Here is a 72,089-nt window from a genome sequence, read left to right as displayed (position 1 = left end):
CTGACAGAAATCAAATGTGCAGACTGAATATACTGTATGTAAAGAGGAACTGTCTTCAGTCACCTGCAAATTTTGTGTGTTCTGGATGTAACTCTCCTCTGCCCTTGTCCTCTTTAATATGGAATCAGTTTACTCATGACATGCCAAGGCAGTTACCAGGTAATGAATCACCAAACTTATTTTTTAGCAGTGATAACAACTTTTAAAAGCTCGCTTTGACTCTTAGATAACTGAAGGACTAAGCCAATGTGGCCATAGTTTTTTAAAATCACAGTGTAAAAAACCCACTCTCAATGCATATTTATTGATGCTGGTTTAAAAATAACTTGAGAGCAGGTGTTAATAAAACTCAGTGCATGGATGCTCGAGGAAAGTAATCATTGAAAGCATTCAAATGAGTATTTCATGAATTCACGTAGCTGTTGAAACAAATGTTCACTGAAAAGTGGTTTTGGTATTAGCTCAGTTTTTGACTGAACTTCAGAGATTGCTTGCGAACAAAAATGTTGAAAGAAATAATCTAAAAAAATTTTTCCTTGACACACCTTTGAAAGGTTACTTTTGAGTGAAATAGAAATATATTCAGAAATAAAAATACAGTCCTGATATTGTTGTATTTTTAATGGTCTACTCATAAAAATGTGGCAGCACTGGTGAAAAGTACTGCCCAACTTTTTGCTATTTTTTGACATGTAAGGTGATCATTTCATTTGTCTCAACAACAGCAAGTTGCCTGATATTTTGCATGAATAAAGATGGCAGATTACATTTTCTTTCAGGATAAAGAAGACCATTGGCCAGGTAATGGGAACATTTCAATGCAGAGGATAGATTGCTCTGACTCTTGTACAGCTGTAAATACTTTTAAAGCTTAAAAATTTTACCATGCAAGACACAAATCCATGGCCAAAACTCACAAGAGTAGAAAAAGACCTGCAGAAATAACTCCAAAATGTCAAAATACTTATTTTGAAATGCTCAGTTTCTAGGAAATGGTTGATCAGATAAAAAGTGAACTTATGGTAAAGCAGTTAGAGGACTTGCTGATGGTCATTGTTAAGAAAAAAGATATTAGTTCTGCATATTAGTTGTAAAAATTTCTATAAAATTTCAAGTCACTTAATTAACTGGTACCTGAATTTATTTCAAATATTAATTTATTGTTTGAAGAACTCAAGTAATCAATAATTTATATGAAAATCTTGTTTCATAGAGCTAGAGTTTTTTACCAACAGCCATTTTTAAGAATATCCTTTCAAATGACTCTGATAACTATTTACCATACCTGGCGAGGATATCTGATGTCAAAAAGCTACTGCTTTATACAGAGGGTAGAATTATTTGATTTGGGAAATTCCAGGGTTTTTTTGTTTTGTTTTGTTTTGTTTTTGTCTGAACATGAATAACACAAAAAGCTTAACGTTTCTGGTGTTAAAATATTTTTTAAAAAATACATATTTTTGAAAAATCAAGGTGTTCACTTCAACAAAATTTGATTATAAGTGAGTTCCCAGTTACATAAAGCTGTCTCAAAATGATGCAAACAACAAATAACTCTATTTCAGAAAGATTGTACTTGAGACCTTCTTTTTACATAAGAATTTATTTCCAAATATTTTAGAGATAATTCCTGGAGAACAACAGTACACTGATTTTCTTTTTAAACCAACTGCAAACTTCAGCTCTAGTCTTAGGCTTATTAAGTCATAAAAAACATGCCATGGTATTAAAACAAGTTTTATGTCATCTCTAGAGAAAAAAAATAACAGCAAAAAACAGAGGGAATACAAGCACATAAATTAATAAACTCCCTTAGTTAGCTTTGCAGAGCAAAGAAGAGGGCAGAATTCCCAGCAGATGTTAAAATCAGTGTGTCTATCCTCAGTCTAATTAATCTATGCTTATTTATACCATCTGGGGTTCAGGAGGTGAATGCCTGAGGTGAAGACATGAACTACATAAGCAACTCCAACCTTTGAGGACACTTCTCTCTTCAAGTCAATAATGTGTTCTAAGGCACCTTGATTATATTCATATTTATGTCTTGCCATTTACATGAATTAGGTTGTCATGACAGCTGTTCTTCACTTACCTAGATAATAACAGTAGTTTCTGAAGTTTTTTACAGTAGTCTGTTTTTCTCAATGTATGCATATTTACTGTGACTTTTCAGTGCTTTTCAGATTTAACTAGCATAAGAAATGTGTCTTCTTCAGATCTGTGCTGCATATTCCAAAGGTCATAGCTAATCATACAGATTCATGCATTATAATTCTTCTGCTTTTTGCACGTACTGCACAGAATCCTTGTGAAATATTGTATTGATTTTTATAATTTTAATGTGGTTATTTTCAGAATCTTTCTAGTCGCACATACCTTACCTGACCAGTTAAATGGCTGAGTTAGAGACATCTTTCTTTTAGTTTATCCAATCAAAGTATCCCTCTCCACTTAGCATATTTTAAAATTGCTTTTGTGCTTTGATTTCTAACCTACAGAATATCCTCTCAAGGGCAAGTAAGCCTGAAAACCTCCTTGCTACTTGCCCATTTCAAGGCATTTCTGTTTTCAGTGCTGCCTTACTCAAGTTTTGCCATTAGCTTAGACATATTAATAAATTGAAATTTACTTTGTGTAGCTTATTGTTTATAAACTTAGTTATATTAAAATAGGAAGGGTGATATTCACTATTATTGTATGAGTACCTACTACAATATGAGACTGTCTGGAAATTACAGCATAAAAATTTGAATCAGTTTTGAAGAGAAGGTACTATATCAAATATAAACAGCTGCTGCAATTACATAAGGCAGCATTCTGTTAGCAAGAGCTGTTGAGCTTTGGAGCGCAAACCAATTATCAGCAGGAGTCCGAAATTGTTCCATGAGGAACAATTATCTGAACTATATGGGAGGTAACAGAGATTTTCATCCTGGAACCTTTTAAATTCTTTTGGTTTTGAGAGAAACAGTTTCTTACCTAGCAATTGCAATCATTCCAAGGCACTTATCTATCCAGAGCTATACCACCATGGACTGCATTACACAGTCATTTTAAAAATAAACACCCGGTGGTGTATTAAAAATACCACAAAAACTTGAAATTAACACAGTATCATATGAAGAGACCGTAGGGGCTGTCTCCCTTTGGCTCAATGGTTTTAAATTATTCAACTTTTTGCATGTAGTGGTGATATTGGCCTCTTGTCCTAGATCCAAGCTGTGGTCTTGAATTCAACTTTTGCTTTATTTCTTTGTGTTCCTACATCAAAAGTTGTGTGGTTTTTACACTGTTTTCCCCCTACACTGAAAGAGAACAAACAGCAACACACAGGTTGAGCCAGAGTCTGGTGTGTGCAGAGATCTAGGACCTTTTTCCTACTTTGTGTCTCTCTTCGTGTTTCCTAGTTTGTGTCTCTTGTGATACTGAATGAGACGCGATGGCCTGATTTTCTAAAGGACAGAGATTTGGTATGCAGTAGCACTGAATGGGGCAACCTGTCCATGAGGAAGAGTCCTTTTGCATCACAAGTCTATTAGTAGAAACTCATTTATTGGCAGGCAGTGGAAGAGAACATCTGACTTTTGCATTCCCTAGAGTGAGGTCTTTGACATGGCCCTTCTGCTTCCCTGGGCCTTTTAAATGCACTTCTTCCAGTCCAGCGTACAGCCTTACCTCCTGCACAACAGCTGCAGAATCCCTGTGGTTTTGCTGTTGAAGCCTAACCTACAAGGCTTAATTTGACAATCCTGTGGCATAGCTTCTTCTGTTACTGCCTTATGGAGCATTATATCAATGTTAGTAATACATTTCTTGCTGTTTGAAAAATGCAAGTTCTGGCAGCTACCACAGGTGAGTACATCAAATACTGGCACAGTTAAAAAGAATCAATTTAGGGAGGGCTGTAAAGCTGTACGTTAGGACTGCACAATTTGACACTTTACCTCTAGAGATCTGTTTCAGAGATTTCCAACTATTTTCTTAGTGAATTTATGACTTTTGAAAGGCTTCGTGCTGATGGGCACAGAGATGGAAATCCTTTATCCACAAAACAAATAGTGGCAGTGCCAGCTTTCTCACACTAATATGCCTCAAGTGCAACTCTGTCCTAAAGAAGTTATTGCAGCCTTTACATTCTTTCATGACTTTGCTGGGAGACTAGCGGGCATGCTGATAAGAGCCAAGCGAGTGTTTTCATTAGGTGAATACATAATCAGTGTGTGGAAGATTTAGATATCCCATGCTTTCACACAGTAGGATACAGTAATCATATGATGGAAATTTCTTGCCAGTATGGACTTGAGCAAAAAGTTGAACTCAAACTCGTACCTGAAAGTGCTGCCCTTTGTGTATTAGAACACCTCCTGTGAGTGTCCCAAGACAGAGGTGATGCTTGTGACTCCAAGAAAGAGTTGAGCCCTGTATTAAAGCTAGGGCTAGATGTAAAAACTATGAGATGAACAAAGAGGAAATGTGACATATCAAATACTTATTACTTTCTTCTTAGAATTTCCATGAAAATGATTTTCAGGGTGAAAAATGTATGTTTACAACAGTAAGTCTGTAAAGAACTTGATATTCAGAGTTTGTGTGATCTTTCCCTAGGTGTTATGACAGCTTCTATAATACACGGTATGTGGTACATTCTGTGGAGGAAAAAGTTCAAATGCACATGGAGCAATGAGCAGAACTTCAGATACTGTATCTCTATATATACCTACTAATATATATATACACACACATAGATATAGTTTGCTTAGTTTATCAAAGAATTTACTATTCAAAAACTCCTCAGAGAAATTAATGACTCCTCATTGTGGTAAAAATATGTTGAAGTGGGGAGGTGCTTCTACACCTGGGCGACCAACAGCAGTGCTTCCTCTGTATGTTTTTTCTCTGAACTTTCTACCTGCTTAAATATCCACAGTATAGCTGAAAATCTAGATCACCTTCAAATCTTTAAATGATGGTACTACCTAAACAGAAACAGTTACCAAACTCTGAAAGCAAAATTTGTTCTCTCCAGTCTTGTCTAAGGAAGGGCCTGAAGTTTTTAGCAGCAGAAACTCCCTAGACTACACTGGTAGTTAGATTGATGCCATTTTTATGGTGGCTCAGGGGTTCTCAGCTCACAACTCAGGTTACATACAGCTTTTCCAAGACATTCCCTGGAATTTTCTAACTGAAGGATACACCATAATTTTTCCCTCCTCCATATGCGTCTTGCAAAGTGACTTTTAAGCTTCATGAAAATGAAATTAAATATTTATCCTTTATGAAGCTATCCAAATTTTTTTTCTGTTGTGTTGTATACTCCCCATTAAAAAACAAACAACAAAAAACAAACAAACAAACCAAATAATCAAAATTTTATGGATTAAGTTTTTGCACTGTAAAAAACCCAACCCAACCCAACCCAAAACCAAAACCAAAAAATTATGTGAAAACTTAAAAAAATCAAAATAGTAACTGTGGACCTGCTGTGCACAGTAAAAGTCAGCTACAGTCAACAGTGGCACTGTTGACCTTGACCCAGAATACTGGTCATATTTAAATAGCAATCTGTCTAATTAAATCTTTGTACACGTGTATTTCAGTTTTTTCCTCTGACAACAGACTGCATCCCTATCTGACTTTTATGATGTTCTCATTCCATCCCTTCTTCTCCCCTGGATGGGATGACAAACTGGAAAATAAAGACAACAGTTCTGTGAATAACCCCAATAGAATCTGGGTAAGATGTAGCCGATTGCTTAAAGAACATGCAACTGTGTGCTACAAACAAGCAAACACATAATTTAGTGATTAACAAATACATAATTTAGTGATTAACTCTTTAACTACTTTTCCCAAGGTGAGTCATCATGGTGCTAAGAGTCTTCTGTCCCTCTAGTCTGATCCTGGAGAGAGGAGCCATGACATCTTTTCTACCATGGCATTTTCAAATGCAGGACTTAACCCATAGGGCTGTAGACAGCTGAGCATAATTTAAGGAGCCCTAGACTTTTCTAATTGCACTGGAGACTGAAGAACAACAAATATGATTTATAGTCACACTGTTTTTTCCCCTTTTTTCCTCAGCCATGCCAAGCTTATACTGGCTTCAGTTTAAGCATCTAAATGAGTTCTTCTTATACTTTATTCATGCAATTCATGATAGGCATAAAAGGTGATGACTTCATGAGGTCCTTTTGGCCTTATAAATCTACACAAGAAAGATAAAACTGTGTTATATAAGTTTTATAGTATTATCAACCTATTTCTCAAAAGCAGCTGATTGTAGCTGCATTCTTTGTAATGGATCTGCAGCATTGACAACCACATGCTCTCTGTTTTGTATAGCCAGGTTTTTAAATCATTAAAATCATTAAGGATTCTTAGAGGCTGTGTAAAGAAAAATAATTGCAGTAATAAGGATAAGTCCAAAGACTTTTTCAATGGTGAAGACTTAGTTTGGTAGACTGTTCAGTTTATTTCCTTTCTAAATTCCTGCCTAGTTAAAATAATTGAATAGTGATCATCATTTAAGTGATCATCTCAGTTGTGCCATGACACATTGAGATGAACCTTATGTATAAGACCAAAGGAACATGAAATGCTAAATCTTTCACATCTCTAGGCATTAAGAAGTAAAAGTAAAGGCACAGATTTTCAAAGTCTTACTAAGAAATACAACAGCATCATGGACTTCCAAGAGAAAGAAATCCATGATGCATGGTATGAAATTTACTCTCCCATCCACTTTGGTAGTGGGAAAGGGTTATAAAATTTCCAAAATGCTACAGATTACTTTTCTAGTAAATTCTCGATGATGGAAGGTTGTACTTTTCAAGCACTGTGGCAAAGGCAAATATCACAGAAAAATCAGTATGGGTGGATCAGAGTATTTCTATCACAGACTTCAAAAGGTTCCTTTGGAATAACTGCAGTGCCCAGAATTATCAGCAGAACGCTGAAGGACATCTCTATGGCTGAGACAATTAATTTACAAAACAATCATTGGCCTTACACAATGAATGCTTCTCAGAAAACTATAAAATATACTTTGCTTAAAATGATATATATCTGTTTAAGTAATAATTATTTCTACCAGTAACCTTTTTCTTGCAATTTATCTGAATGTCTCCAAACCTGGTCGTTGCCTTATCCGTTCCAAGGACATTTGGCCTTGTGAAATTATAGCATGTCACATTCAGGGATAGAATACCTTGTGGAAACCAGCTGGTCTGTTCACTCGGCTCTCAATCCATATTGTTATACCTTATTTGTATGTTTTCAATGTACTGAGAACACTTCTTGGTAAAGGCATGTTTGTTAGCTCACACCATTTTAATGAAAGTTCAAATGTGTGGACTTTATGAGCTTTACTTCTGATTTATGTCACTGTCTTAGGCTCATGATTTACTCTCTGATCTAGTTTAGTCATATTGTCCTAGTTAGAAACAGCAAATACAAGGAAAGAAGCATGTTTTAAGATTGCTGTAAGCAACTGAAGTTATTGACCTCTGTAAAAGCATGGCTTCTGGCAAAGGATAGATCTTAATTCTTCAGACTATGGACATCTTCATTTTTAGTGTAGTATTTTCATCATTCTGAGGATGCAAGTTATGAGTTAATGAATTAATGAAATAAATTAAGGCTTAAATATGCAAAAAGGTCATTTGTGTGAAGAAAGTATGGAAAACTGTGGTAGAAAAAAAGTATGAAGAATGTGCTCCAGAGTTTGAGTAGTGCCACAAGAGAACACAAAAAAAACATGCAAGAGCAGTAGCATTGTTTGTGCTGAATAGTGGCAGCAGGACTTTATGTGCCTTGTATTTTGGGATACTGGGTAGATAGAAGTCTGTGACCACAGCAGACATGCTGTGCTTTTTCCCTTGCCTTTGTTCCAGATGTACTTTTTTATTTAGAGTCTATTTATGGAGAGGGTCTGCTGCAGAGCTATGGTCTCATGCAAGAAGGTTGTATGTCATGCTGTGGTTTCTTTTTGGATCAAGATCCTCCTTGGTATGGACGAATCTTGATAATTCTTGAACATCATAGATGCAGGGGAAAAGAACTGAATGTATTACTCTCTTAATGGAAAGGGATGTTTGATCTTACCTTTTTGGAAACAATAAGGTGTTGAGGCCTAGGAGATAAATATTCCTGGCCTTATTTCTCCCTCACTTAAAACAGTCAAAGAAACTACACAAAATTCTTTTCCATTATGTCTTTCTAGTTATACCTTACAAACTCGTTTGTGTTTGTTACGGACTGCGATAACTCACAAAGCCTTCAAAAGTGCCTCCAAACAAGAAGAAGAAGAAATAGGAACTTTAAAAGAAAGAAATTTAAAATAACTACCATTCCATGTAGGTGATACTATTTCAGCAATCCCAAACTAGGATGCACTTGGTGGCACAGGCTTGGGGAAGTGGCTCCACTCTGTAAATAGATCTGCCCTGGGCTGTAAGTCTATGAAACAGTTGAAGTCACTGGATCTGTGTCAATTTTATGGTTGAACCTTAGTACCTAATAACAGGGATACTCTTAAATGAATGCATGGAATGAAAGTTGTAAACAAATGAATTAAAATTGACACAAGAAGTAAAAGGTTAAAGATGATTCTTGTGTCCTGGTAGTACAAGAAAATAAAGTACATAGCCTTTGGTTTTCTTTCTCAGACCACAAAAACCTTACAGTCAAAACATTGCATCTAATCCTAGTTTCTGTTTTGGTAAGAAGGTTTCACTAACCTATTATATTATTGATTAGAAATTAGTAAGTTGATTTTAGCAATGGTTTCAGGTTAATTACTTTTTAAAAAATAATGAAAAATTTAATCTATTTGAAACACAATAGTTATTTTTGGTATTTAAAAAACGCATAGCACAAGTAAGCTTGCTGAAAAAAGCCTATTTTCATCATAGTTTAATTAGGCTGCTGCAAACTAGCTAGTTGCTATAATATCTGATTTTTATCTCTTTTAGAGGAATATTCTCTCTTAAATTAACTGTTCTCATTTTGTATCTTACTGATACAAATCTGGAAATTCCTTTCATTTCCATATTAGGATTTTTTTAAGGAAACATTATTGTCTTAAAACATTCTTATGTAATTTTTATTCTTCAATCTGATAACCCAGTTGTGTGAAAGATAACAAAAAGGTCTAATTTATTTTACTAGGATCAAGATTTCGTTCTAGCATAGCAAATAACAAGCTTCATAACTGAATGCATGAGGAAAGTATTCGTATTTGTGACAAACTGTCTATAACCTTTATGATTTTTATGTGCAACCCTGTCTGAACGCACAGCACTGTTAATGGAAACTGCTGTTGTACCGGTATTTTTAGGTTCAGTATTAGCACACAACATCCAGGATTCAAGTAAAAGCCCCTGCACCAGCAATCAAAGGAGTTATGACAATAATATCTGGGTTACTAACTGAAAGCCTTTGTGCTTTCATCTGGGCTTGGTTTAGCTCTCCTTTCTCAAAAAATAAGGCATGTACCAAAGGAGGGCTGTGGGCTCCCAGAGCCCAGACAAAGAGGAGACAATGAAGAAGAACTGACAGGGAATTTTCAGATATAGAAGCTTTAGAGAAGTCAAGCTGCTTTCATTGTGTCAATGCAGAAGATAGCTCAGCTGAGGTGAATTTACAAAGGCGTAAATAATATCCTGAATATAGGCTTTTTACCATGTTTTTGCATTAGACTGAATGTGTTGCACCTTTGAGGAATGGATAAGCCACAGTAAGTTCTAAAGAAGCTACTTAGGAATTGTTTTAATCAAGTTCTGTCATGTGTTTCCAGGTTGAGATATTTCAAGGATCCAACCTGTCTGGATCTCCTGAAATAGTAGTAGCTTGTACCTGTGTGACTGCAGCACCAGCTTTGATCTGAGAGAAAACTAATGACAGATTTCTATTTTGGTTATAGGTTTGTGATCTGACAGCAAGAAAGGGAAGAGAAAATCATACTTTGACTGTCTCGAGGTATGATCTCAAGTCAGTCACAGCTGTGCAGGGAATTTAGACCTTTGCAGTGAGTTTCCTAAACAATATCCAAAAGCTTTTAAATTAACAAACAAAAAAATTCCAGTTTTAGTGGGTAATAAGGTAGGTTAATTAACTTTTTATGTACAGAAACTAAGATAGAATAGTAATAAAAGGGATTGTAATCCATCTTCCCCTTGTCCACTGTGTCCTTGTAGACAGACCATTGTCTCAGCTATCTCAGTGGCTTTCTGAAGTGCAGCAAACTGCACGACCCTTCTGGATACCCTTTCTCAGTGCCTTGGACCCAGCAGTGTCTCCATTTCCTGTTTCTCTGAACATTATTTTCCTGCTTTTGGAGCTGCAGGTCCTCTTCCTCTTGATGCCCTTCTAGTAGGCTTCCTTCCTCTAATTTTCTAAAAATCTCCTCTATGTGTCTGTGCAATTCCTACCAAAGAACATTTTCTCTCATCCTCCAGAGGGTTATATATGACCTTCATCTCCTTTTTTAAGAAGTGTAGTGCCTACACTAAAATAAACAAAGAAAGAGTACAGTCTATCATATGGCTGATCTTGCTCAAATACTCAAAAAGGAAATTGGTCCTCCTACTTCTGTTGCCATGACAATGAACATTTTTACAGAAAGCCACTTTGTGGTTAGGAAACATATTATCTAGCACTTCAAACAAAGCAACAGCATTGTAGCAATTACCTCACTGACTTAAACAGTCTGCCAACGATGCTTCAGAGGAAGATGACAATAAGTTGGTTTTAAACAGTTATGTAATAAACTGTCCACAGAGAACTTTTCTAACTGCTTTTACTTAGAGATTAGTTCATGGCATAAGTCAAGTGTTTGTGGGGTTTTTTTCCTGGTTACTTAGCCTTCCTCTACAATGTAACTGCACGTGTTCTCACATATAAATGCTTAATTTTCTATAATTGTCTTGTAAAATCTTATTTACAAAGTTGTCTGTGGCTGTGAGTTACAGACAATACTTTTACATTGTTTAATTTTTTGTTATCATTTTCTCAAAGATCAACTCTTTTGATGAGAGCTCTATTTTATGCTATCAGGAAGAGCAAACAGGATCCACTACAATCACTTATTTGGCATGTCTCTACTGTATCTTATTTTACTTACTTTTCTCACTACACTAAACAGCCCATACATTTTTATGTATGCCTTGTATTTATGTTTGTCCCTGTTTGTATAAACTCTGACCACCTCCTCTAAGTGCAACTGTGTTTCTTAGGAATGAGACAAGAACATGATCTGAACTGTAGGCTAGGATGTACTGATTATCATGATAATGACATCACACCAGCCTCAGTATTTGTTTCTAACTTACATAAAACAAGATGTGGGAGTTGAGTGTGTGGAAAATATGCAAGGAACAAAGAGGTAAGAAGTACAAAGGTAAAAAAGAAACAAAAATGCTGACAGAACCCTCTCTTCTAAAAAAATGTAGAAGAAGAAATTCCCTTACTTGACTCAACACATGAAAAGAGTACTAAACGTACACTTGGGGAAGAGCTTGGATCAAACAGACAGTGTTTGGGGACTGGCACAGATCATCAAATAGACTTTGACAGTCAACCTGAGAAGTAATGTAGTAGTTTTGCACCTTTTAGGATTCTGATAAACTAAAGGTGTCCTTTGCAAGCAGATGATGTACTTATTTAAAGAACTAAATGTATTTGTTTCTTTTCTGAGTTAAAAACTAGATCATTAGGGCAGAAACAGGAACAGATTTGGGGGCACTTGAGAAAAAATAAATAAATAAATACTTCATGCCAGGGAGTTACTCTAAGTTTCAACTCGATACTATGATAAGATGTAATAATAACAGTTTTCCCCTCTTGTAATAGAAATTGTTGTCACAATAGTAATTATCCTCTTGCACATGAAACAACATTGCTTGAAATAAAAATAAAGGAAATAAAAAGACTCTGTATCGAGAATATCACTAACAAATCAGCTGTAATTACATTTTACACAGAGACTGTTAAAATTTCAAGTAAATGCTGAATTCAAACTTCAGTGAATACAGGATGACTAAAAAGAAACAAGTGAAAGATACTGTGGGCTTGTTATTTAGATCATGGCATAAGGAGAATTTTATGTATTTACACAGCTGAGTTATGGAGCATTCACCCTTTTCAGTACTTTAAAATCTACCTTCTTGGCAAATATGAATACATTCAATTAGAAATCAAATCAAATAAAATACATATGATTAAGTTAAATATACAGGCATACAATGAAACCACAAAACCTTTTTTTGAGGATTTTAAATAAGTCTATATTTTGCTTATACTAATTAAAATAAATATTTTATAAGCAAATTTCTGTGCAGTAGTGCATTCTGAAGCAGACAGTTTTAGGAAATTCATTGTAAGATGATTTTTGTAGTTTTCAGTATTTAACTAAAAAACTAAGCTTGGATAGGTGAGATGACAAAAGTAAATATGACTGATAAGGGCAAAAATATGATGACTACTATGTCTATTTGAAAGACGGCAAAATTTTGCGTATAAGATATTGAACACTTGATCAATGACCAAGACCACAGCCATGCACAAAAATACATCCATACACATATCTCTCGAGTCCTAATACCACGTCTTAACTGGGTAGAATTTGCTGTTCCTGAGTAGAGAAGGGATCTTGGGAAAGGGAACAAAAAAATGTCATTTTAACCCCCTTTCCTGTTTATTTCATAAAGGTAATTACAAGCTGGTCCAAACCAAACTATCTCCACATGCTATTGTTAGTGATATCCAAATTACTGGATAGCAATTTTTGGAAAAAAAGGTAGGGTCCTATTTTCACAAAAAAAAATATGCTAGTAATATATCTGCCGATAAGCCAAAATTATCTCTTCAGTTCGCTGAAGAATAATCTGCAGAAAATATCTGAGACACTTAGGTATTTAAAAGGAATCAAATTAAGTGGGAGTGAACAATGAGTGGAGCGGATAATTTTCACGGGAGCTGGTCTGAAGGGGAAAAACAGACCTGTAAGTGATCTTGCTGAAATCTAATTCATATTAGAGACCCAATCTCCAATCTCATTGCATGGTGCTTGTAGAGGATGACATATTAGCAGAGCCATGGTGCAGTCTGCAATTAAAATGCTTCATAATTGAGTCTTTATTAATTTCTTTGTAGGATTACTTGTAATTGCAGTGGGGCCCTTGATTGTTTGGTGGTGGTCTGCTACAGAGAGATCGAGTGTCCATCTGAATTAAGGCAAATGTGCTTCAGCAAGGGAATTAAGAAGGAGAAATTGAACAGAAAATAGATGGAATACTGTATTAATCAGGGGCATGACTTTTCTGTAGAGGTCACTGTACATAATTCAGGTCTACTGACTAACAACACACAAACTGGAGTGAATACAATAAATTGATGTGGGTGGTGAAATAATTGTAGGCTCAGAACAGCCTACACTGCCAGAGGGGTCTTTGAAGGGCAGAGGATTAAACAAAGGTTAAGTTTAGGAATTACATGGGGTAGATTCCTTGACCCTGGTTATCTGTGGCAGCAAGGGTACAGCTGTGAACCTGAACAGGGGGCTAGAGCAAAAAGAGTTCCAGAGTACAAACTGATCTTCAAAACAGGATCAGAACAACTTAAATTATTTTGTTTGTGTTTTGATAAATACAATTAAGTTTCAAATTAAGAATCCTCCTCCCTTTTTTACTTAGCCTATTTGGACTAGGACCACTGCACTCCATAATGATATACTCCATTTCATCAGTGAGCAGTAATTATTGCTCTTACTTGCACAGGAGACCTCCAAGACTACCCCAGGTCATTCTTAATAAATGCTGTGGTCGATTAAGCACTATAAGGGTCATTCTTTCTTCAGAATGATCATCGAATTAAAATCCTACCCTGCAACAGACACTGATTCTGTTTTCAGCTAAGACATAGCCAGGATCTAAGACTTACAAAAAGTATTTTAATGAAAAGTGAATGTGTTACCCTGAGCACCTCAATTAAATCTCATTTACTCATTAACTCTGGCCCCAAATTCTGGCTGTTTAGTCATTATAGTATTTGTCAATATAGTTCTGCTGTGTGCTGCCATTTTACAGGGCCCTTTCCCATTTTAGAGGTAGGTTAGAAATTAATAAAATTAAAGTTTTAAAAATAGTCATTATTCTTTCTCTAGTAACAAGAAACTATGCTTATTTTGACTGACATAGTTCTAATAGACTTACTCAAAGAATTTAAGTAGGTATCAACTCAGTACTAGTAATATAGTGGTCTTAAAACTTACCACTCTAATTACTTCCTAAAAATTCATTATTTTTGACTTTTATTTTCATTCACTAATTTCATACCACTTATCATACTGAAAAAAATATTCACATAATAAATATTTTTGTTAAATACATTTAATGTAACCTAGAAAATACTCAGCAATGGAATAGCCCAACTGACAGCTTGAAATAAGAAAAGCTTTTGCACTGCTCTGCTGTATGAATCTTCTACTCACAACCAAAGGCAGCTCGCATAGATGCTAAAGGTATTTCAGAAGTCATTAATTAATAGTCCTAGCTAGTTAATTTGAAAGAGCATTTAAAACAGAGATGTAATGTAACCAAATATATCCTCCTCTCTGTGATTTCCATTTTCTTTTGATCATAACAATCAACTCACATTACCCACCTGAGTCTCGTATCTTAGAGATGAAATTCACAAAATTCCCACAAGTATTTCACAGCAAACAGAGCAATCAGTCCCTTAAGCCAAAATAAAGTCTCTCATGAAAGAATAAAGGAACTAGTCAATTAATGTGTGTTTATAGCAGGATAATTTGGAATGGGAAATGATTATTGCAAAGCATTTTTGGAGAAAAACACAAAAATATTTTAAAAAATACCACTATATTAAAACCTTTCTGCTAGTAATGTGATCTCACACTTGCGATTTCCTGGGGAAATGATTTTAGAATGATCTGGTTTTTATAATATACATGTGTTTCACAATGGACTGTAAACATGACATGCATAATCAGAGGAAGAGATGGAAACAAATTGACTAAGTGGTGAACCATGCCACAGTTCAGTGCTAGAAACTGTTCTCCATCTGCAGTAAACTCTACTTACTGCAGCTTCAATACTGTATTCAATTTCAGTACATTTTATGCTATAGAGTTAGGCAGACTGAAGGAGTTAAGGAAGAGTTATAAGAGCCAAAATGGAGAAGAAAGCAATGGTGTATAATCATACACGAAGTAAACACCATCGGCAATGTTAAAAGTCAAATTGTCAACACTATAGTGAAGGTATAATATGTATAGTGAAAAATAAGTAAATAGAGACAACAGATTGAAATAAAATAAGAAAAAATTAGTCTTTTAAAAAATCTTCTTATCACAGTTGTATGAACACATGAAATAATCTCCTATAAGAAATATTAGAAAACCCATAACTTAGGCTGGTCAAAACAATAGGAAGTGTGTGACAGTAAATGGTTGTACAAGAAGAGCAACAAATTAGATGTCTTACTGCCACTAGGGCTCTTTTCGCTTCCAGTTTTCATGAGCTGAACCCCCTGGAGACCCATTGCTAAAAATACAGAAGGCAATTGAAGGTAACCAAGCTCACATAATTTATGTTTCCTGCTCTTCTGTTTCTGTGTCTTGGAGTAAACATACTGCAGAATGAGTAAAAGTCACTGGAAGCACAGTGATTACTAATGCAATCAGACTGAATAGGTCTGACTTAAAGTCATATTAGACTAAGACGTTAGTAGGAGCTCTGAGGAGCTGATCTTGACAAGTCCTTCAGGCAGGCTGTTTCTGTAGCTGTTGCCAGCTGTGCAGCAACACCATACCACTATATTAAGTGAAAAGTATTACTCTGTAGCTGTGCTTATTCTCAGTCCTCTTGGCTGACTCGCATTTGCACTGCTGGCCCTAGTTTGCTTACGGCTCTTCAGTTCTTTAGAGCCAAATTCAGGGCCTCTACCTACCTCATATTGGTCTCCTTCATGACTGATGTGTTTCTTTGAAACCTGTCGTTGTGCAGTATGCACAACCCACAGTCTGCTACTGTAGCTTGCACTGATGCAGACGTGGTGCTCTCCCTCATAGTGAGGGTCAAGGGGGTTGTTCCATTCTTGGCTGTTTGGGAGAGGACTGGTGGAAGAGGAGGGGAAGGCTCCTAAATCCCTGCTAATGTCCCAGTAGGCAATTAAGGGCAGATAAAGCTGCACTTTGTCCAAACAGTTTGTCTGGAATGATTTTTTTTATTTTATTTGAAGAGGTGGAGAGGGGATGAGGGGAATTTAAAGGGCAGAGAAATATTTGTATGAACATGACTACTCTCTGGTACTTTGTCTTAGTATATTCTCCAATAGCTCACATGGACCACTGTTCAATGCCAAAGAATTCATTAGCTTCTGAGGTGTAGCTATTTGCAAGTGGACAATCATCCTAACACAGGAAAATTAATCATTAAGGTTATCGTAATAAAGTTGTGAAGTCTTAAAAGATGTTTTGTCTGTACTGCTGTGGCAATCATGAAAGTTATTCCTAAATATGGATCAACGTGCCTTCAAAACATGAGTTCACATATTTAGTCTGCTGCCCACTCAAAAGGAACAACAGCTGTAAACAGAAAAGGATACTATTTTCTTATATCATAAGGCCTGTGAACATTCACATTCATTGGACTGATATAAATTCTTGTATTCTCAAGTAAACAGTAATTTTTGCTTTTAAGCTGTTCAGTCTGAAATGGGACAAAAGCCCTGGCAATAAGGGATGAAGTCTTATGCCATGGGCATTGCTCCAAACTCTGCTTCTCTTGTTCATTTGCTTGGACAAAACTGGGTAAAGCTCTTCGAGCAAGCATTCATTTCCTGAAAGGCAGCTGTGGAGCCTGCATGGAGATAATTAACTACAAATGGAGGATTTTGTATAATTTCCTGGACTTCATTGCCTTAAATTTCCTCTAATTATTATAACATCCTCCATGCTTCATAACTTCTTTGATGCCCTCATAAAATTGTTCTAACAGGAGTCTTCTCTGATGTCACCATGAAATTGTTCTAACAGGACTGTGCTGGGAAAGTCAGGATAGCTGGATAACTATGTACCTGCATATCCCAAGAAGAAGAACTAATTTGGAAAGCCTTTTCTGAAAGCTGAGTTCACATTCACTTTAACAAATAACTCATTCGCAAATCTTTCTGCCCTTAAACATCTCTTGTTTTTTGTACTATCCCAAATCAATCCCTCCTTTCTGTTATGTTTCACTTAATTATCAGTTCCCTCATCTCTTGCCCCAGTTGCAGACTCTGAAGCAACAGAGTTTGTTAAATTCCCTATATATGGCTCTGTGTGATATAAACACTGCAGCTGCATATGGCCCCTCTTTGCAGAGCTGATGACACTAACACAACATTTGGTCAAAGAGAACAGAAGTGCAGTATGTTCAGAAAAGCATTAACTGAGGAGAAGTTATGCTCATTCCTTCAGGAGAGTGACAACACGGTTTGCCAAAGTTCCTTTTAGCCACAGTGAGGGTATGAGCAGTAGGAAAACCCTAAGCTCACTGTCATTTAAAATACTGCAGTGGAAAGCATGACTGCAAAGTAGCATCAACATTCTGCACCTGAATTCCAAATAATTCCAAATAATGTTTGGATTAATTACATTTTCTCAAAAATAACTTTGGTATCATCTAGGACAACAGTCTATTCCTCTAGGAAAATAATTCAATATAGATGTAAGATAGGGGTCATTCTTTCCTTAAAAGTACAGTAACAAAGGAAAATCCTCAAGGTTCCTCCCAATTAGAAGATAAGAATGAAGAAATGTCTTCTTGAACTTGAGAACCATAAAGAAAAAATGAAGAAATCTGGTTTTATCTCCTCCAAGAATGTAAAGTGGAATTTAAAATATTAAAAATAAACAAAAATAATTAAGAGGTCCTGTTAGAAAAATTTTCCCTGTAAACCAGCAAGAAAGTATATATTGCCACATCTTTGTTTGTATTCCTGCTCTGATCAATCCCCCCATTATCTGAATGACACGTCACAGGTAGCAGAGGTAGAGGAACCTCAGTTACAATTAATTTGGTTCTTTCTGGGGTTTTCTGAGTTGTCCACCATTCCTCAAGTATTTTTCTTCAAACTATCTCTGATTAGGTCCTGGTAGCCATTCCTTAGAGATGTTTTTAATGAAATCCTAGTCCTCATACCCATTGGAAAAACTAAGCTACACTCAAAGTTTTTAAAAAATTTCTTCTGGTGATTGATGTAAGCAATACTTTAAAATCTCATTTTAAGTCTGCCCTAATAGAGAGGTATTTGCACAGGGGACTGTTTCACCCAGCATCCAATAGGAGCACCAAAGAAATTGCACACATGAGATTTTCTGAAAATTATGAGTCACAAACTAGTGAAAAATACTAGCACATTTCCTATTATTCCATTCCAGCAGTAAGGTTGTAAACTGGCTACCCAGCTTTAGCTGTGAGGTAAAAAAAGGAAAGTTTTATAAACATCCATTAATGGGATTTTTCCTTACCCCAATGAAGAGTTTGACATGGCTGTTCCTAACATCACTAGCACACTGCTGAAAGGGGAAGTAATCTTTTCAAAAGCACATTACTAAAATCTTTTGAAGGTACTTAAGCAGTATGACACACAAACCTGTATCTCCCACAGATGATATAAGGAGTAGTTTAAAAACTGACAGGAAACCAGATGCTGCTACTTTGTAGTTTATCTTAAAGTTTAACAAAAGCCTAACATTTGCAGTTAATAGTTAATACCTTTCTGGATAGATCAGTTTTCTACAAAAAAGAATATTGGTGTTTCAAAAGAAGTTGAGACATGGTATAGGCTAAACCCTGTACACATCTGACCCCCATTTAAGAAGGATGCCTACACCAAAATAAAAGCAGCCTAACAAACAGTCAGAGTTCATATATTTTTGCAAGGTATTTTAATAGGTGACATTTGATGAAGGCAGTATAGATAAAAATCACAAGACTTTTCTTGTAGAGAGCAACTCTTCTCCTTCTTCTTGTATTAGATGGGCAAGTTTGTTTTTTTTTTTTCCTGAAATTGCAAATTAATAGCTGACATTACTCTTTCCTAACATTTCCTAAGCTGATTAATTTTGAAAACCAGTTCCTGTAAAGGTATCAAGCTAGGCTATATTAAGTGATAAGGATTACACTAATTCATCTGCAGCATCTTGATAAACAATCTTTCAGTGACGGATGAGAAGAATTTAATTTCTACCAACTACAGCCTGAATTCCTTCAGAGTTTTATGGCATACTGAAAAGGGTCTTGCATACAAACATATAAATTAATTCCAGCAACCAAAGTAATCAAAATAACTTCTGCCTGATTACTAACTGCAAATCTGCAAGCAGTAGTTGGAGCATTGATAGTAATATACACTCAAATAATAGTAGATTTATTGGAACGCTTTAGAGGGATCTTGATAATCCTTTTTCACGGTTGTGGTCCTCAGTCCCCTTCTCAAAGTGCTTAACATCTCACAGAGTCTGCATCTATATTAGGTCATGATTCATGTTGAACTCCACGTAACTGGAAAAAATGACATGGAAGAAGTTTCATAAAGAATGAAATTTGATTTTTCCCACCAGATAGGCAAGTCTGACAAAGCCCATCTCAGTTAGCATAAACATTGTACAAAAACATTGCGCTTTGGTCATGATCAATTACCCAGCTGGAAAAAGGACCAAAAAAAAAATCATACCAGCTAATATGTCTCTATAAAGCTTCTTTATAATGAATATAAAAAGTAGCATATAATATGAATTTGTTTCATTTCTCTATAACATTTACAGATTTATTACTTTCACTGATTAATCTTCGGGTATTTTTCTGCCTTATGAAGTCCAATATTCATATAATAAAGTGTTCATATGTAGAAGATACTTTGTAGTGGTGGACTACACAATGCATGGGCATTTAGCTTCTGTAGTCCAGTACTTTAAAATACATTTTTCTCCATGACTAATATATACACGAGGTATTTCAGACTAATCTCTTTAATCTTCTTATCCATTGTCATTCTTAATAAGCGGATCTTCAAATCCTTTGGAAGGACAATATCAAACATTTAATCTATTATAAGACCCATATTATTTGAAATCGAGTCGTTTGATGGTGTTTCTCTTTTCAGGAATAAAACCTTGGCATCCTGTTTTGACTTTTCTACTGACAGTAGCATGATAATGAAAATGCAGGAGAAAGATGGCAAGACACATTAAGTTAAAGAGTAGAAGTATGTACCCAGATTTCAAGTAAGGAGCCAAACCATAACACTGTACTTACACTAACTGATTTCTACACCATAAAAAACAAATTAAAAATTAGTGGTTAAGAAATGCATCTAAATATCCAGTTGCATGCAAACCTTCATTGCTTGCCTTTATTCCTTGCAAAAGCAATCTTGTATATTTTAATAGTTATATTTAAAAATATGCTTAAATACATTAGCTGTTATGGAGTGAGTTTTCATGCGTTTTACTAGTATATCATTAAATGTCTTGGATGGAAGGGACATTAAAGATCATTCTAATTTCAACCCCTGTGCCAGGGGCAGGGACACCTGTCACTACACCAGGTTACTCAAAGCTTCATCCAATCTGGCCTTGAACACTTCCAGGGATGGGGCCTCAACAGCTTCTCTGGGTAACCTGTTCCAGTGCCTCACCACTCTCACAGTAAAAAAATTCTTCCTAATACCTCCCTCCCAGTTGTCTGGAGTGATTCTTCTAGAGGAATTATGTCATTACTTAGACGCATTAAAATGCATCAGTGAACTACCTTTATGCTAATTATTATGAAAATATATACATTGAAAACAACAGTTAAACACTAACTTCAGAGGGCTGTCAGGATTTGACAAGACTAAAACACTGCTACAAACTATCTATTAAATAAAAACTCTTCCTACAGCTAAGATTTGTTGGTTTGTTTTTTTTTTTTTCCCATTTATGTCAGTAGCATTCCATTAGGTAGTTTCCATAGCTTCTTATATAATGAGCACAAAAGAGAGTCTTCTATTCAAAGTAGGGCTTATATAAATGTATTTCTGCATGAAATCTCAGCTATGACACAGTGTAAAGAGTCAACGACATTAACATAGGGCTGGTGACTTCTCTCCTTTGCAAATATTGTTGAAACAGCAGTTTTCACATTGGGTTTTATCTAAATTAATTTTATTTCACACTCAATTTGTTGTGCATAGTTTACCCTGTCTTTCATGCCAATTAACTTCCAGAAATGCTTGGTGTGCAAAATGAGGAAGATCTAAATGAATTAAATAGGAATTTAATTGTACTATGTGATAATAGCTGCTTTGCAGTTTACACAGTGGTTGCCATTAATACATGTGTGTTTTAATAAGTTGCATTTGTAATGCATTCACCTCAAAATCATCTGGGAAGTCAACGTAGGTAGCTGTTTCAAAAACCTGAAATCTTTTCTGTTGTCATATTAAAGAGGGGGAAAAATTTAATTGATAAACCAGCAAAGATGCTAAACGCTTCACTTTGCGAAGTTACATGATTCCAAGTGGGAACGAAATCTCTTGTGATTGTCTTGTCTGTTCATCATTAGTAAATGCCAATTAGTTAGCAGAATGTCCGTTCCCTTTCGAGGCATTACAAAGACAATTGAGTATCATTAACTTGCTCTGACTGTAATAACCTCAGAGGTAAGCAGATATATTTTTGAAATGCTGACCTAAATATTGTCAGACCCAAATATGGTCAGATCAACAGTCTAGCAGCCAAAAATATTAGATATTTGTGTTTGGCTCCTCCAAAAACTTAACCTGACTATTTCTGAAATTCCTCACCATTAATAAAGGAGATATATATATATGTATATATATACACACACATATATATTTACACGTATCCATATAGACTTATAGATGTATTTTTATAGAGTTTAGTTAATTATGAAAGGTCTTTAACATCTGAGAATGGAAGTTTTTTTAATAGGTCTTGAGAAAGAGGCAAAGCATCTGCAGGAATGTTAAAGAAACTTATGTGAACCTGTGACCTTTATGAATGGTTTATGAATACCAAGTATTTATCTATCCTAGAATAGCAGTATTTATCCTCATGTGAGCTCTTTGCCTTCATTTGTATATTAATATAGTTCACTCCTACAAGCACTATCCTTAAAATCTGCACCTACAATGTGAGACAGTTACACAAATTGTAACCCAGTGTTTCTCATCACCTGTGACACCATGAATGGTAACCGTGAGTTGCCAGGTCAGACTGAGCTCCCTGCTCCCTACCTCCCTCCTCAAGCCCTAGCAATATAGAACAGCTCAGGAATAGTATGAATTCCCCTTTGTGAGGAAGTAATGTCTGCTGTCCTGTCAAAAAGGGACTAACCATATGGTCCTATGAGTACAGAATTTCCAAGACCAGTTATCAGTCTTCTGTAGCAGTAGTTATTTGCTAGCCTTTTGCATGTATTTAAATAAGTTGAATTATATCTCATAGCATTCAGGTATTGTTATATTTTATGAAGTTTACAATAGGATAACATATAACCTTTCTTTGTTTGACAAAGCTGAGATACTGTCTCACTCTTCCTCGGTGATGAGGATGTATGTATTGGTGATGAACGTGGCATAAGTGTTGAAGAAAGAAATGTATAAAGACAGAATCAGATAGGCAGATGTTTTCTTCCTAGTACATATTGTAAGCAGTCTCAAACAATAGTAAACAACAGAAAAACTTGACTGAAGTTGTTGAAGAGAGAATATCATGAAGTTATGTTTTTGTCTTTCCCTTCTAAAAAATTGAATGCAGCACTCTAAATTTACCTGAATTCTGAAGTGTAGCATCTGTAATGTAACCTGCAGAGGGATATCGAGCATGTATTGATATGCAATTATGCTGTACATAAAATGTGTGTGTAATATAGAACATGTAGACATGACTGTGTATTCATCCATTGTAAGCATTCTAAGAAATACACCTCTGGCCACTTCTGAACCTCAAAGCTCTGGTCACTGAGAACTCTTTTAAGTATTGTGACTACAAAATGAAAATGAGCAAGCTTAGCCTTTTCTGCAATTTTGAATGCTCCATGAAGAGGTATCCCATTTATCTCCTGGAGCCAGAAGAATGACTTGTGGGGATCAGAAGGGTTGGGAACACATGTGACATCTCAATCACTGTTGCACCTCTTCTGTCTGCCTTCTCTGTTTGGAAGAGAGGACTGGAAGCTCCCCTTCCCTTTGCTTGACAGCTTTCACCAGTAATAGGTAAAAGATCCTTGCCAGATGGACACTTCAGGAAGCCCAGAACCCTTCCTCAGAGGCATCCAGAAACCATCAGGGCAGCAGCAGAAGGAAGTGCCCCATGTATTTACACAAGTGTTTTGCAATGCCAATGCTCCTGCTGGTAGAAAGGAACCAATAACGAACCAAGAATTACAAATCTTCTACTTCTAGCTGCCCTGCTGGGTGGACAATATTCAGAAGGGAAAACTCATATCTCTCTAAATTTAAACAATGCAAAAGTAAAAATTGTTTTTAGAATGTGACATAACAGAAATTTTTTTATCATTTGCAACTTGCTTTTATCCTCTATTTCATACCACACAATTTTGAAGTGCTAAACAGGTCAGGATTTAGCCCTAATAGTACAAGAAAACAGCTTTCTGGGATGATTTCTGAAAGATATGCTAAGCTGCCTAAAAATTCAATGAAATGTTATGTAAAATTTAGGAAAGATCTTGTGTTAAATTTCTTGGAAAATAAACCTCCTTTTCATTGCATGCGAAAGGAAACAACATTGTGAAGCACTTCACAATGTAACATAGAACTGAGAAGGGCTGTTTGCTAATGAAATACAGAGAAGCCAAATTAAAAAGTGCTGTACAATTTCACAGAACTTGAAGGGTTGCCCAGCATGATGTATCCACTCAGATAACTACACTCTTGTGAAGAATAGTTGATGGAGCGTAACATGTTTGCCTGGAGGCATGACCCGTATCAGCGCTAATTTTGTAGATTGAGGGATCAAGGAACAATTAGACAAGCAGGGGCATCATTAGAAGGTGGCATGTTTTCCTTTTATTCTCATAATTTTCAGATCCCTTCAAGTTGTTTATAGAGGAGAGAGAAGTCAGTGCTTGCTGCATTATTAAAATTCTGAATTATGTTTTAAATCAGTGCACACCATGTTTCTCAAGACAAACCGCTATAGCTAAGCAGCACCTTCAACCACTCTATGAGATAAACAAGGTAACTAGTTATATTCAGTTTTCAGAGGTTTATCTGTGTTCCTTTAAGGATTTGCTGAAACAAAAGTGTATCTCATTTGCACCCACAGTAATCAGCTTACCTTTAATCTTTTGTTTTCTTTATAAATAGCAAAGATTTATTCACACTGAGCTGTCTAAAACCAGAGCTACCACAGATCATCCAAGAGCATTAATCTTTGTTCTCTGCAACCTGAATTCTGAAAACTGGATGCAATGCAAAGAAGCAAAGAGGTGTTCAAGTGCTTAAAGAAAGTCAAATAAACACATTTCTTTCCAAATTCTGGGGCCCTTGTCACTGAGTTAAGGTGTGAGCAAAAGCATTTTTCTCCCAGCAAGCTGCAGTATTTCAGTTCAAAAATAGTTTAGAAATAAATCTTTATTGATTCAGATTTTTTTTTTTTAAATCACACAAAATTTGTTGGCAAATTGCTGTCCTTTATTAAAAAGCCTCCTCCCGGAGTACTAAACACCAAGCAAGGATTAAAACAGCCAATCAGCAGAGTTGCTCATCATGCTGATGAGTGTTAGAATTTGGCAATGCTGGTGGAATTAGGGCCTAAACTTGAAACTGAATCAAAACAGATGTTAGCAAAACAGTTGATATGTTAGAAACCTTTATCGATCTTATTAATTTCTTACTTGTTCTAGTTGTAATGTTAATTAATGTAGTTATGATTAAAAACAGGATGGCTAATTGCTATTTTTCCTTCTCTATAAATGTCCTTTCTTTTAACTTAGAGTGTTTTGTTTAACTTGTACTGTATGTTTCTGAAGTTCTGATTTATTCTTTCCTCCAAATTGCTCATTAGAAATGTATGACAAAGTGGTAATTATAGTCAGATCTGGGCAAAGCATGTTGCATCTTTCAAAGTATTATTTAAATCTATAACTGTGTATGTCAACTTTGTGCAAATGGGAAATTTCATGAAGAGGCACAAATAATGTCAATACAAATGAAAAAATAATGAAAGTTATGAATACTGTGGAAGGGTCCTAACCGGGCTAAATGACAAGTGTAATAACCTTTACAGCTAAGACTAGATTACCTACCAGAGGGCAATAATCAATTTCAGTTGTCTTAAACCAATACATCTGAGGAACAAATATTTAATACAGCTGTAAACTAAACAGATAGCCAAGTGCTACACATCTTGTATTAACTTTTTCAGTGAATTAATGGAATATTCAGAGGCTTAGAATCAGCTAAAGGCACATGAGACATTAGTATTATACTTCTGGAGCGGCATGTGTATTTCTCTCCCTTACAAATGATGTTTGTTTAATAAAGCTGGTCAGTGCCCTCTGAATTTTATTTTTCAGTGCCTTTTAGTGTAAATGTGTTGAATATTGATCAGAAGCTTTGTTTCGTATTCTATTGAGATCTAATGGAATACCCAAGTTTTATTTTTTGTTTTGTTTTTGTTGGAAGTGAAACTATACCCTTTGACCTTTTCCAGATCACTTCATTGGTTTGGCTTACTGGATCATGAGGCTATCTGAAAATCAGATGACGTCGTGGATCCTCCCCACACTATTGACATATCATTGTGAAAGAAAAGCATTATCATTATTTTGATGATGTCAAAGCTGCATCCATCATGTGATCCAGTCCCTATAGTATGAATAGATTTCTGTTCATAAGGTTCTGACAATTGTTTTTCATCATTCAAAAGTGACAAGAGCTGGTTAGTTCATAGACTGACCTTTAAAACAATGCAAGCAAGTGAATGGTGATCTCAGGATGGTCCAATAGTTCTATGCCTTACTTCCAGTGGATTTTTAAAATGTTCTTCATTCTCTCAACATATTAATATGCATTTTATGACATTTTTAAGGGCTCTTTTCTGGACAATTATTATTCCTGAAACTTATTTCTTTTACTGGAAAACACATGATGGTTCCAGTCAGTTTGACAGATAGGCTATGATGCACAATGATATGGTAATAGATAAAATCCTATTCAATGCAGGATTTAACCTGTCACTGCTTGGAAGGAAAATTTTGGGGTGGTGTGTGTGTGTGTAATTCATTAGGGTTACTGTAGTTTGTTATTCAGACTAGAGTCAATATTTTAATACTCAGATATAAAACCAAAAGCCTTGACCACTTGTCCATATGAAAGATGATTTATCACTTTTCATATACAAGACAGCAGTAATTCTAGATAGAGGGGTCTTGTTCCAGCACAGGTAATCATTTTCCATTTTCTTCAGATTTAATATGTTTTCTAAATGTTGTGATGTTTTTTCAAACATCCTCTAAATTGTTGACTGGAGTTTCTGTGTGCTATGGAATAAGTAATGTGTTCTACCTGAAACAGGGATACATTTCAGTTATACAAAATTGACCTGTTAAACACCCACAGGAAAAAAACAAAAAGCTATCATTAAAAGCTCACTATTCTCTGCTCTAGGTAGGTGCAGTAACCATGGTACTGTTGTACACATAACACTAAGGTACAGTATAACAATCCCTGTGGAACGGCAAATCTTGAATTTTAATGATTTCTGCTTTATTTAGGTTGTAAAGTGCTTTGGGATAGGTATCCTTCAAGATGAAAGCTAGTACAGAAATATAAGCTCTTGCTATTATGCTTTGAATTAATCACTTGCTTTCCCCTCCAGAGTGATGCAGAAAAACATCTTAACATCTATTTTACTTGTAGCCTGAAAAAAAAAAAAACTCTCATAAAATAGGATAAAGCAAAGAAAAATATAACGCTCCTTCAAAACTGAAAGAAAGAAAATCAGTTTCATGTTGGTATATATAGCTTTCATTCTGCATTTCTTGAAATCAATATTCATTTGAAGGAAAGAGAATGACCTATGGAAACAGGATCTAGTCCTTGGTTATTAAATATCTGCTAGGAACAGATTCTGAGTGGGTAATGCCTCTAAACTTCTAAAGCAGGGAAACTGAGGAGACAAACCCTACCACCCACTTAACACTGCTAATGTGAACGAGCTGCTATCATAATGCACAGTAATTATGGTAATCAGGATGCAGACCCTTACTTAATTAAGCTTCACTTCAGTGTGTGAGGAGCAATACATTTAAACAAAATAAAGGTAGAAAAAATTTAAAACCAGGCTGGATAACATATTCATGTAAGTGGTAATAAAATTTATGTCTATGGAAACACTTATAAATGACACTTGTAAATTACTCAAAGGGTTTCCAACTGGCACACACGCATGGTCACATATATGTATCAGTGATTAATAAGATGCAAAGAAGCCTTTGTTTATTTGATTTCTGTCTAAGAAAACAAAACTAGTATCACAGAAAATAAAGAATTAACATTGAGGCAAGGACATTATGTTTTTTATCACATCCTGTGAAAGAGCACAGAATAGCTTTGTGTACAATATTCTGTTTCTCCCTTATTGCAAAGAGCCCTGTATAATCTGCATTCTGCAATGGTGACATAGTCTAATCATGGATTTATGTAATGATTTGAGTTGGAAGCAACCTTTAAAGACCATCAGGTCCAGCCCCCCCTGCAGTGAGCAGGGACACCTTCAACAAGGTTGGTTTGCTCAAGTGCCATACAATGGAACAGTTCCAGTGATGGGGCATCCACTGCTTCTCTGGGAAAGCTATTCCAGTGTCTCACCGCCTTCATCAAATAATTCTTTCTTGTATTCAAAAGAAAGGTACTCTCACTTTAAATCCATTGCCTCTTGTGCTTTAACTACAGGCCTTGGTAAAATGTCTTTCTCCATCTTTCTAATAAGCCTCTTCTTTACACTGAAAGTCCACAGTGTGGTCTCCCCAGAGTCTTCTTCTCTCCACATTAAACAATCCAAACTGTCTCAGCCTTTCTTCATAGGAGAGGTGTTACAACCCTCTGATCGTTTTTGAGGCCCTCTTCTCAATATACTGTAACAGGCTCATGACCCAGTAGTGCATGTTTGAAACCTTGATCATAGTGAAGATCTAGTGGTGCTTTATCCAGTCTCCTGCTTAATACTTGTGGGGGGAGAAAGATGCTTTTTGTTGTTCCTTAGTCTGTTGAGAATAGTTGTTCACCTCAGCCATCGTATCCAGAAGACCACATGGGAAATTAGTGGTGGCATAGGAGCACAAGCCAGGGTCTGAAGAGCTTCCATATTACCTTATCTGTTAACTGTAAAAGCATCATTGTGATTATAGACCATTTCTTCAACTGATTCCATAGCACTGTGTCCAATTGCAGACAACACATTTACATGCTCTTTCACAGCACCCATCATTTATTCTGAGAGTCTGGAATTGGTGGGGCTCAAGAAAATATGAACATCCTTTTAGATCTGTTGTTCTATTCTTCGGATGTTGTAACAGGTGTATGTTTATAGGTACATATGTGACCATGTGCAACATAGTCTGGGAACAGGGCAACTGGCATTGTTTAGTCAGGGATTGTTTAACCTGGAGAAGCAGAGGCTCAGGTGGGGCCTGATCAGTCTCCACAACTCCCTGAAAGAAGGATGTACTGAGGCAGAAGTTGGCCTCTTCTGCCATGTCTCAGATGAAAGGATGAGTGGAAATGGCCTCAAATTTCAGCAGGGGAGATACAGCTTAGATATTGGAAAAAAACCCCAACAAACATTGAATGAATAGTTAGGCCCTGGAATAAGTTGCCCAGGGGAGTGATGTAGTCTCTGTCGCTGGAAGTGTTCAAGAGGTGTCTGGATGTGGCACTTGAGGATATGGTTTAGGGATGATTGTGGCTGTGCTAGATTGATGGTTGGACTAGATGACCTTGATAGTCTCTTCCAACACTTATGATTCTGTGATTCTGTGACATAAATATAGATATAAGAGCTGCTAAGACATAAGCAGCTCTATTCTTTCAGTTATCTGAGTATTTCCTGTTCAAGGAACATTTCATCAGCAGATGGCTTTTAAGGTGTCCTAGTGGACAGAGGGTCCTGGCCTTGGATTTTATCTCAGATACAGATCTAAAAATGTAGGTCAGAGAATCAGTGATGAAAAAAATCATAAAAGCAAATACAGCATTGGAAACCAATTGGCTATAATTATATCAACGAACAACATCTGAACTGTGGTCCATCCTGCCACACAGGAATATATGTCATACTTCTTGCCAAGTTATACCAGAATCAGAATTTCTGTCTGGCTTTCTAAATAGACTTCAGGCCCTCCTGTCCTGGGCTCCACCCAGATCACACTCTTTAAAAGTTGCTTTGAGCAGGCACTTTCACACTATGTATACAGTGCAGGAATGCATCAAAATTTCCAGTTGAGTATACACTCCTGGTTTACTGCAAATACTTTGCAGCTATTAATGTCTTCTTCATTCCTTCTTGAGAGTTTAAACATGTTAATGAGTAGGGTTTTTTTACTATAATAAAGCCAGAGGTGGCTGTTAAATTAACAGAACAACTCAACCAAGAACTCAACCAAAAGCTGTTTACCACTGCTTTCCATGAAACTGATCTCCAGCTAGTGTGTGCTGGACCACCTCAATTCCATGCTGTTCCACAGACACTGCATAAATACTATTTAGATACAGATGATTACTGAGTTAATTTGATTTTTTCCCTCTTGAGCAAATCATTTAAAGCAGCAGCTGGTAATTGATTAGATGTTTATTTCCCTCCTTATCTTCCTTACCTTTAAATAATCACTTTCTGTTCCTTCTTAGAGATACAAGATCTGTCAATGTGTTTTAAATACCCTATCATAAAGCTAATCCTTTCTCTACTGCTAACCTAGCCTAAAATTGGGTTTTCCTAGATTTGGGAAGGCCTCAAACACCAAGGGATGCTTTGTGCAAAACCACACTTAAACCTGAAGGCTGGAAGATTTTTAAAATCTCATACCATTTTTCATGCTATTTCTATTTTGCATCTGAAGAAAACAGGCAAAAGAAAGGCACTCGAGTTGAGGAGGTTTCAACTGAGAAGTGGAAAAGAAGGAATTTAAAAGATGGTAGTAGCCATCTCACTACTCGCTCCTTACTAGGAGCCACAGTTTGATCACAAAAGACACACGAGTCAGAGTGGACATTTAAATGCAGACTCAAGTATGAATGGCAAAGCATATTTATAGTTAAAAGTTGCCAGTATTATGTCTGAAGTGACTTTGCATGATTTCAGCCTTCTGGGTTAAATGCTCAGTTGGTGTATACTAATGTAATGTCACTGACTCTAGTGGAGTCAAACTGAATTAGATGAGCCGAGTATCTGAACGTCTGTCACAGTTAACTGAACCACATTCCTTGTACTAAAAATTGCTTTTTTATTTCCATAAAGATGTCATGTCTAGCAGGAAATCTCAGTTCTTACACTGGAGACTCTGTGAGTGTTTCTCAGGTATCTCCTGTCTGCTGGGCTTGGCTGATGCCTTATTAAGCAGTGCATGAAACCAGTTGGACAAGGGAACACAGTGAACACAGAGGAGAATTTTCATTTGTCAGATCGTCACAGCTTGCTTGTTTTCTAACATCATAAACTCCACACTTCCTAGAGAGCTTCCCTAGAGAACTACATGTTCAAAATCCTTTAAATATCTGAAATCTAAAGGAAGAAAGATAACCTATTTGCTCTTAAAAATGACGGGCCCAGTGGAGTAATTCCCAAAGACTTGGGTCTCTATCTGCAAGCTGAAAAATTAAGCTGTTGGTCAAATAATATCAGTGCATGTGTGTATAGTCCACCTGTCTTCAAGACAGTAATGTTACTATTGTATCAAGGAAGGTCTTCATTAAGGATTTTGTAGATCTTTCAGTTTAAAAGTGAAAATGACAGCAGGACAGATGAGTGACTCAGCCAGAGAGCACTTTTATTTTGCAGTGGCTAAATGGGCCTGAATGGTAGTTTGTGTAGAACAAAAATGTTACCAGCTTTTGGTATTTTATGAAGAATCTCCTAACGGTTAGTGTCCAAAGCCAACAATTATCTGAGACTATCATGTCATTTTTGTTTTAACTTTTTATTTGCTTTTCATTGGGTTGCAAAAGATAATCCTGAAAGATTACTTAATCCAAGAGAACTTCAAGTCTCCAAAATCATAATCTATAGGGAATAATGAAGACATTATCATTTTAAATCTCTTTTAAAGCCTAACCGCTCTTTCATAACCCCTCAAGAGAAAAACAAAACAAAACAAAACAAAAAACCACTAATGATTAAGAAGGCTTGACCCATGACATTTGAATGCTTGTTTTTGGTGCTTTTTTTCATCCCAGATTAAAGAGTATTCCTTCAAAGTGATAAAATGATGGGGCTTCTATGAAACTCTGAGAATTTCTAGGATGAAGTTTTTAAAAGAATTCACGGATGAAATGTATTTGCACTGTTCTGATCATTTAGCGCACTTTGATTTCTTGTGACACTTTGTAGAATTCATCAGCTAAAACTCAGAGTAAGGAGGGAGGGCAGCAGATCATCTTTTAGAAAAACAGATTGCAAAGATGAGTTTTAGGTCCCTTTCCATAGACATGATCCAGTTCTGTTTATGTTATGCATATCCTAGAAACCAAGCTATAAATCCTGCAGAGCATGAAAATACCAGTGAACTCTATTTGTTGTGTTTTCCAATGCAAACCCAGAGTCTTTTTAACAGGAGCAAATTGGAGCAATTTGGAACTTTTTTCTTTTAGATAGAGCCCTAAAAAGTACATCACTTTTAGTTTTTCAGTTCACTGTGGGAATTTTGGTTTTGACAGCTCAGATTGTCCTAGGCAGTGCCCTTGATGTGGTTACCTGTCATTTACCAATGGCAAATATCTGCTGATTTTCTCAGCAAATGTCAGCCATACAAAAACCACAGTTGGTAGAGAACTTGCTTGGATAGAAAAAGAAAAGCAAAAATGAAAACACATTTATAATTTTCCAACAAGCATCTCTCTCATATGAAATTTGTAGCTCTTAAACCCTAATTCCTGTGAAGCACCTTCCGCTGTCCACAGACACCACCACCAGGGCTCGTAGTGCAGGTATAAAGTACTGGCCATGACTCGGGTACACTGCACATTTTCAGGTACCTATCAACTAGTTATAGAAGGGAGACAGATGGGAATACACTGAACTTTTTTCCCTTGTTAAAATCATGAAATCTAACAGACTGGCTTCATAATCCGCTCACTGGAACTATTCCTTATCTCATTTTTCAAAAGAGGTGGGTGTGTTTTGCTGTGCGAATTCTTATCTCTCACGGTGACCCCTGTTGCAGGATAATTGCTTGTTGCTGTGTGAGTGTTACAAATCCGATTGCATGGGTGGAGCTCAGCTCCTCCTGCAAGGGAGCTACTAGCCTCTGCTTCTGCAGCTTAAGGAGCAGATCAGCTTTTAGTTACAGGGGCAATGAAATAAGAAACTGTTCTTAATTTTTCTAGGAGAACATAAAGCTCTAGGAGAACATAAATCTCCCTTTTTGCCCCTAGAAGAAAAGTTTTTACCCGAAGTAGTAATTATTGCTAACATGAAGAACTAAACTAACTATAAAGGATGAGTGTGATGTAGCAAGCCCTAAAGAATGAGAAGATTGCATCAACAGAAGCAGAGGAACACACCTTTCTTGCTTTATGAAATTGTTCATAATTCAAAAATTTGTTTCTCAAAACTATTTCAAAAGAATGAACTATAGTGGAATAGCTAGATGTTACTTCTATTCATCAGCAAGAACTTCCAAGAAAAATTATATATCTTCTTACAGTCACTTGAGGCAAGAATATTTTAAATACATTTTCAGAAGAATATTAATTCATTAAGAGATATCCGTGGTTTGATATTATTTTTATTTCTCATTATTTGTTGCTTATGCTCTCCTTTCAGAAGTGCTATTTATTTGAACACAGATCAAAAGTAGTATTTTGTGAGTTAATGGGTCTGCTAATTCAAACGATGAACTGCAGGAGCCTGGCAAACTAAAAAATATTTATCCAGTGCAGAAATACAGTTACCTTATGAACAGAGAGTAAAGGACAAACCCCATCACATAACTTATAGAATAAAGACACTCCACAAGTTTCTTTTGGTTATCAGATTAATATTACTGTACTCTCAGAAATATATTTAATTTTAGTAAATATATATATATGTATAAATGTCTATGCATATAAATAGAACAAACTTTTTAACTTTACTCTTTCTGCTTTCAATGAATAACTTAAACTGTCTCTGATCAAGCATACTGGCAAATCACTGAGTACACAGTCAGCTTCAGAAAGAAATTTCAAATTGAGCATAGATGCATTATTTTATCTTCTTGGCTATCGATGAATGCTTTCAAAATCCTCCTGGTCCTTTAAGAAAGAAAAGCAGAAACCAATGTTGTTCTTCACTACAGAACTCAAACTGATAATTTGGTGGCTTTTCTCATATGAAAGAACAAATCTGATAGAGAAGAAAAGGTGGGAAAAATGCTAATGTATCAATATACTTAAAAGACTAATAGTCCTACTGGAATTAATAAGGATTCTGGAGTAAAATACAGGGATTTTGAGCAAGCAAACTCAGGGTAATATGGATGTTATATTTGCTTATAACTGTGATAGTTCTTATGCATATACATATTTTTAACTGACTTTTATTGAAGTAATTTACTTCAACTCTCACTTGCTCATTCAGACTTATACCAAAGTATCTCTAACCAAAATCATTATTTAGACAGTGAAATAAATGTTTTCTGTTAATTTCTTTTACTTTAGCAGGATGAACATTTCCTCTAGTCACATGGTCATAAACTTCACATTTATAAACTAGTCTAAGTAATTTGTAATAAACTACAGTCACATCATGTAATCCCTACAATGATATCTGAAAAAAACCCCACATCCAAATCCAAAATAACCATTTTTGCTGGTACTTAATGACTGTGCTGGTATTCCAAAGACCCTAGTTTATTTCCTCACAATGATTACATAGTTTTCTATCTTCTATGATAAGAAAAATTCAGTATTGTTGACAGTATTGAAACAGAGAATAGTGGTTAAAGAAGAAATATTATTCTATACACTTCCTTTTAGCACAGTTTCTAGTTACAGGTCTGATTCAAAGTTTCTAAGGTTGGTGATAGCTGGTCCTTTGACCTCATGATCCATTTCTTTCCTAAATGCTTCCTTTCTTGCAGTTTGCCATGTCTGGTACTGTTTATGGTAACAAGGACAGATTACACTTTCATGCCTTCTTGCTCTCTGAGTTTAGCAGTCCATGAAGTACAGTTGCCTCATTCCTGACCACCCCAAGGGGCTGTATCTATTGCTCACTGAATTGATTATTCATTGATTTTCCTGTTACTATTTCTTATCTCTCAGCAAAAAGACAAAAAATAGCCCTCTCTAACTCTGTATGCAGCACATGCAATAAACTGTAAAGCTGGCAGCATACCTGTGAAATGATAGCTGGATGGCCAGGGAAATTGTGCTCTTTAAGCACCTTTGACAGATTGATATCTACAAGCCCTGAATTCTCTCAACTGGAGGGCATGCAACCATCTCCTTGCAGTACTTCGTAGGAATAGACCATCTGCACTTCCTCCTAAGTAAAACAAAGTGGCTAAAAAAATCTGTTCTTTTGGAAAACTATATGAAGACATTTACTGTTTTGTAAATGAATTCTGCAAAATCATGTCAGCTTGTTTCCAGTCAGCTGAGTGAGAATGTTTGATATAAAATGTGAGCAGTCACTGGGCACAGAACTCACACAAGTCACTGGTACAATCTTTGTGAATTAAGTTTCATATGCAATATGTTCACGTTAAGACTGATTTCAAAATGAGGTTTCTGAAATTATCCTTCAATGTCTTCTTTCCTCTTCCTGATTGCACTCACCATAGTAACTTCACCAAGTCTCAGATTTGAAGAAAGTAGCTCTAAGGGAAAACTAATGGCAAAAGAAGGAGCAAAAATTAAGACAAAGTTCACAGAAAAAATATATACAGTGTTGTCTACTGGTTTTCAGCAATTAATCAAAACCCTTCAAAGTCAATCTGAATTACTCAGTGATTTACTGGACTTTTTCACTTCCTCTGTTTCACTAACACACTGTTTCATTTATGTTCAGTATGGAGAATTCATGGCAAAACTCAAGGTGGTTCGTGTTCTGAACTGCAGCTGATATTAAGCAGATGTAATAGGCGTAAAAGTAGTCTGGTTCTGCATAATTGGAGTGATGCTGTATAAAATTATAAAACATGGTCAGAGGGATTAATTAGGCTAATATGCAACAGTGACCCCAGCTTGTGCTCTCTGCTATGAGTTCTCCTGTTGCAAAATGTTAGGTTTTTTTAAAACATCAAACAGTAAAAGAATAAAAACTATGTTTGACATGCATAGATCTCAGCTTAACTGTAGTTGTTATCACCATAGTCGTCAAGAAATCCCTCTTAGAGATCACTGTGGCCGCTGCAGGGATAATTTCACTCTTTAGAGAGGCCAGCAAACCCTTTACAAGCTACACAGCAACTGATTTCAGTAACACAGCATCTACCTCTGTTTTTGTCTGTGTATAATTTGCAGCATCTTATCTGCTGTAATGTACAGCAAATTAGTAGCCTGACAAATGAGCCACCTACCCAACTGAGTTGGGGATGATTGGAACTACAGCCAAAAAGAAGCTATTTTTTTCTCATCAGATCACTCAGATTCACAAAGCTATCAGGAAAGAAAACAACTATAATATTAAGAAGAAAATGATGCCATGTTCTCACAAAGGAAAAGTATTTTTCCTTCATTTGTGGTGATAGCATAATATACCAGTGTAGGACTGAGAAAGGTACTATTTTATTTATTTCCCACTGGAAAACAGACCCAGAAGTCTTGACTTTCCTTTTTCTCCCCCCCCTTTTTAATAGTCAATTTTAGTCAATATATGCTGAATTAAACCACTTTAGTGTCATCTTAATGAACAGACGCTATACAAATAAGAAAATAATGAAATTATCATTATTTTATATTTACTATTCATTACTCAGAAAGATTATCCAACTGAGAGAACATAGGAGTGAGAAGGAAGTGTGTTCACCTGTGTATTTCTGTAGGGACTCCTTGTGGAGACAGTTTTGATAGTGTACAGGCATATTCCATTTACAAATGTTTAATTTTACCCGGTTCAGCTAATTCAGGTTAGAAGTTCCCATCAGACAGCTGATGAAATACTAATTAGGAATTGCTTTAAATAAGGTTAGGTTCATATTCACAGAAAGTACTTCTTCCTGACTTTTTAAATCTAATGACTTCCAATTGAATATTCTAAAAAGTTGATTCACACATTAATGCAGTTATTCCAATAGCAATATTTAGTATATTTAATTTTTGTGTTTATTTAACTACACAGTAAGAAGCAAATCTATACAGAAGATGTTTAATTACTGTCTCAGATCAACTTTAAATCACATAGTAGTTTTAGGTGCAGCACATGGACCATGCATAGGCAAGCTGTGATGGACTGAGTAGTAAGATGATGTTGCTTTTGCCTTTTACAGATAGATAAGTTATACTCAATGAGGTCCTTATCCTACCCATTCATATAGTTTTATTTGACCACTGATGGAAGAAAAGGTGCTTTCATGTGATCTAGCTATGGAGAAGCAGTATTTACAAGAAGAATAATCACGGGTGAGATGTTCACAGCAAAATTATTTTTGTGTTTCTGGAAGAAGGAATGGATTATTAAACTTTATTATTTAACTGACAGCATATTTGAATATATTTGTCCTTTACATTGTTCAAAATAAGAGAAATATTTATTTAAACAGCTTAGAGTCTAAAAGGTGGGTACTGAGAAGACACAGAAGTTGCAGTTACTACATTTTTTTTTTTTAATTAACATTAAGTCACTTCACAGTCCAGATAGAAAGCATGACTTCTAGAAATGCCATGGCTATTACACTGTGCAAAGACATGAGCTTATCAATATGGTTATTGATGTGGCAAAGCACTTGGAAAAGCTCTGTTATCTCATCTCCTAAACCTTCCCTTTGGTCTGTCCATGGTGTTTACTGAACATCTGAAGGTTGTAAAAAAGCTCTCCACTATGGCTTCATTCCTTTGCATTTGCAGTCGACAAACGTCTTTATCTAAAACTGTGTTCATTGTCCACAGCTGCTCAAAGGTCCAGCCTTGCCCCTTTATCTGTGCTTCACCTTCTGATGACTGCTTTGTTTTTTTGTCTGACAAATAGAGTCTTACCCTATTAATTCTCAGAGTGCTGATGTTCTGAGTTATTCTTCTCTTTGGTATTTTTTGTAAAACCTTACCTCCTTCAGTAATTTCCCCTCTAGTTCTCCTTTCTCCCTTGCCTTGTACACAAATACTCACTAGTATCTTCCCCACCCAAGAGCTGCACTCACTTAAGCATGAAAATGATGTTGCTATCCTCTTAGATAAGACTTAAAGATAGAGCTCCATTTCTTGAGACCTGCTCAAGGTTAGGATGGCAGGCATGATGGTGATACAGACAACAGCCATTAGAAACAGGGCTGCAGACTTTTTGTGTTATCTTCCCCTTTCATCATCAGTTTTTCCTAAGTGATCTCAAGGTTCCTCTCTCATTTCTTGCACGTCTTGAACTCAATATTTCTGTACCTTCTCTGTGTTTGGATCATGCCTTTCACCTTGTTGCAGTGCATTTTCAGTAGCTTAATTCCAAATGGAGGAGTACCTTAGTTTTAACAGTGGCTGATCAATAGTTTAATCAGTGATATTGTTTCTAATTCTCCCTGTGCTACTGTACTATTTCTTTAGCTTTGAATACCACAGATCCAAAGTCAAACTGGAGTCATGCTGAGACACGAGCCAATCAAAAAGAAAGCAAGCATACCTGGCTGCTGAATGCCTTTGGACCTGACAGATGAAAGCAAACAGAATTATGTAAATCCACACACGTAAACTTATACTTCCTCTCTGCCTCAGGGGCAGTTTATTTGTAAAGATCAAGAAGTGGTTTTCATGAGAAGGAAGCTTTCAGAAGAGGTAGCAAGAAGAGCGACTGTTAAAAGAAATTTAAATGTAACTTTTCAGTCCCTCTGAATGAAAAATTGGAACTCATAGTTTATTTCTCACCAAGGTGGTATGATTTACAGAGGAGCTGTTTACATTTTATTTTAGTTGATTAGTGTGAGCTACTTAAAATATCTCTGCAGCAATCTTATTTATGCAGAGACATTAGTTGATATTCACCAGGTAATTTATGCTAACGCAGAGAACATTTACATCTGCCATCCTCCAGTACCAGCACTTACAGATGTTTTGTCAGCCACTTAAAAATACAAGTTGTACAACTGGATTACTTAAAATTTTTAATTGTTAGAGTTGCTGAGAAACAATGGTGAAAACCAGAACATTTTTTGAATGATTACTTATCACAAATTGGTCAATAAATAAAAATCGCATCTATGGCTGCAATAATATGAAGAAAACAATAATCTTCAGTACATTATGTAATGATTTTCACTGGGCTAGGATCTGATATACATTATGGTGTCTATAATAAAATTATTGAAAGTAATGTGAGATATTTAGGTTGGGAGAAGGGCAAACTTCCAAATCTTGCCATCTCAAAAAAAATCAGCGTTCATTTTATGGCATTGTTTTTGCTCATAACAGAATCAAATATCATTTTACGCTAGTCACAGACATTTTTTCATCTCTTTTATTTTAGCTGCCTTTTTAGACACAAGTCAGACCATTCACATGTCAGAACTAATCAGTAGTGAATTAATTATAAACATGGATTTAGTAATTGCTTCTTTGCTGGAATTTAATATTTTCCTTCCAGTAACTAGCAAAGGAGTCAGCACTGAATTGTTCAGCATAGTCTCAGGGGATTGAGAAGAGTTTCATAACTACTGCATTTTCAGTCATTTGATGACTTGTAATTAACTGAAGCATATACTACAAACACAGCTTTAGTAAAAGTCTTGTCATTTTTCTACCAGGGCAGTCTTAATTTTAATCTGTTTGGAATCCTTCATTCTTCAAATACCTATCTGGTTTTAAATGTTGATAGAAACCCTGTAGATTTACACAGATTAGAAAGCACAGGAAAAACAGGAAACAGCCTCTCACATGTTGTCATTGCTTAGGATATAAAAAATAAACCTAAACACCCAGTACTCAGGCAATGGTGCATGATTTTTAACTGTAATTTCATTATTACAGCTAATGGTAAAAAAAATACTTAGTAAAATATTAGGTAAAAAAAAAAGATTAATAGTATAGTAATCTACACAGAAAAGACAAAAGATCATGCTGAAACAGAGAGACTGCCAAGGTACAGGCTGGTAATAATGTTGTGCTCAAAGAATTCTTTCATATCTTTCATATAACCAGTGGTATCTCTAAAAAGGTGGTAGACCTTGTCCAGTTTCAGCAGAAATGGAGTTCTGCTCTTTCTGGAATTAAAAGCAGCGTGACTTGGCAAGAAAGGAAGTTTGGGAGCACAAGAAAGGCTGCTGTCGTGCACAATGGCACAAACACACCACAATTAAACAAACAGCTCTTGGAGGTCCCCTGAAGAGTTTTAAGAGACAGGGCCAAAGTCCCAGAGCATACTGTCCCTACAGGTTCTTTCATCTGCTTCAGGGAGGCTTCAGCTCAGAACTCACAAATTTTAGAAGGGTGTTTTGGTGTTTTACCTACCTTCTTCAAAAACATGCTCTCAGCTGATTGAGCAGTGTGTTTTGTGGTTTTCCTTTAAGAAAGAACACAGATGTTTCCCCATACAAATTTATTAACTATCTTAATTTAATAGCCTTTATCTAAAAAGAGGTTTTAGAGTAGAGTTATCAAATAACCAGTCCATTGTAACTACTTTTTTTCTAAATCCCATTATTTGCAGGTTGATTTCTGTCCTGAGGCACTTTATTACACATACAGATTATGTGTTTCTATTTGATATTTTTAATCTAAATTCTGAGGGAATAAAAAAGTTAGAGATATTAGAACTAAGAAAAATCAAGCCCAGAAATCAGCTACTGTGTCAGAAAACTAACAACCCACCTGCTTTGGCAGTTTAATTTTTAGCAGAAAAAAAAAGAACTTTGGGAACAAACCAGTATAGAGGTAAAATATTTTCTATCATTCGACTTTCTGGAGTTAATAAACAAAGAAAAGAAAATGAAGGTTATATCCTGTTATTTGCTTTCTTTAGCTGGGATAATGTTGACTGATGGATGGCATTAAAAATGTCTGTTTGGCTATGAATACTTTTTGCCAACAGTATAAAGGACTGACTGAATAAAAAATGCAGTCAAGATACAAACTGGGCCAGATCATCAAGCAGATGTAGCTACAGTAACACCTGCCAGCTGAATGTTGTGCCCAGTATCTTGATCTGATTTATACCAAGTAAAAATCTCTAATTAAATTTAAAAGGCGTCCTTTCCTTCTATGTAAGATTATAATCAGAAGTATACGAAGTTAGAAAGGTTTTCTTTTTCAGCATAGAAAAAATGTAAGTTCTATAGCATTACTTTGCAGAAAGGTAAACAGATATTTCTGCTTAAATTACTTAAAGTGAGGGTTTCTGACACAAGGAAATTTTGGGGTTTGGAAAATCAAAGCAGCATACTGATAGTACTTGTTTAATGTTTTAAAATAAACTTAGTATATTTAAATATTTAGACTGGATGCATTCTTTTACTTTCATTTCAATAGAAATGAGGCAGTAAGATGTTATTTTCAATTTGTATGCAAAGTGTGCTGAGGGGCACAAATGTGTAATTGGCTGTTACATTTGTTTTAAACTCATGTGAATAATATTAATATGAAATATCAAGGATTTTGCTTCAAGATTTTCATAACACATGGGCAAGGGTTTATTATGTGAAGCCGGGTAAACTATTTCTTTCTGAATAGTACTTTGAATTAGCACCTTGAAACTATGCTCAGTACACAATTTTTTCACTGTCTAAATCTAGAACAGGGATATTTTGTCCTACATTCACTTATATATTGTCTACTGCTGATTGTTAATTTAAAATATGCAACTAATACTATAAAATACTTCAGATTTTTTTTTCTATCTGCCTAATACCTACAGTGTACTCTGTTTATCACATTTCTAGGGAATTAAGATACATATTTTTGTCAACATCCATTGCTTTTCATTCTTTGATATTGGATGTGTGCCATGAGATGTGTGACACTGAATTCCTGTCTCCTCTGCTGCAGTAAATTAGAGGTCTGACTACCTAATATTTCTGAAAATCAGGCCTAATTATTGTCCTCTTAAAAGAACGGATTGATTAAATCAGTAAGGTGATTATTTTAGAAACTGCATAATAGAATATGGAGCACTACTAGTATTTAGGCAAGTATCCTAGTGGGCTTGAGAGGAAGAGCTGGGACATAAGTAAAAGCAAGTCAGATTGTAGCTCCTTGAACTGGGTAAGAACAGTAAATTTGCAAAGCATTACATTGGGATAAATTTTGTATGTGTTTTCTACTTGTATAAACAAAAATAGAAAGAGAAAATTGGAAAAATCACTTGGCAGCATTCTGTGACATAGACATCCAGTAGTCCATACTAACAATTGCCAAAATTCTCTCAAATTATTCATTCTTTCATGGAGGTAAAACAGTCATAAATGCTCCACTGTCAAAGCAAGCACTTTGCATTGTACAGACAAAGGTAAATTCCCATAGTTGAAAGCATAATATATTTAATTTATTGGCAGTTTAGTTTGTGATCTATAGCAAAATTAGCAAGAAATTCTGGTATTTCTAGTAAGAAAGGAGAAAAATACTCATTTCTGAATTCAGGGCATTCAAGATCTTTAGAATCATGAAAACAAAACCCACCACCCTGTCTTATGACCTAGCATCATAATAGATACTGTCTGATACAAGATAAGGGCATAATTAGAGGGGACTGAACTGAAGCATGGAGAAGAGTCTGCACGGTCAGGGTAAGATGGACTATGTGCAACAAGAGGTACAGGAAATGCAAGGGGACATTGATGTCCTAGTACCGACAGGTACCAATATTCTCCTGTTGGGTTTCCAAGAAAAGAATATACACTTAATTATAAATTGTTTTACATAGCTGATGCATTCCAACTTGAATGCATAACTTGTAGGTTCAACTGAAATTTAATTTTTTCCAATTTTGAATATCTTTTTTTAATTTTGAAATTCCTCACTATTGTGATTTCTGTCATTGACATACACCAAAATAGAATAACACAATGACATACACCAAAATAGACTGAGAAGATGTTTATATCAAGTTTAAATGTCTACAATACAGCTGCATTGGATTATAATGTTGTCATAAAGTTCTCAGACTTTGAATCTCATGATTTTTTCTTTTGATATTTTGGTTAAAACTTATGTTTTGGCAATGAAAATGATTGTATTTTTATGTTCATTAATTTGAGCTCTACTATATGGCCTTTTAACAGTTTTCACATCAAAATCTCAAAGAAAATCATCAAAAGGCATGGAAGAATGTTGAATACAGCTTCATGTAAGGAAAGTAATTCCAGTGTCCCACTAAACAGATAAGACATCCTGAAACAATACTTCACTAATTGAAAGAAGTTATGAAATAATGGGTTATGCAAAGTGTAAACTAGGAAGAGCAGTCAAGAATTCTTTACAGCTTTCCCATTCCTCTAGTTAATCTCTGAATTGTAACTTTTTCCATAAAATTGTGGCACGTTTAAGAGCTTTCTTATGAGAGCCACTAATTATGAATTGCTCCTTAGTTTCAGGGAGGAAATTTGTGAAAGAAACGTCTCACTGTTGTGAAGGCCCAGCTCATGTTGGCTCTGAGGCCCAGAAAGACGTATGACTGGAGTACTTGTCCACAGGTGAAAAGATGTTGCTGCGTCAGAAGAACATCAAAGCAGTGGAAATTTCCTTCTGACTGATTATTCTACCTTTTTTATTAATAGCACTTGCTGTTGTCTGTGGCTTGTAAGGAGTTTAGGATAGCTGTGTTTTCTCTGAATATTTCAATGCTCCACTGTTGATTTGACCAAACTATTTTGAAGCATGGTAGTCTTTACCTAACACGATAGTTACTGTGCCTTTGTGGCTGGAAAACTTTCACCATTCTTCCAGGAGTGTGATAGATTTCACTGTCTTGAAGTGGCCTTTCTTTTCTTTTCTGTCTCTGTCACTGGACTACTCACGACTTTCTCTATAGGTAGAAAATGTGTTTTCCTCTCCCTTCAAGATCTTGGCATGGCTTTTTGTTTGTTTGCTCTGACCTTTTAAAATATCAGATTAAGCACGAAAACAAGGATACTACTGGAGAATGGTACTACTGAAGGCAAAAATAAGTGAAGCCCTAATTTAAATACATTAATAATTTCAGAAATGTTCTGATATCTCAGTTGTTTTTTTTTTTAACTCTGGCATGATCATTGGTTGCTTTTTGTCTGGTGTTCATTGATGACTCCTAGCTGCATTTATGGCATTCTGCAGCAGTATTTTGCACTTATCTGCTTTTCATGTAAAAACATCAAAGCATTTTAGGGAATAGTATTGTATGAATTTTGTAGCTAAGACAACTGAAGGAGCAAGAGAATGAATAATTGGATCAATTGGACAATTCAATAGCAGAGTTAAATGCACAATTTAAAATCCCAGCTCCCACTGTATTTAAAAGTTGAAGTACAAGTCTATACAGAGACTGTGAGGAAGCTCAGAACAAAAGAGGTATAGCAGGTGGTCGTAAATTAGTGCACAAGAAGAACCACAGGTATCTACTGAAGTCTATAATTCTGAATGCAATGAATTCACTATGAATGACAAAAGAAATTTCTAATCATCATCATTAAATCCTAAAACTTATTTAGTTTGAGATTTTTGAGAGGGTGTATTTTGTTTGAAATTTCCTATCTCATGCATTTAAGAAACAGGATTACTTAGATAATTTGCTAAATTTGCTGGTGATTTTCTCACAAAATGTAAATTAGGTAACATCTCCAATCCCATTTTGAAATTCCTTGATCTTTAGCTACTGTGCCAATCCCTTCCTCTATTCCATTTGCTTTGTTTTCTTTCACTGCCAGCTAGTTTCTCTGTCAGTTATCCAAAAGCTGATGTAGACATGTCAGTGTTCTCTGACTCCTCAAAGACTTCTGGCAGGAGATAGTGGTTTCTGTTGAGCACCAACAGACCCAAGAGTGACACAGGCAGAGCTGCCATCACTCTTTTACTCACCAAGAGTTTTTGGTATGCAACCATAAGCAGGTAAATTTCATTTGCTGTAAAATGACTTTTTAGACCCAGACATCTATTAGTCTACACCAAGATGCTTCAGTTGCACGAGGCTGGCACTTCACACAGCAGCAGGGTTTTCAGGTGGTAACATGATTACAGAAACAATCAGCTGCGTAATAATAAAAATTGTGTGCTGTGGATTTCTGCAGTTGCAAGGTGAAATATGCAAGTGTCTCCTGACAGTATATCACTCCTGTCAAGACTCAAGTCTTGGTGTACATTGATCATCTCAATATGTCTGCACCATTCCAGCAGTAGGGTGGATTATCCTAATTTTAAAAATGTCAGAACATATAGTGTATGCTGTTAGAAATATTCTGCTTGGTCTCTACCTTGCCTTGTTTACTCCAGCACTGGACTCACTGAAAATACATTCTTGAATTACTTAAATGCAATTGGCCTTTAATGCTATTCATCAGTCATAGAAAAATGGACTGTTCCTGGATCAGTTTTCAAAATCCATGGAAGCTGCCCTTATAACAAATATGGCTGAATCATTGTTATGTACCCCAACAGTGCTGTGAACCTCAAACTGTTAAGGACACTCGATGACCAAAACCCCTCACATTCAGGAATTGATGGCATCCACTCTTTTCGCTACTCTGCAGGAGTCTGCCATGTAAGTACCGCAGGTTAAAAATTCCTTGTGGGAAATTTAGCGTGCGCTGGTGCCCCCGTGTGGAGTCCAACGAAAACACTTTGGTATCGGTTAAAAGGAGAGGTAACACAGTCGTTGAAGAAGTGACCCGAATACTCACACCTGCTTCTACTTAGAAAACAATTACAGTAGAAATGCATGCCCTGTAGGAAAGTCGTTAATATGTACTCTAAAATACCTTTGAATTCAAAGTAACGTGATAATTTTTTACATAACTTTAAGTTTGTAGGCTTTGTGGTTGCTTATGTGAGCATATATTTCTACCTGAATATATAAGATTCTAATCACTATCATATATTTTTGATGTTAAAGTAATTATGAAGGGCCAAGGCACAGAGAGATTAAAGGAGTTGAGTGGAGTATTATTTAAAAAAATTAATTCCTCTTCTTTAAAATTTCTACTCTATTTGTGCCTCATTGTTACTATGTGAAATATTCAAGCTAATGAGAACATAAATAGATTCTTTAGTCTGCTCACATTTAAAGCACTTAAAAGAATCAAAATTAATTTTACTGCTATTTATATGTACCCTCCAATCAAATTATCAAACTCTATACTTGATCACCAGTACCCAAAACTCTTGGCAGGCATGCTGTAATCCACCTTCATGCGTGATTGCCAGTAGCCAGAGCTCTTGGCTTGCATGCTCTGGAACTCCAGAACAGATGCTAACTCAAATTTCTTTGTGTGTGCTAGGATGTGCTGATGATCTCCCACTACACTGCTCTGTGAACAATTTCCCTACCCTAAGAACTCCCTTATGTTTTCCTAGCAGTCTCAGAAAAATAAAAAGATGCTGTATACCAGCTCCTACCAGCTGCTTCTTTTTAGCTCAAGACCTTGAAGGCAAAATCCACAATGGCCTCAAGAAACAGAAGGTGGCTTTTCTTCTGTCAGTGTCTTACCCTGAAACAACTTAAAAAGCTTCTCTCACATGAGCCATATCTCTTTATATACCAGTTTACAGAGATGCTACTTTCAAAAACTATGAAGTAAAGCCCCATCAGGCTAAAAGATCTCACTGACCACTAAGCATTAGATTTCTGTTCTTATCTCATATACACACTCATATGCAACACTGGAATTAATGTCATGCCTACATTGAAGGTTCTGCTGGGTGACTGCTTTGGAGGTGACCATTGCAATCATTTAATTTGGTCTCTTATTCAGCTTCAGCCACAGAATTTCTTGCAATGGTCCTTGTATGAATACAAACTCTTCTTTTAAACCTATTTTTTCCTACATTAATGCTTCTGAAGCAAAATTTGAGGTGATAAGTGGAAAGAGTGAGATTGGCACATGGATGGATATATCTAATGAAAAGAGAATAAAGATAATTAACAGGTACTTTAGCTGCATATTCAAGGAATCATGTCTGCATTCATGGTAATATGTCACAAGCTGATTCTTATCTCTTACAATTTTTACAGTGCTCTAAATATATTTTTCTTGAAATAAAAGGGCTTTTGATTTACAAGAGCGTGACCAGTCTCAGGTGTGATATGTAATGGAGCTTGTGCCCCTAAAGAACTTCTTTTGGAAAGATCACACCAGAAATATATTTAAAATGGAATTTAAGGAATTTATTATCTGCTTGTTACAGGCAAGCATTAATTTTGCTCCAATGGTTAGGCAAGGTGCCCCATTTCTTTTGCTGCCTACCCCGTCTCCCACCTGAATGCCATACTATCTTATTTCCTGGGTAAAATAGTCTCTTACCCTCTTTCTATTTCCCTTAGGTTCCTGTGAGTTTGCAGCATGAATTTTTTGCCTCATTTTATTTTTAAAGTTGTTTCCAGAGAAAACCATTTAACTCAAGCCTCAGCAACTGACCTCGAGTGTTTCCATGATACATTTAGTACGTAAATATCTGGAGTCTTCTAAGCTGTATGTTCACCTCATGTTCTCAGTCAGTGTGACCAGAAATCTATATTTAATTCTCTTCATTAAGGAGAATTGCCATGCTGCACCAGGGAAGGTAAGGACACGTCCAAGAAACAAAACCTGGGCAGCTGTCATGATATGCTTCCTGAGATAAGGTGGGAGCCTGGAAGGGTGACAAACCCCTGAGCAACAAGAGATGATGCTCACACAGAGAGGTGGTGGAGAGGCATTTTCCCAAGGATCATATATAGTCAGAATCCCTTGCAGTGCATTTCTGCTGTAACATGCTACCAACACTCAGGATCCTAAGAAACTGGATGGTTTAATTGGACATCTGTTAATTAGGACATATACTCATGTTTGTCTGAGTTTAATTCTGGATTCTGTCAACCATGAATTTTTTTTACTATCTATAGTGCTTTAATTTGCCTTAAATTAAGAAAAAAAAATTAACAGAGATAATATTTTTATCATTTTATTTGGGACAGAACTTGTTATTCTCAATGTCAGTCTGCAAATGAGTTATTGCTATTATAATTTTTCCAAAACATTTACTTGCATTAACTTGAAAAATGAAGCTACTGTAATATGGTTATATAATCAATTTATATTACTGCAAGGAACATTGTTCAGTATGCTTCTTGAATTTAGGAATAATAAAGAAATTCCATAATTTTGGTTTTAAACATAAACTATATTAATGGCCTCAAGATATTTTGCTCCTGATCGAGCTTAAATATATATTTAACTACATGTGCAAGAATGATCCAGTAAAACCACAGGAATGATGTCCACATGCACAGAAAAGCTATTAGGTGTGTTAGTAAATCATTCTAGAACCGTTCTTTAATTTTAGCTTGTTCTGTTTTGTAAAACGTAAGAGTTTACAAACTGATTAATTTAAATTGTTTTGGACTTTCTTATTATCTTGAGTTATTCACAACACATGATGTTTGCACATTAGTTCAATTACAGCTGAAGAGTGGTAGACCTGTTTACATTTATAAATTTTTCAAATCAATATTGAAGACAGAATCCTACCTGCATTAAAATATTTTTTGTTGTTTTTTTGGTTTTTTTGTTTGTTTTGTTTTGTTTGTGTTTTTTTTTCCTTTTTATTTACCTCTGTTCTTTTTGCTTATGAGCTGTATTTGTATTTAAGATCTGTACCTGGGACAGCAGAGAACACTTTCTGGCCTCCTCACCTCCTCAGCTGCTCTTTGCCTGCTTACCTTTGATGCTTTGCTAAACTCGGACATGGCATAACAATACCCTAGTCTATTTACATGGATGCTGTTATCTACAAGGGATAAACATACCTTGGCCTCTATATCCATGTTCATTGATGGGGAGAGCAGTAAATTTGATTTTGAGGGCAGCTTAAGGGCTCTTTCTGCAGGAGGGACTTGTCTGACTTACCCGTCATTGACTGTTGTGCTTGGACCAAACAGGACAACCCAGGGGGACAGGGCAGAGCTTGGAATGGAATCCCTGTTTCACCCTCTTCCAGTTTTCTGCCCTAGCATTTTATGTCCAGATTGAAAGGAAAAAGCAATCGAGGCTAGGCCTGGCAACAACCGTATTTTTCATTTTTGATGAGCTACAGTGTATGTAATGAGAGATATTTCAAAGACGTATATATCCAAACAATGCTTAGTAGTCCTCAAACTACTCTAATGATTTGGAACGAGTTCAATGTTAGAATAACCAATGTATTTGAAAGTTAAATATGCAAGTCCTTTGATTTAGCTTCCTTCTCCTTCAATGTTTTGTAAAGGACAAGATTACTGAAACGTCTCTGTCTTGTAGCATCTGAGGAGAACTCTAAGGAGACATTATTTGGTTTGTAAGAGGAATAGGTTACATATGTTTACCCCATCCTTTCTCTTTCACACTGTGATTCTTGCCAAGGAATGGATTAATATTGTTCCATTCCACAGAAGCAGTGCAGCTGTAATTCCCATGTAAAAAAATGCATTCTCTTTAAATAACTGCTTCCTTCTACTTAGAAAGAGAAAAGTGTTATATTAATAGAAAAAACTTTGTATGTGGTAATATTGTTGCTGCTTTATACAACCCTTATCACACAAGGTTAATGCCAGCAAGAAAACAGATACAAATACTGAAAAAAAAGTTGATACCTCTTTCTTTGACCAATTTCACACCACCACCACTGAAACAAATGTTTTGGCTAAATAACAAAGTAAGAGACTCTCAGAACTAATTCTTCTAATGCTGGTTTTCAGCTTATTCTCTTTACAGTCTGTCCCTGTCAATGTAAGCTGATTTTAGTCTTCTGTATGTAATATTTTTGGTTTATCCATTACCAGCTTTTTGTAAATTTAATTTTAAAGGACAGAAATAGCAATGATGAACACCATCTGTTTGGGTAACCTAGTAATTTTAGAGATTTTAGAACTTTTTTAGCATTTGCTAGCATCAGAGCGTAGTCAGCCACCTCTCTGACTTGAATCTATGCACTACTGATCTAACTCTGAGTTATAGAACCAGACCCATTTTGCTTAAGATAATGGGCAAGCTTTCTGTTCTATTCAAAGTGTAGATTCTTGTATCAGGAAAATTCTGCATAAGACCTATTCCCAAAAGATACATGATTCAGTGTGTTTTTTCCAAGTCATTTAGATAATTGGGAATGACACAGAGAAATTAGGGTTCCTATGTCAATCCAAATGGATCTACATGACCAGTTCATAAAATGTTCAGCTGTACTTATATCCATTCTCAGTTTCCATGCTATAAGAATACCACTCTGATGATATGCACAAAGCATCCAATTAATTTCTTATATTTAATTTTGAGAAAGTCTAGGAAATACTATCTTAGGATCAGCAGAGCACCTATGTTATACATAGAGTATATATATATACTACTATGTACATAAGGATATTGAACTCTTCTGGAGAGGGCCAGCTTTATGCACTGTGGCTGTGAAGCAGTTTAAGTTATTTGGCTTCAGCAACAGGAATTTTCCATGGTACCCTTTTTGTTAACAGTATAGGAGAAACCTCGACTGATTTAAATACACTGCCTCCTGTGCTTATTTCCAGCACTAGAAACAGCTGGTTAGTGACAAAGAAGCTGATCCTTGAAATCAGTGTGAAAATTCCCATTACATTTTGCAAACCTTAATAAAGGTCCAGATGATCTGTTTATCTGTGAAATTGCTACTGTCACTAGAAGGATGAATTCCTGTACATGAAGGAAGATAATAAAGGTGATGAGTTTGATTTAGGACCAATACATAATGTCTGCCTTACTGAAGGAGATTCTGTGGAAAATCCTGTCTGAAAATACGTGAATGTAGATTTTTTCTAAATTTTTTTTTGTACTGAATGAATTGAGATACATAAGCTTTAGCAATTTTTAATTAATTTAGAATATTCACAGTTTTTAGTATTAGTGTTCTTCATTTTATTTTTTTTGCCATGTTTACTTCTGTTCAAATCCTGAAAAATTTAATAAGTAAAGAATGAAGTTTGTTAGAAGATTTAGTGGATAAATGATCATATCATGACTCTAGCCATTTACTGCATGTCATCATGTAGTCAAATGAAATTCTTGTGCAGAGATTAACAAAACTTAGTAGTGCCAATGAGTATGTAACTAGGAAAGTCTTTAGAGTCTAATAATGTTTTTAATAACGGAACTGCAACAATCTATAATTTGGATTTTCTCTCCTTTGTCCATAGTTACTGCAACTCTTTAACACTTGCACTTCCTTGTAAGGCCAGGTTATATTTACCAACTATTGTCATGATATCAGCCTAGTGGAATGTAAAGATTACCAACAGTTCAAGAGAGGACGTCTTTATTTGCACAGTGTTTGTCATCAGAGCAGTAGGTAGATAATGCCAGTTGCCTCTCTGAAATTGATTTAATCTCGTGTTTATAAGAAATTAGTAAAGACAGGAGAGTTATACAAAATACATATCCTCATGGTACTAAAACCTCACAGTTATTTTTTGTCTTCAAACCACAAAGTTTTTTTTGTTACTGAGAAGGCTTTATGCCAAGGTTACAGTGGGAAACTGAAGACATTGTGGAAGTTCAAATGAGCCCTGTGACCCCCTGAAAATGGGACATTAAGCAGGTCTCTGTCCCTGATGGTGTACAGATGTGTAGTGGGCATGGGGATAGCTTTTCTACATGAATAGAAAAATTACTTTTTAAAGATTTTGCAGAAGGGAAAACAGAACAGATCTTAGTATGGCTTTGATAGGATAAAGGCAGTTCTTCTCTCTCCCCTCAAAGCTTTCCCCAAGTCCAGTGACAGCCTGGGGACTAATCTGATAGCCTGGACTGCAGTCAGCCATGCAGGGCCCAATTTTGTCTTGACGCTGGCTCTTTCCAGCAGGACTTTCTTGACCTCTATGTTGTCTCTCTGAACACAAGTTAAAAAAGAGGGATGTCTGAATCCTCTGAAGAAATAGGTTTCTCCCACAAGTCCTTGCACAGGGTACAATTGCTGCAGTAAACTCTGGGAAACCCATGATATTTGACTGGTGGGAATTGATCTAGTAAATAGAGTTAATTCTTGTTACAGAAGGTAGGAAACAAGCATGCAGGCATGTGTAGGATAAACAGTGTCACGACAAGCTAACAAGGATGTAAAAAAGAATTTCTCATATGGATAAGCAAATAAATAGAACTGACATATGGTGTAATACTATTTCCTAGTATAAAAAAATTGTCATCCATTATTAACCAAATGCTGCACATTTGTTCTGTAACTGAGTACATTAAGACTCCCCAATCTTAAATGGATGTGGAAGTTTTTTTACTTCCTCCCCGCACCCCATTTCTCCATCATGTTCTTGGTTATAAATCTTTTAAGCTGTCTTTTCATCACTACTGGTGATTAATATTTACATATAATAAATGTCCTTTACTTCTATGTGATTGGCACCTTTCACACTCTTCTCTGGCACATGGAAATGCTACCTAATGGAAAAGATATTCTCACATTTATCAGAGGTCTACAGTATGCTTTCATGGCCTGATTTTATTGAAGGTTTCATGATTAGAAGGTAGCTTTCATTCAAAGAAATTCTATAATTACTTTCTGCTGCCTGCATGAAATGTATATATATTTCTGGAAGAAATAACTCTGCAAGTTCAGTACTTTTGCTTTGTGCTACCCTTAATCTAACCTCTTCTGATAAGGCATAAAAAAGCAGGTTTCAGAGATGTCATTCGCATTGACTGCAAAAGTCCATATTGATTCCATTAGAGTGAGAGGAAGAACAGAAGAGAAACAGATCAGGATTTAAGTGCAGCATTATACAAAGAACTAGCAGAGCGCTTCTCATAAGAAATACATTTCCAAATTTGTATCTTGAAGTGACTAGCAGCAAGTAAAAAGACAATTCAGTCTTACTAAACCCAAGCATTCAAAGATCAAGACAACCCCACAAACACAAGGCTTATTTCAAGTCATGGCTTGCTTTATTATAATCCTGTCTTATAGGCCTTTTGAGACTTCAGTTCTTTTTAACGTGTGTTTTCAAGCTTTTCTCTGCAGCTAGAATCTCTGGCAAGAGTACTTTAAATTGCAGAAAAACACATAGACACATAACAGCTCTAGGAAATGGGAATTTAATGGCAATATTTACAAGCATGACAGATAGGATGACCAGGATGCACAGTGATGAATCTAGATAGTAAGGTCTCTTCTCATTTCTCTAGTAGTGGTATCTGTTATGGGAGTAAGAGATAGGGAAAATGTATTAATGACTTATTTCTGTTTCCAGTAAAGTCTTGTTTCTTCGATTAAGTTTTTAGTACTGTGCTCCCTCTAGTTTTAAAAGTTTCAGATGATGGCTTTTAGAAGTAAAGAATCATTCTATATCAACTACACTCCCTCTTGTACTTGCACATTATTTTTTCTGTATATGACTCTTGTAACAGCACACTTTCAGCTGTTTTCCTGCAGATGCATAGATCATGACTGACACTTTCTAAAAAGACAAGCATGGTTGTAAGCATGCCCTGTATTTTGTGTTAACTTACATTTCTCCAAATACTGTTCCTAAGCACAGCCTGAAAATCAGGTCTTTGAGAGATTTAATATGAATGGAGATGTCTGCTGTTGAAAATATTTTCTTTCTATTTAGTATTCTATCAGTATTCTTTCTCTTCATTGTTATGAGGAGAAAGGAATAGGTACCAAATATAATAGAAAGGTTCATTCAGAGGATTTTGATGTATGATTCATCCCCATCAAAAAACAGCCTAATTCTCATCCCAGCTCATTTGGGAATGCAATGTATATTAATAATTGACTTTAAACCCAGCTGAAATTAGTAAAATTCAGCTCCAAAACTAGATTTTGGATTTCCTCTAGGCTGAAGAATTAAGCTATTTATGCCATAAACTTCTTTGAAACAATCAGAGGTCACTAATAGGTCCTAATATACAATTTAGGAGCAACTATTTTCTTGTTAGCATAGGCATACTTTGCTTGATCAAACTTTTCTTCTACTTTATCAGTAGACTGATATGCTTCCAGCAGGTAAAAAGTAAATTCCAGCAGGTGAAAAAAAACATTGAGGAGCAATAGTTAGCTTAACTTGTTCAACTTAAACATTAAATACTTCACTTGCTTTATCACTGTAATTTTCACATATAGATTTTCAATGCTCTTGTCAAACACAAAGTTGTCTTCATGGTTTCAACACTCCAAGGAAAGTTTTGCAAAAACCTCCTCATGTTTATTACTCTAATGAAATTTAATACGATATCATGAAAAGATGATTCCTCATACTTAGTGAAATAGAAAACTCAACAAATTAATGTTATCACTGGTATCTCACAATAATGTTGAGATATGTCTCAAGGATTCTGCTTGCCTTTATAGCTTGTAAAACTTTGTTTGCCCTGCAGAGATTATAATTTTCAAGGATCAAACAGATTTTATGTGCTTACCCATACCTCCACCTAAACACAAGACTGAAGAGCACTCAATATATATAGTTTTTTTGTTTTAGACCATTCATCCAGCATTCTGCACAGAACAGGCAGTCTACCTCAAGGTAGAAGAATATAAAAATTTTCTATGACTGACTACTACAAATTACCTCCTAGATTAAAGGACGTAGGAACAACTGAATATGCCTTTAACTTTCTCAAACTCATGGTACATGTTTTAAACGAATTATTTAAGGTGAATTTTTCTGTTTTGAAAGAATTCCCAACACAATTAAGAACAGGATGGATAACAGAAGTGTACTTATACAAAGTTATTATGAGTGAAGTTCAGGACACAAAGCAAAGGAAGAATGAAGGATGGGAAAGTGGAGCAGTCATGGTGGCTACCTGACGTTGCAAGCGCAGAGGAATTTGGCAAGGGATCCATCATTTAAGGAGCGACAAGAGTGATTTATTTCACTTTGGTGACACCTAGGATCTATCAAATTTTTCCAAAATTGTGAATCCAAATCACAATCTAGAGATGCACAATAACAGAGGTTACAAATTGAGTGCAGGGAAAGACTGTTCTGTTATTTTCATTCTCAATCATGAACATTATAAACTTTACAGCAAACAGGCCCCAAAGCACAATCACTTCAGTCTTTGTTATTACAGAACAGTCAGCTTCCTTCCTACTGACTCTAATGCGAAACAAGTCTTAGTGCTTAAATGGCAGTAAAACTGAAGGCAAAAAGGCAAGATAATCACTTAGATTCCAAAGAACTATATATTCTGAAAGGCATATTCTCGCCATACAGGTGTTGTTGCTTTTCAACATTGGAATACCATGAAAAATTAGAGAGACAAGGTAAATATTGGACTTCTGGTAATGAGATAATTAAAATATGATCTAATTGGGGGAAAATTACTCACAGAATACAGAATTGGTGGCAGAGGATTTAAATGCTGAGTAATGAAGAGAGAAACTAACACTTTGAAAGCAGCATACTGAAATCAGCTTCAAACTTCCATTTGCATGGAAAAAAAAGCTGGTCACTGCCAATCATCAGAGTCCCACAGAATACTCCAGGTACATTGCTGAAGAGCTGGCACAGTGCAGTGACTCAGATAAATTACTGGGATCCAATTTCCTCTGTTAGGTAATAGAAACCGTTGCTGTACCAACATATTTGTGTTTTTCCAAAGAAGCTGTAGAGTAACAGCCATATGAAACACAGTTAGTAAGAATGGACATGAATTATACTTATCCACTGCAAGGCAGAGTTTTGCTGGTGCTGTTCACTAGGCACTTTTTCAGTTTGTATTGCTGCAGGATTCCACTGATGAACCACTGACCTGACCTCTTTTTGACTGAATAACCTACCATATCCGTTTATGCTCTCCCCACAAAAACTGAGCATATAAGTATGCTACTGTGTGATTTTTAAACAGGGTAAATATTTTACAATCCTGTTTTATGACATAATTGCATGTAATACATAAACTGTGTTACTTTTTGTACCATTGCAATATTTAAGCTAAAAAATACAAAATCCATTCAAAACTTTATTGGAACATATTTAGAATAAAAACATTGAATTCTGTGGCATATTTTGGATAAGATGGTCCCAGCAAAGCAGCTTGATTTATATTGTTATTTTTGGAAGCAGTTATTTGGCTCAGCATCTCTAGACAGCACTAATTTGAAGCATGAGAGCGTTGTGACTGTCATTACAAATGGTTGCACCCTCAGTAGACAAACTAAAATCTGAAAAGTCAAGTGACAGGGAAAAAAATGCTTCACTTCTACTTATGATTTCATTCTAACATTTTTAAGCAGGGAAAAGCAAGCCTACAAAGATTTAGGATGAGCACCATCTTCATGGAAATTATCCATCATAAAAAAATCCCAGAGATGCAGTACAATATAGGAGGAAAATCCTGGGTAATAAGCCATTCCAAATGCTGTACATGTAATACAATCAATAATCTGTTATCGTAGTCTTATCCGAAAAAGCAAAGTAACAAAATTAACAGATCGCAATCTCCAAACCAAGTCCAAAGCAAGAAAAACAGGAGCTATGAGTTACACAGTGCAAGTAATGATACAGCACTGTAAAGTTTTGGACAGCCTTGAAATCATCAGTACAATGAAATTCAAAAGTTTTGGGTTAAGTGGATTATATTCTTGAAAACCAAGAGTGCTACACTGCTGAGTTGTGGTTTATAATAAGTAACTTGCCATCATTAGATTTATAGCTCAGGTAGAAGTTGGAATAATAAAATATTTGCAAATATATAGTTCTTGAAATTGATGTAGGAAACATGGACAACAGAAGTAATGGTACCTCACCAACATTTATTAACTTTCATGTAATGCTGTCCCTGGGGGTGGCTGATTATCAGAACTGCTCCAAATTTCCCCATTCTCAGTCTCTTTCCAGTTAAATAACAAAACTCTATTTGATGCTTATTGTTTCAGAAGTCATCACTTAAATCACCAGCTACCAATATCCTTTATTTTATTTTTTTTTTTTCATTTTTCTGGAATGCACCATGAGTGATTAAAAAAAAAAGAAAAAGGAAAAAGAAAAAGTTTTGCATTGTAATCTGAGGCAGTTGGGATTCTTATTATTGTGTCAGTAATCAGCTGAAGTATCTTAATTTCATTCTGTTCCTTTTTTTTCTCCTACACTTTTTTCATGCCGCATGTCAGATAAATACTCCCAGAGACATGTTTAAGGTTTTCTTTCCCTGGATGATATAGCTCATCTTTATATACCATCAAGTGAACCATGAACAAATATCAATACCAGTGTTCACTCTGGAAGACAGTGACATTTACTGACAGAAAGTGGGCACTAATCATAACTGTATAGAGGCCAAAGTAGTCCCTTGGTGCTCCAAACATGGAGAACATAAGAAGACACCTCCAGGAGTGGAAGTGTGGAGGAGTGGAGTGTTGATGTTTGCTTGATATTTTAAAATCAACAACACAATATAAAAGAAATTAGGAGGATTTTTGGTCAAAGCAGAAATAGCTGAATGTATTTTAGACAACCAGTGTAACTGAACTATTTGTGTCCAACTAATTCAACTAATATTCAGGTATAACCCACAATTATCAGAACTGACTGAATACTGTTAAGTAACTTAGTTGACATGCCTATTTATAAAAATTAATGGGTGTACTGTGTCTCCAACTGCTTTATCCTTTATCTATTAATACACTAAGGAATATGTACACTAAGGAATGTATACAGTTAGGAGTATTTGCTCCAGAAACTTAGTTCCTGTAATTATACACTTTCAAACTGCAAACAGAAACACATGCTGTAACCTTCTGGTATAGGTCTAATGAACACTACTTCAAATTCAAATGCCCAAATGTTTGAATTATCTTCCTACAAATGTACTACAGCACAAGAATTGTGTATATCAATTATTTTTTCTACAAATTCTAAATGGAAGGAATTCATGCTCTATTTGTTGATAAATGCTAGGCACATACAGGGTGCCGAAAGGCAGAACTGAACATGCTTGCTAATGATTGTTTCCTGTGATCGACATCTACTGACAAGTTTTTTATAGCTTTTTTTGAGGGTGTTCTAGCTCTTGACAGGAGATGGGACTAAAAATATCAGATTTTATCCATACAGATATGTTAATATTCTTTGGTTGTTATACATGACAATGAATTTAGATTAATAGTGTATTTCTCCTAGATGTATGTAACACAAGAAACTATTCTGTTCTTGGCATTAATAATTTGCTCATTTTTTTATACTAGCAAAACAAATAAATGTATAAGCTACCACACTGCAACAGAGTTTTTACTCGTTTCATGACTGCTTGCCTGGGAAAGAGTGTTAATGTCTACCTGAAAAATGGAAGACTGAAGCATCTGCACTGGTAGCAAATAGATTAGGAAGAATGATTTTGTGAGAGTTTAGGTGTCAAATTACTCAGCACTGGTAAGCAGTGTAGTGGGGCATCCTAAATAGAATGTAGGAGAGAACTTTTGTTTCTGACATAGGCTGTCTTGATCTTGAACAAATGCAATAATCCTCTGAGCTAGGCTAAGCCCAGAAATCAATCCACATTTCCTCATGGGGGGCAGAGTTTAAAACAGCTACATTTTGTCTTTCTTCTCATTTGAGAAATTTGCCACAAAGGGTCTGTGCTGTGGTAACTGGAAGGGTAGGTACATGATTCTGTGTATTTACTTCAAAAATAAAGTGTTAAAGCAGCTTTATATACCTCTCAAATCCCAATACAGACAACATTATAGAATCTGTCCTGTTGCTGGCTTTGTAGTTATAAGTTTAGTCACTTCAAATTTCATATTTACAGCATGAAGTTAATAGCACCTACCCATTCTTTGAAAGACTTTTTTAAAAACTAAATTAACTGTTGCAGGACATTAAGCATTTTACAAATCCATACACATGGAGAGATGCAAACTATCACTGTCAATACTTTCACCTCTCTAACACAGTCCAGGATTCTGAGATATATGGTTGCCCTACAGTTGTGTGCTGTTTCACTTAATCTCTCATTTTAACAGCTGCAATGCTGTATCTGTGTAGTTCTAAGGTTTGTAGACAGGAATGCTATGTTAGCTGGTCTATAAAAGCTGTGTTGCTTTTAAAACAAATCTAAAAAATGTCCTCTTACTTTTCATGTGTCTTGAAGAAAATATACTGGTGTTAGTTCAAGCCATTCAAATAGAAAAAAGTATTGAGTCCATAACCTGGTCAGTATGCCCATTTATGACAGACAGAAAATTATTTGTGGGCTGATATCAGGTTCAGGTTGATATAATGTTTAAAGGTCTATATTTTATGGAGATTCCTGGCAGCCTGTAGACATCTTCAAAACAAAACAGGTTTTAGGACCTAAACCCCTGTTTTTGCTAGTGGTTCATACCAGTACATACCAGATGATTAGCGTGGCTACATCACTGTAACTACAGTGTGACAACCTGACAGTAGTTCATCTGAAGTTCAGACTCTGCTTTAGTAATAAATATTATCAAATGTTGCCAAACTTTTGTTTCTTTCCTTTTTTTTTCTCTGTTAAAAAATAATACATTTATATTAGTTAGAGCAATTAGAATCTGTAACAGTGTTACTTTCAGAACATATGGCAATCGGCAGAGGGGGAATCTATTATACATTGCAAGGAATTTAAGCTTGGATTACTTCTGTAACCTTTGAGAAATAGGCACAGGTAATATACAGTGTAAAACAGATATTATAATATTTTCAGGGAAAAACCTGGTGTTATTTTTCTGTTCCAAATAATACTGTATTTTTTTTCTTCTAAAATCCTCTTGTGAGAAAATACCATCAGTGTAAACCTCATCATACTAGATGTAATATATTAAAAACCAAAAAACATTACTGATGTGTTGCTTTATATCCTCTGAAAGAAGCTCTGAATAGAAGCACAGTCCCACAGATTTTGCCATATTCTATTACAGCTAACTACATCACAAAATAAAACCCTGCTTCCCATTACAGTGAGTGGATGTTTCCCATCACTTTTCATACAGAATTTCAGGATGCTATTGCTTGCATTTTCAAAAGAATCCATGTACCTGTTACTCTATCTAATAAAATACACAAATTGGGCTCCATATAACTGTGTTACGCTTTTCAAAGCATGAAAGGATGAAGTTGAGGTACCAAGTACTAACAGAAATTTCAAAACATTTTGTGTATTTTAAATTAGTTATTGTTTTAGCTGTATATTGACATTTGGAAATGCAGTGTTTGCTGTTTGTTCTTCAGCTCATCTGTTTAAAATGTTTCATACAGGTAGATAGGCAAATTAGCCAATCACACAGCAAATAGTTAAAGTGAACAGTTCACAAATATCCCACAAGATGAATATTTTTCATGCAAATTCCTGGAACAATACTTATAAACAAAAAATATATTAACAGAAATCTGAATCAGATCATAGATCTCTACTGACCAGTAAATATTACAAAAGCTCTACTCCCCATCTGTTAATTCTGATGTTGCTGATGCATTGGCCTGAAGTACACAGGGCAGAACACAGAGTCTTATATTTTGGAAATAGGTCTGTTCTCATGTGTTCCTTTTCCACTGACTATAGGTATTATGTCTTAAGTGACCATATTTCATCCTATTACTATTGCACTATTACTTCAGGGCCACTCTCTACACTGATAACAATCAAAGATAAAAAAAAATCAAAAGGAGAAAAAAAATCCTCATTGCCTTTCTTTATGTAAGATGCTTCCATTATTTCTCTGTGTAATCAATCTATATGATCAACATGAGCTTATGAACAGTATGCCCAAAATTTTCAAAACTATTTCAATATTTTAAACAATACTACAAATACAAAGTGACAAAAATTATTTTCAAATTATTTATGTACAGTAGACATTGATGTTCTTAAAGAAGTTGGTTCAACTTCAAATATACTTTGATTAGAATAAACCACAATTTTAATGACAAATAGATTAATAGCATGAAAATACAATGTAAAAAACCAAAATCTTTTTGCAAATTGATAATGTAGTCATGACCTTACACTTCTGACAGTGTTTACCAATGACTGGTTAGGAAGTCTAAAACACAGTGTTGGTGAAATTTGGAGGTAACACAGAACAGGCACAGATATTTTTGCACAGAAAGGACTTAAAGTATCGTCATGGGAATCGTGAAAGAACTGGAGACCCTGAATTTCCATGAAAGACAGAGGTCTAAATGTACTTAATTTATCACCACAAAAAAGAAAAAAACACAAAACCAAAACAACAACAACAACAACCAAAAAACCCCCCAAAAAACCCAAACCAACAAACCCTCCTCAACTTGTAAAAGTATGGAAGCTAATCAACAGTCTGGTAGGCAAAAAAATATGTATTTGTAGCAGAAATGTGAAACTATACAAAATGAGAGTACAATAAACTGGAAAAGGTGCATATTACCTAAACTGTAGAAAACTGGCCACTAGAAAAAACCAAAACACGTGGCCACACATGAAATATTATGGCTGCAGAGTTTAGGAACAAGTTTGGCCATTTTTTCTAACTCTTACACAGTAACTTGAATGGGATTTAATTCAAGGACAATCTACATTCTGTATCAAGTAACTCAGTGAACACTGTGGTCCTGTTATCTTTTCATCTTGGGAATCTGTGCAATATCAGTACTCCCCCTCTCTCTGCACCGGACTAGGCAGACAGTTGTCAGAAAAACCTTGCCCTAGGCAGTCTGACTAGTTATTTGCCTGTGAATTTTCTTCACTCATACTGGGCTGCTGCTTTTCTCTGCTTACAATTTGTAACTCCTATAAATCTGTCTAGGAGTGTATGTCAAGGAGACTGATGCTTCTACCCAAGTGCTTTTGATCAGTGACAAAGAGGATTATTTTTGCATTGTTGCTATGTGTGAAGTTTTATGCCTCAGTCCATTAATATGGACTCTACCTCATATTTATCTCGGATTTTTAAAAATAGTATAAACCTTTTATTTATTTTGAATTTTTCATGCTGTTTAATCAGCTTCTTCATCTTTTAGCATCTTTACCTGCTAAAAAATGCAAGTAAAGGAACAAATTTTGCTTTGATTTGTCCTTTTGAGAAAGTGAGTTTGTTCCTCTCAAAGAGAAGGGGCATCTCAAAATCCAAAGATCTGAAAACCACATGGAAGCCACATATTCATAGTCTTCCCTCCAGGTAGCAGAGCTCCACATGAAGCCATGCACACACAGAGTCTCTCATCACTGCCTGAATATGACTCATCTCTTCACAGAAAAAGACCAGGGATTTGACTCTTTGGGAACAGAGTTACAGATGTGAATATCTGTTTATCTTTTAAAGACTGTCGCTGATTATTATCGTTTTGGTATAAATCTGAAGTAGATTCATGGAAATTCAGGTTAGGATACGCCCTTAAACTGAAAATGAACCTGGAAGTCAGAGAAATTATTTCATGGACAATCAGGCCCTGAAATTAGAGAGAAATTGTAATGGTATCAGATTGTTTTTGACAGAACCAACTTGAACTTGTTTCGGCTTTTTGAAATAGAGCATAATAATTGCATTCATAGGAGCTGGCTGAGACTGGGCAGCCAATTCACAGGTGGAGGGAACATCTGACTAAATCCCTTTTAGCAGAGAAACCACCAGAGCATGCACCTGGCTTTTTGCTGGAGTCATTTCCATCTGCCAAAAAGCATTGTTGCGAAATGATGGGGAAAAATAAACAAGGGATAAAGCATAATGGAATTTTAACCAAAACAGCATCTTGCCTGAGTTTGGGAAAGGCTAGGGGTAGCACTGGAGGGCCTAGTGCCTTCCCATCTGCAAAACAGGGGAAAAGGAAGATTGTTTTTTTTAAACTTTATCTGTGTTTCTCATGTTTTTCTAATATTTGTTATTTGTTTTTCAGCAGTCTTGAGGACCTTATTATTAGACAAGAGCCTCATTCTTTAGGGATTTTAAAAATTCAAACAGAATTCTGGGTCTTTTTCCAAGGACAAAATATACAGTGGTTTGTAAACATTTTCAAAACATGTCAGAGTCTTGTTAATACTATTTAAGAGCTGATAAGTTTTAGTTTACGGGTTAAATTCACAAAATTCGGTATGTCACTTCTGGATAAGTACAGTGTACCAGGAGTTGCTGGCTTTCCTAACTGTTGTAATTAAATGTCCACAATGTAAGTGCTAAGTGCTCCGAAACTAATAGTGAGAGTGTGCAATTGGGACTGACCAAATGGAGAATATAAGACCACATTATCAAGCTACATAATTTGCTAAAATCACTTCTTTTTTTTTTTTTCTTGTCTTCATTAAATAATTTTTTTTCCTACTTAAAAAATTACAAAAGAGATAAAAAAGATTATAACCCAAAGTAAGCGTAAAAGAGAACTGAGTTCTCTGGGCTTGATCTGTAATAAATCTCCTAAAAATCTCACAAAATCTTTGTGGATTTAGAATGGCCAATATGGCTTATTAGCACCTTGGAAGCTTTATGTGTAAGGGGCACACCAGCAGTATTCTTGGCCCCTTTCCTATTGGATTATTTTCTATGTTCCATGTATTTCTGACTCCTAAAATCAGCTGTAGACAGCCAAATACATCCATTGTGCTGAATTTCTTGGACCTTTTGCCAAATGTATCACTAGAAAGAGTAAATTGAGCTCTGAGCCTATAAGTGAAAGCAGAATACTGAAACTTACAGCAATTTGTTGACATTTCTGTCAGACAACTCTAGACTCTGCCTTCCACATTTTGTGTTTCATCCCATTCTCCCTTCTTATTTTGTATTGCACTTCTCTGTATGTGGAAGACAGTTATTTTTCACTAGTGAGATTTATCAAATAAGATTTTTTATTGTTTTTGTTTACAACCCTCTCCTCAAAGAGGAAGGAGGGACCCCTCCAGATTCTTGCACTTGAAGAAGAAGAAGGAGAAGACATTTTGCATTTCTTTTACAGAAGAGAGAGCAGAAAGGGAGGTCTAAGCTAATCTATACATAAAACACTTGCTCTCTTTCAACTTCCCTTCTCTAAAAGACATTGCAAGACTTGGTTGCTAACTTTAAAATCTCCTCCTTTTTGGAAAAAAAAAGAAAAAGTAAAGTACATCAGGTATATCGAGATATATAAGCTCCTGATTTGATCAGTACTGAGAATTGGAGAGTAAAAATTATCCTAAACTTCATTAAAAAGAGCAATAAGATGATATTTCTAGAGACATCAGCTGTAGTTCCCTATAGGAAGTAGTGTTAGTTGCAATTCATATGAATGAAATTGATTTTTTAGACAGAATATATCCTGAAATTCTATGAAGGGTAAAGCAACTCCCTGGACAACAATATAGTAATTGTTTTTAAGCAGAAAGAGATAGTTGTGGTTTTATTATACCTCATGACTTTGACTTGAGGAAAAAATTTACAAATGAACTCTCTCCTGAAATAAGTTTCTGAAAAATACCCTGATTTAACTTCCTTTGTTTTCTCTGTACAATACAAATATTTGTTTAATGCATGCAGTGAGAAAGTACATGAAAAACAAGTTTTCTTTTTACATAAAATGAAATGAAATTTGGGCATATCCCAGCCTTGAAACACTTCTTCATGGGGTGTATAATGGATCGGCAGATATGAAGGTGGATGTTTTTTAAAACCTGTGTTCCTGTTAATGTTACTTTGACCTGTGGTTGTGTTCTGTGTATATGAAAGCAGAACGATGAAATGTCTCAAGTTATCAAATACAGCTTGGGAAATGACTTAAGAAATAAAATTCAGTCAATTTTAACTGATGAACTGTGTCTGAAGCTTTAGGCTATAGAAATAGGTGTCCTGAACCATGCTAAGGTATCATTCAAGTGCTGGACATTCTCTGTTCCTTCTTAGTGTTTTACCAATACACCTTTTTTTATTAAAGCCTGTAAGACCCTTCAATTTACGATTATGTCCTCTCTCTGTTAGGAAATTCATTCCTCCCCCCACTCCCCCTGCCCCTTCTTTAAAAAAGCAAATGGAAAAGCAAATGTGTGTTATGTTTCATGCAAAGATGACTTTTGTTTTGTAAGCGTTCATCTGTTCCAGCTGCTTATTCCTCACTCAGAGTCATAATCCCCTGGCTGCCACATCACAATTAGCAGTGGAGAAGTCTGGGATTTACATTCAGAGGATTACAACTTTCAGAGAGAAAAAGGTAGCAGGAGTGAATGAAGTATGGAACATAAATCCTGTCTTCATGCAAAAGTATTTAGCAATAAAAGCAAAGTTTCACACATATTAAAAAAAATGAAGGAAAATATGTTTGCAGTATTCTCTAAGACATCAAGCGAATAAAAGAGTCCAGATCCTCCCGAAAGTTAGACTCATAACTCTCCAGATTTTTTAAACAGCACAGAAAAAATACTTAAGTTTTAAAAAGTTCTATAACTTCTGACGGACACAATGAACTTCTTCAACAGGCAATGTAACACAGAGAACCAGACAGGCACAACTTCAGGTGGCACGAAATATCCTGATGGTTATTGGCAAAACTGCCCAGTTAGAGCAGATGAAATGCCTACACTCAAACCTCATGATTATTCTCTACTTCAGTAACATTCAGTGATAGATGGAATTGCCAAGGTAGAGTGGGTTTTTTCGCCAGCTGGATCAGGGACATATGCCTAAGCCTTGAGTAATGGCAGAGCTAACCCACTTGCAGTGTTGATGATTTCAACTGGGAAACAGTGTATCAACAGACACACTGTGTGAAGATGAAAAAAAGTTATCTGATGTTAGATATTTTTAAGACAAAATTGTAAATTCTATTGATCTTGATCAAAAGTTGATGAGTAGAAAAAGTATTTTCCTCCAACTCATGAATATATTTGTCAGAACAGAATAACGATTTAAAATAAGAATGAGTAGTCATTCTGGACCTTCTGAGTTACTATTTTTATTCTAGCAAGTAATCTTCAAAATTTTTACTGCTTTCTTATTTGAAGCCCTATTCCTGATCAGAGGAAGAAGATAATTTATCATTTTAATAATCCAAAATTGCAATTCTAGTGGTAGCCCCTTGTGTGGAAAAAATACACACAGGTACCCCAGATAACAGGACACAGCTAAGGATTTAGGAAAATTTATTTCTGAAAGCAGAAAACACTAACTTTATGGCACTAGCTGCACTGGCATAAAAAAAATGAATGCGATTGTTCTCTTGGGGCCTTTTTATCCTCTGCATGACCCCGTGCTGTGGGGCCTCCAAGCATGTCTGTGAGAACTTTATCTTTTCTTGTAACAGGGAGTCTACCTCCCTGGCATGCAGGAGGAGAGAACACATAAAACTATTCATGGGAAGATGTCTTTTCCCGAGCAGCAAAGTTTCCTTGAGCAAACATCAATTCTTTCCTCCTTGAGAAACTCTTCTGAAGATTTTTCTACACTTATACCCTTCCTTTCAGTGTCATGGTAAAGAAGTGAAACAGAATTGTTTGGTGCAGTGCTGGGCAGGGCACAGTGCTCACACAGAAGGAGTTCTACCCATCCTTTACCCATCTCCTCCACTATTTTTCCTGCTCCTAAACTGGCAAATGACAAGATATTTCTCCATGTAACCTCCATGTAATGTGTAAGTGTAAAGTGTATAATAGCACCTTATTAGGCAGTTTCTGTTCCACATAACCAGATAAATATATTACAGAGCTTAACAATAACCTCTCTTGCCTGTAAAAGAGAATATTTGATGACAGTGATACTCATAATCAAGTCCAGAATTAGGCATCACATCATCCCATGTTAGTGTTTTCTATAGTCAATATATATTTCTCTTTTCCTAGTGAGTTAAGTTGAATGCACATTTAGAGGTAAGATATAGAACTAATGTAAAGTTCTTTCTATTTCTGACTTCATCTGTATTCACTCTGGTGTTGTTGTTTCATTAACGCTGTGTCAGACTCTGTTTACTCTTCCATAGTAGATAAATCTGACTCTGAAAATTATAAGAAGGAAATTTTGTCTCATATTTCTTCCTTTACAAAACATTTAAACATAAATTTAGACTAGCTGATGTAATTACTGTGGTAGGTTACTCTGATTTCAAATTATAACGAAAAATAGCATCAGATAAACATTTTGAAGGGATTTCTTGCTCACCATAGTCTGTCATGAAATTCTGTTTTTAATGTCAACTAGTGTTTTACTCTGAAAATTTCTCCATTTATCACTGCTGAAATCCAAGTGGAATCCCCCTTGAAACACTTTATATTTGGCCTTACTTTTACTGTTACTGAAGTGATTTGGAACTGTCAAAGTACTAGTCAAATTACTAGTTCTTAGAGAGTAAGGTGAGTAACTGTTTAGAAATGTGCAATTATTCTGAATAATGTCATGCAAGAGTTCCAGACCAGGAAAATAAAATCATGCCGTAGTTAACAGCATAAACATTAAATACGATTTTTTTAAAACCTCAGCTTGTTTGTTTAAAGAAATTGTAGTCATAAAATGGTTTGCAGTGTGGGAGACCTTAAAGTTTATCTAGTTCCAACTGCCCTGCCATGCTCAGGGACACTTCCCAGTAGACAAGGCTGTTCAAAGCCCCATCCAACCTGCCCTTAACACTTCTGGGGATGGGACATTCACAGCTTCCATGGGCAACCTGTCCCAGTGCCACACTATCCACAGAGTAAAGAATTTGTTCCTTATATTTAGTATAAACCTGCCCTTTTTCACTTTGAAGCCATTCTCCATGTCCTTGTAAAAAGTTCAGTATTAATTAAGCCAAACTGTGAGTCTAAAGCAGAAATCAAGCCTTGTGTAATTGTTATGTTAAACAAAATTTCTCCTGCTTTACAGCTGAGTTTATTGAGAAAGTTTGTTTAGCATATACTCAGAAATGGATATTAACAACAAAGAAATAGATGAGGAAGATCAGCAACCTTTCATTCAATAAATATTAAGAATGTGCTTCATCCAATTACTCATTTTATTCCTTCACAACTCCAAGAGATAACTTAGTGAGGTACTGTGTTTTCTGCAACTTACAAGGGCACCTGACTTAAATTGGCCATTTCTTTAAATGCCTCAGAATAAAACAGATCCAGACAGCAGAATTACGTGTTTACAGGTAGATGATAATGTGCTTTAGATCCAAAATGGGGCTCTGCATTTCAAAGTTATTTTAAAGTCACATTTGAATCTTGAAATGACTGCTAAACTGCTGTCATGGAGGAACACAAAAACAACCTCATGCAGTTAAAAACTTCAGACAAACTTTAATTCACAACCAAAACCAGTGGTCAAAACTAGCAAAAAAATGGGAGTAACCACAACACTCCGATGGCGTTTAGCAGTTTAAAGGTTTGGTTTACCAGTCAGGGATACAGTTGCTACACAGACATGAACGATAATACAAAATGTGCATGCACACACACACACACACACACACACACACAAAGGAGGCCTATCACTTATAGGTACCCAGAAAACCAGTTTGCTTCACCCAAAAGGTTGAAGGGTTGCTCAAGGATATCCAGTAGAAAAACAGTCACTCACTCGGGAAGGAAGTGTAAGGGTACTCAGTCCCAGGAAGTCTCCTTGTTTGGCATCCCAGGCCCATGGGAAGGGTTTCTGGTCGTAGACCTGCTTCTCCGAGGAAAACCACACAAAGGGGCTACCAGCAGCAGCCAGCTAAGAACCTAGGGCTTCTAACTCTGTTTGTTTCAGCTCTTATGGTCATACATGGTATCAGTCCAGAAACTCATCTGGGACCCTGTCTATTGACCAAGGTGCCCCACCCTTCTCATTCCTGCTACCAGGGAGGGTCATGCTATACCTGCCACAGCCATGATGTTGGTCCTGTAAGGCAGAAAAACAAGGATGTGAAAGGCTGGTGATTGCCCTGTATCAGCCAGGAGCATGTACTCCTGGCACATACCAAGTGTCTTTTGGTTCACTAGCTTGAGCTGATATTTACATAAAATGTATGTGTAACAGAAAAACTCTCTTCAGATGGATATGAGAAATAACAATTTTGGGGTTTATTTTCCAGTGTGATATATAATATGAATGCTTCAGAAATGAGATCTATTTTTTACAACAATCAAGTCAGTACCCTAAAAGGTCAGCTCATTCCAATGAGGGTTCACTTAAGGCCTCAATGGAGAGAGGAAACAGTATTCCTTGCAAAACATGAATAAACTGAGGAAAACAAAGATACTGTAAGTAATTAAGCATGTCTAATCATATCATAAAATTAAATTTTGAAACAAAATTCAAACTCCAACAGAGATAGTCCATCTTTAAACATTTCATGTGACGTGATTGTGAATAAGTTTTGTGAATCAGTCTTTCCAGGATGAAATTCAAAAGCCGAGTCAAAAGAAATCAAAGAATTGGAAATAATGAAAAAGGAACTGTACAAGTAACTTCCTGGAAACAGTAATTCACTGAATCAAACCTGGGCTAACTAATCACAATTGCAAGCATGAAGTGATCTCCACAATTGCTAGGGTAGCAAGTCTGAAACCATGTCAGATGCTTTGTTGCTTTTTACACCTGAAAGCATAGTAGATGAGTTGCGGCAGAATTCATCACTGCATTTAGCTTTTCTGAACAGACATGAAGACTGTGAAGCTAAGGGTACAATTATAGTGAATACTTGGCAGATAATTGTATATAATTTTTCACAATTGAAACATGATTAGTAAGTCATCAACACCTGGTGCTGTATTACTTATATATAGCAAGCCGAGGCAAAATGAGTGGTTTACCTGAATGTGTTCCTGCCCTTTCTATTGCACTATGTTCTTGTTACTGGTTAATTAAGTGTCATATTTTCCTAATTTCTCAGCAGCCAGTATCATACAGAAATGTTTATATGGCCCTTACAGGTAAGACATTTGTTTTTATTTGCATCTCATATGCTCACAGAAGTAGGTATCCTGAATAATAATCAAGAGTCCAAGTTCAAGTCCTAACTGTCCCATAAATGATAATCTAGAGAGAGAAGATGCCATCCAGAGGAACCTTGACAAGCTAGAGATGTTGTCCTGTGTGAACCTCATGAAATTCAACAACGCCAACTGACAGGTCCTGCATCTGGGTCAGGACAACCCAAATGTGGATACAAGCTGGGAAATGAGTGAATTAAGAGCAGCACTGCACAGAAGGACTTGAGGGTACTGGTGGATGGAAAACTGAGTATGAGCCAACAATGTGCCAATTGCATCTTAAGCTGCATTAAAGGAAGTGTGGCCACCAGGTCAGGGGAGGTAAATCTCTTTCTGTACTTCACTCTTCTGAGACCCCATCTGGAGTACTGTGCTTGGCTCTGGGGTGCTCAGCATAAGGATGGCATGGGCCAGCTTGAATTGGTCCACAAAAAAAGAGGAGGGCCACAAAAATGATCAGGAGGCTGGAGCACCTCTCCTGTGAAAACAGGCTGAGAGAACTGGGGTTGCTCCACCTGAAGTAAAGAAAGCTCCAAGAAGACTTTATAGAAGCTTCCCAGTGCTGAAGACGGCCTATAGTAAAGATCAGGACAGAGTCCTTATCAGGAAATGTAGCAACAGGACAAAGGGTAATGGACTTAAAGTGAAAAAGGGCGTATTTAGATTAGATATTAGTCAGAAATTCTTTACTGTGAGGGTGGTGAGGCACTGGAACAGGTTGCCCAGAGAAGCTGTGGATGCCCCAGGTCAGGCTGAAAGGGGCATTGAGCAACCTGGTCTAGTGGAAGGTGTCACTTCAGATGACAAGGGGTTTGGAACTAGATGATCTTTAAGGTCCCTTAAACCCCAAACTATTCTATGATTCTGTTGTACTATAAAGGCCAAATGACTCTATTTTCCTGAAAATTATTTGGGCAACAGGAGGGTGGGGGATGAATAAAAATTGTATTGATGAGTAATGATCCTTGAAAAAAAATTTGTAAGGTTTTTTAATAGTAACACACATTGAAAAACAAACTTTTAATAAGTAATGAAGTTAACTTATAGGCTTCCCCTACTCCAATGCTTTTCATCAGTCTGGTAGTCAGGTAATGGAACAAAAGGTTTTTATTTAATGATTTTTATCAATTCCCTTTTAGTTATTAAGGAGTGAAAGCATTAGTCCTGATTTTTCCAGAGATAATCTAAGAAAGTAAAATCCATTCTTATAAATGCTAAAAGGTTAATTTAGTACTAGCTGAAAGATTTGATTTGATGAAAACTCATAATGTCAAAAGCACTATATTATTGCCAAATCAGCCAGCACTAAGAAGCTAGTAATTGTGGAGAGCAGGTTTTTTAGTTATCCCATTTAGTTTCTTAACTATTGAGTAAAAAAGAGATCAAGCACTCCTGTGGTGAGTTTCTTCCAGTGTAAGTTGAAGCTTCAGCAGAAGACTGAAATTGAAGAGCTTTCCAGCCTGTCATTGTAACTATGAATATTGCCACCATAATATAATGGTTTATCAGCTACAAAGATGTTCTCTCCAGTTCAGCTTATGGCACTTAGTAAAACAAGAAAACAAACTCTTTGTTTGGATAAATTGTCCGTATTCTGTGTTTAGGGACAACTGAAACTGAATCTTCTTTCATAAACTAAAACAGTACAATGTGTACATTAGTGTTTTAGTGAGAATCAAGGGTGCAGTTTTGGAACAAACCTGATTGAACCCAGTTATAGAATGGCCTCAGAGCATATGAACTGTATTCCTTTAGGGTGAAACTACACTGAAAAATGTGCACACAATGCATACCTGATGCACTCCAGTAATAATACACATCCAGACCCTTGGACCAGAGAAAAGCTAGCCCAAAGCAGACTCCCTTCTCCCTCATAACGCATCCAATTCCCCTTAATAACACTACAGTTCTTTCTTTTTTTTTTTCTTTTTTCTTTTTTTCCATACTACTTTCTAATACAACCGTAAGCATTGATGACAAAAATGATGTCCTGTTAATTGGGAACTTTATTCCAGGAATATCTAGTTATGTTGGAATATCAGTATTGGCATGAACTCTGTTATCAAAAACTATGGAAAATGGTCTTGATAGGAATCAATGGATGATATCTCAGCAGTATCAATCTTTCAGCTGATGGCTTTATCACAAACATTTTACTGTACTTCCAAATATACGAATTCACATTCAAAGTTAACTATATTCTTATCACATATCAAAGCATAGTGTATCTATGCTCTACTGGAGACAGAGGTTAATTTTTTTTTCTTTAAGGGCTCATAATTTGCTCAGTTTCATGTCTTACGATAGAGGCAATAAAAGGTACTCTTTTTGTCTGAAATATATATTCCTAGACTACAGATGATAGGAAAGGGTTAGATATGAGCAATTTCTTGTAGTCTTTTTTTCTTTCAAATCTAATGTTCCCCTTTATATTTTTTTCACACAGGAAGCTGATAAAACACCTTTTATTTGACTGACATTCTCTAGATTTAATAAAAAGCTGCAGCCTACCTTAGTCTAATCAACATGAAACAGAAAGACAGAAATCAAAATGTTGGTGGTGTTTTAAATATAGATGTCCCCTAATTTAACCTTGGCAATCAACATACAGTTAAATAGTTTTAATGCATGTGGGAAAATATCAAAAATGGCTCCAGGCTAATAAACCCATGTTTGCTGCATGCACTGTCTTAATTA

This window comes from Myiozetetes cayanensis, unplaced genomic scaffold, assembly GCF_022539395.1.
Source record: "Myiozetetes cayanensis isolate MyiCay16 unplaced genomic scaffold, myiCay2020 scf6-25, whole genome shotgun sequence".
Lineage (NCBI taxonomy): Eukaryota > Metazoa > Chordata > Aves > Passeriformes > Tyrannidae > Myiozetetes > Myiozetetes cayanensis.
This window is presented reverse-complemented; position numbering follows the sequence as displayed.